Source organism: Peromyscus maniculatus, chromosome 2, assembly GCF_049852395.1.
Source record: "Peromyscus maniculatus bairdii isolate BWxNUB_F1_BW_parent chromosome 2, HU_Pman_BW_mat_3.1, whole genome shotgun sequence".
NCBI lineage: Eukaryota > Metazoa > Chordata > Mammalia > Rodentia > Cricetidae > Peromyscus > Peromyscus maniculatus.
This window is the reverse complement of record NC_134853.1, coordinates 148,668,518-148,737,236: the sequence shown is the minus strand read 5'-3', so window position 1 is coordinate 148,737,236 and position 68,719 is coordinate 148,668,518. Positions and strand designations below refer to the sequence as shown.

Sequence of the window (68,719 nt, the reverse complement as noted above, 5' to 3'; positions counted from 1 at the left end):
TCCTGTGCTTTGTGTTTCTATGGGGAAAAAGAGGAGGGCAGGCCTCTGCTGTGGATCCTCAGACATGTTATCACCCCTCCCCTGCAGAAAGAAGAAAGTTTAAGAAGGCTTCTGTGAGGCTGTAGTAACAGGTGGAAAATCAGGGCCCAGAGAGGGACAGCCTGCGTAGGGTCCCATCTGAAGGAGGACAGAGTCACCACAGAATCTCAGGTCCCCTGTCTCCTGGGAAGACTAGAGGACAATAGAAAGGATCTTACCGGTGTCCCTTGCCTGCTGTTCTGTCCCAGGCCCTAGGACAAGGTATCATTTTGAGAAAGAATGAGAGTGAGTCACGAGGGTGGATGGTTCCTTGGAAAAGGAAAGTGGGGTGTCCGGCACCCCCAGGCCCTGCCCTTTTCCTCTGCTTCTTGGCCAAGGAATCTAGTGAGTCATGAGATTCCATTGTGGTGGGCTCAGAGCCAAACTCTGTGATGGCAGGGGTGAGGGGTGGAGGGGTGATCCGGTCTGCTCTCCTCCCTGCTTCAAGTTCCTGTCTCCTGTGCACAGACGTAGATAGACAAACAGCCAGACCCCATTCAGACCCAGCTAGTCCACAGGCGCTAGCAGACAGGTGTTCACAAGCAAGAGAGACTTTCAACCTCACTCCAACAGCAGCAGCTTACACAGACGGGCACTGGACACACGGACAGACAGACCCAGGACAGGCACAGGGACACACACTGTCTACACAGCCATGGAGACACAGATATACAGGAGCATAACAGGCAGACAAGCAAATTGGTAGACCCAGACAGACAAGAACCAGCAGGACAAGAACAAGCCAAAAGGTCCGTGGGCAGTCTGCATGCATTAGAAGTATGAAGACAGCTTTATGGAATCAAGTCCAGGGGCTGAACTCAGGTTATCAGACTTGGTGGCAAGCACCTTTACCCACTGAGCCACCCCACCAGCCTCATGCTTTTTATATGCTGCTGGGCTTGAACCCAGGGCTTCATGCATCCTAAACAAGCACTCCACCCAGGAAACTGGGTCCTAGCCCAAGTCTGTCCTCTTGTGCTTTTAGGCTTTTTCTTCTCAGGTCCTTGCATGATGCAAATGGATAGGTCAGCGCCCTGGGTACTTCTGCACCCTAGTCACCAGGGCACACCAATGCCCCCCAGCAGGGGGTAACTGAGCCACAAGTACCCCCCTGTGCTGCTCTCTCATCCTCTGCAGAGGTGTCAGCTGAGGGGAGGGGACGGAGTTGTCCCGGAGAACTAAGGGAATCCTGACACTCCTGCTTGCTCCTGAGCAGTGGAACAACTGTCCAGGTGTGGTGTCCTTCCTCCACCCAGAGAGTCCTCTGGCCCTGAGCCCAACCTGTCGGAAGAAGGAGCTTGCACAACGGGGAGGCACAAAGTGACAGCCGGAAGGCCTCCAGGGACAGAAGCCCCATTGTGTGAGGGCAAGGCAAAGGTTAGGCCAGAAACGGAAGGGGGCTCTGTAGGGGGCCCCAGCTGCCAGGGCCCTTGATGTGAGGCCCTCCCCGGCGCCTTGTGCCAAGAAGGATGCCCTCGGGTCTGGCGGAGGAGGCGGTGCTGGGCAAGGTGCCCACCACACTGGGGAGGGCAGACCCCACAAGGGACGGTCGGGTGTACTCAGCCTCCCCACCGCACCCACCTCCTGGGGCGGAGCTGCCCCGAGTGCCCTGAACCTAGGCAGCTTCCTGAATCATCCACTGGGAATTCCTGTCATTCCTGGGAGCTGCTGTGGCTTGGAGTGGCCCCCAGCCCAGGGTCACTGGGACAAGGATGTATATGGCTATTTTTCTTCCTGAAGGGCCTCGGGGGTGGCTCGGAGATTTTTGCCCCTAGCTCCCAGTTCCTATCATGTCCTAAACTCTGACCTCAGTGGCCGCTTAGCTCCCTTTCAGCACACCTTTTCTGCCTCCTTGTAAAATCGGTTGGTAAGTCCTTCCTAGTGTCAGTCCACAATCCTTTCTCCCCCGAGCTGCAGTTCTGCTCCTTAAGGAGAGGTTTCCACTGACAAGAGACCCGGCACCCACCCAAAGGAAGGCAATCATGTGCTCATTGTCCTTAAGCTGCTCCCTAGTCCGGAGCTGAGGGCTACTCCAGGTACCAGCGAGCGGCCCCGCCCTCCCGCAGTCCCTGGCTGGGGCGGGTGCGGCCGGCAGGGCGGTACAAAAAGCGTCCCGCCCTGCGCTCCTCACTCGCCTGGGTCTGGCAGTCTCGAGCTTGGAGGCGGAGGCGCGCAGGGCAGCCTGGGTCCAGCCCACACCCCTCGCCAGGTAGGGACTCTCCCCGTTCAGAGGGCAGAGGGCGCCGAGAGAAGGAGCCCGGAGGAGGGGGGCACACCGAGGGAGGGAGCAGGACTCAGGGTAGAGAGGCACAAAAGAGAGGGTCAGAGGGACACGGAGGACAGGAGATAGGACAGGACACATCAGGAGGTGGCTGAAGGGGGACCGGGAAGACATGGAGCCAAGAATGGAAGTCAACTAAGTCAGAGGGGTAGAGGAACCAAGGGCAGGAGAGAAGAATGTGTGTTGGGAATGTCACAGTTCCCGTTTCCTTGTCCTTGACAGTCCCTGGACAGGTCAGGGAGGGGGTTCACTTCTTGCTTGTCCCCTTGTCCCCAGGAGCAGACTGACGCCTAGTACTCATGGGGACAAGGCGGACAGGGGAGTCAGGAATCAGGGTCCCACGGTTCGCTTCGCTGAGTGTCCTGGGAAGGTTCCAGGACACGTGTAGGGAGCCCCACCCCTTGATGTGTGTAAGGGAGTCTCCAGAACCCAACGCCTCTGACCCCTGACCTCTGTCCTCTCCGGGCCAGGAGGCACCATGTGGGGATGTCGGCTGGGGCTGCTGTTGCTTCTGCTGGCTGGCCAGGCTGCCCTGGAAGCCAGGCGGAGTCGCTGGCGCAGGGAGTTGGCGCCAGGGCTGCACCTGCGGGGCATCCGGGACGCTGGTGGCCGGTACTGCCAAGAGCGGGACATGTGCTGTCGTGGCCGAGCTGACGACTGCGCCTTGCCTTACCTGGGAGCCACCTGTTACTGCGACCTCTTCTGCAACCGCACCGTCTCAGACTGCTGCCCTGACTTCTGGGACTTCTGCCTCGGGGTGCCACCCCCCTTCCCTCCCATCCGAGGTGGGCTCCAGGGTAGCCAGGAGGGTGGCCACCTTGTCAATAGCAGTCTCAGCAAGCTCAGGAACAAGGAAATGATGATGGACATTTCCAGGCTTTGAAAAGTCTGGGAAAGAAATCCTCCTCCCCCTATTCCCTGCCCCTTTGGAAGTCCCTCCTGTGGTCTTACTTGACTCTCTCAAGCAACACTGAAAAAAGATCCTGTGGGGACTAAGGTGGCCGAAAGGGCAGGGCAGGCTGGCTTCAGCCCTATCTCCCAGTCGCTATAGGGAAGGTGGTGTCACGCCTGCTGACTCACCCTGGGGCCGATAGCGCACTCAGGAGCTGGCCAGGTTGTCTTAGCCAGGCGATTTTTACCTTTCGCTTCGCTTAGGATTCTGTACCTCTAAGATTGGCCGTGCTATTGGGTGGCTAAATCTGCTCCTCCCTTCACCTGCACGTGCCCTTTCCCTGAACATGATCTTTCCCTGCCCCACCCTGCTTCAGTAGGAGAATCAAGGGGAAGTCCTTCCCACAGCCTGCTGGGCTTTGGGCTAAGGAGAACCCGTGTCTGGGTGGCTATCTCAAAAACGCTGTGCTATCTTGAGGGAGTCGCTTGCCTACCCTGGGTTTCAGTTTCTTTCCTCAAACTCCTTCCATGCCCCACGTGCAAGTCTCAACTCATTTGAGTGACAAAGGGTACCAGGAATGTCATGGCTGGCATCCAGGTGAAACAACATGGACCCAAGCCGGAGTTCCTGAACAGCTCCCAAGTGGCAGTTGGCATGGGGACCTGCAGAGGTCCTAAGATCCACTTTGTCCTTAGATTCAGTGAGAGTTGGGACTGGCGTGTGATTAGGATGAGCTGGGAAGGTGTTGGGCTGCCTGGCCTCAAGGTCCTGGTTATCTCAGCTCTATTTCCCTCCCCTTCCTCCCGTAGGGTGCATGCATGGAGGCCGCATCTACCCAGTCTTCGGAACCTACTGGGAAAACTGCAATCGATGGTGAGTTCGGGAGACCGGGATGGGCTTACTTGGAGTGCCACGTGCCCAACAGACTTGGTGCCAAACCCTGTCTGCCGCCCATTTCCTGAGAATGTCCTTTTTTTTTGTGCTATGGGCCTCAGTGTCCTCATCTGTAATGTGGAAACTTTCAAACTGACCACACCATCTCATATAATAGGATTCTAGTCCCAAGGTGAGGAATGGTCAGCCGTGGTGGTCTGGCTGGGTGCCACACCTAAGCCAGGAGTTTTTCTCCACCCCCTCCTGGTTTGGGCTGCCTCCCTCCCAGCTTGTCCCGCTGTCAAGGGAGCGTCCAAGAAGGGGACGCCAGGAAGGAAACCTCTGATGCAGCATCCGTTGTCCTGGGCGGGCTGAGGGTCAGGGATGACTGGGCTGGCCACCAGCCAGGGGCCTGCAGCAGGGCCTTCCCTGGAATGTGCCCTCTCCCCCCCCTCAAACCCCTGTTCCTGGCAGCAGGAGGAAGGGGACATGGATAGCTCATCCTCAGTCTGAGCTGGGAAGGAGAGCAGGTGGGGAATGTGGAGGTCTTACTGGAAACAGGAGGGTCTCTGCTGCCCCAGCCTGCCCCACCCCTCCCTCTGCCTGGACTGGGAGGCCCCAGAGAGAAGGAAACTTTGCGGAATGCATTGCACATAGCTGTTGCCTTTGCCTCACTGGGTGAGGGGTGCCAGGGTCACTGTGGGAATGGGGACCATGTGTACGTGTACGCGTGGGTGCTGGCGTGTGTCTGGGTGAGGGAAGGGTGTGTGTGTGTGCTCAGAAGGGCGGGGCGTGTCTGCAGAATTCTGTTGCTCTGATAGGGTGGTTGCCAGGGGGTTAACATTTCCACTGCTGTCCCAGGCCCCTCTGGAATGCCGGGACCTGCTGCTACCAGTCTTGTCTAGACCTGCTGAACGGCCCTGGGGCTCAAGAGATGGGGGCAGGAAGGCTTTGGCTGACCCCTTCAGGACAGGTCCTGGTGGCTGAATGCCCTGCGTATTCCACTTGAGAGTGGAAGACTGTCTATGTGCCTTCCAACCCGGACATCACCACCAGGGATGTTTCTGCAGGACCCAAGGGCTGTTGAGGAAGGTGGAAGAGGGGCCTCCCTACCCCCACGGGCCCCCCAGATCTCTTGAGCACCGCCCGCTGGTTCTGGGGCTAGAGAGCCAGCCATATTGGGGCTTGGCTCCCCTTGAGGCTCCTTATAAGGTGGCACTGTAGGCGGGTGCCCTGGGTTGCCTGGAAGGAGGCTGTTTAGAAATCTTGTAATAGCAGAGTTATGAGCTTGTAAAAGCATTGTAGAATGCCTAGAATTCAAGCCTCCAGCTGATGCCTAATTACTGAAGACCTACTGTGTCGCAGGCACTGTGTTGGGCCCCGGAGGTACAGCTGGAAGGAGGCAGGCACAGGCCTTGACCCATGGGAGCTTGTAGTTCACAGTGAAGGACGCGGAAAAGCAAAAGCCACACAGATGTTATGACAAGTTGCTATGGGTGTTATATAGGGAGGGGAGATGGGGGGGAGATGGGGGGGATCCCCGGTTTAGAGTGAGGAGGGGACAAGGACAGAAGGAAGGCTGCTCAGAGCTTTATGATGGAGTGAATAGAAGACAAACAAGGGACCTATGCATGGGGTGGGGCGACACCACTTAGGGGAAATAAGGTCTTCTTGGTGAGACCCTCAAGCATCAGAGACTGGAGAAGGCTCAGCCGTGTCCCAACTTCTGTACGTCTAACGGAAGTTCCTTCAAGACTAACTGGCATTGTTCATGGGTCTGTCTGGCCTCAGAGCTTCTGGGGAAGGGATGGCTGAGTGAGTTGGCCTAGAGTGGGGGTGTCAGCAGAGGAGGAAGGGCAGGAAGATGGGTTCATGACGTGTGTCTTTGGCATGCACTGATGGGGAACATGGAAGGTTCCCCACAGACCCTGGCATCCGACAGCTGGGTGCCATGTTCTCAGACGAGGACAGTGGGAGGCTTTAATCTGAAATCATCATATATCCAGAGGGGTGGCCAGCTGGATATGAGCAGGAGAAGTGGGGGGCAGGGTTCCTAAAGCATGAACAATAGCCAAAAGCGTCCACAATGGGCCAAGCCCTTTAGAGGCCTGCCATTAAATCCCTGGAAAGTGGCACTACATATTGTCCTCACTTTACAGATAAGAACACAGATAGAGGGGGTGGGGTTTTAAAATAACCTCCCCAGGGCCACAAAACAGCCTAGCAGGATCAGAACTTGGGAGCTGAACTCTGAAGTCATTCTTAACCACTTGGCTGTGTGGCCTAGGCCATCCATTTAAGTCAACAGAAATTTAATAGAATGCAGGCCGATAATCCTAGCTATGCTGGATGCTGAGGCTGGAGGATGCCAAGTACAAAGGTCGCAGAACTCCAGAGTGATTTCAAGGCCAGCCTGAACAATTTAGTGACACCCTTTCTCAACAAAAGGGGTCCGAGGATGTGGCCCAGGGAAGAGCATTTGCTTAACATCCATAAGGCCCCGGGTTTAGTCCGAAGGACCTAAGAACAAATATTTACTGGATGCTCTCATGCACTACTTTTTCTCCCCTAACCCCTGCAAGTGTCCTAAGAGTTTATGAGGAAATGGGGATAAGTGGGCAGGGGATGGGGCTCAGTTGGCACAGTGCCGGCCTCGCAGGTGAGAAACCACATAAAAGTGGGCGTGGTGGTACAGAAGGTCAAGACCATTCGTTCGTGGGCTACTTAGTGAGTTCACGGCCAACTTCAGCTACATGATCGACGCTGTCAGAAGAAAAGGAAAAATGAAAGCAGTATAGACACCGGCAGGACCCCAGATACTGGTGGCTAAGGGCCCCTGTAAGTCAGGGAAGTGGGCAGAGAGTGTGGAGGGCACTGAGTTTTAAGACAGGATGGCCTGAGAAAGCGTCTCTGGGAGGTGACATTTGAACGAGGAATTGCAGAAAATGAGAGGGAGCCGTGGAAGATGGTTGGAAGAGCAGCTCAAAGGCCCTGGGCAGGAGTTGGGCAGGTGTGAACAGCCGCTATGGCTGGAATCCAGGCCCGGGAGGAGCAGGGGTCAGGCGGGACAGGAGAACAAGTCACACGAGGCTTGTCGCCGTGAAGGACTTTGGCTCTTATTCTATGGTGTGAAGCCAAAGGAGGGTTGGAGCAGAGGAATGGCATGACTTAGGCTTAGCAGGATGGCTGTGGCCACCAATTTAAAAATGTACTTGGAGGATGTGGGGTGGTGGAGGGCGGAGGCCAGAGGCCAGGTCAAGGGGACAGCAGCATAGTCAGGTGAAAGGTGGTTGGATGGAGGTGGCTATGAAGAGAATGAGGCACAGTCTGGATCCTGAGTTTGTGTTAAGGTGTGGCTGGATCAGCAGGTGAGGGGTCAAAGGTGACTCCAGGTTCTGATTCTAAGATGCAGGAAGTAACAGGAGCTGGAACTCACTTTGACCCACATGAAGTAGAACCTGTTGCTACATCCTCAGGGTGGTGATGTTGAGGAGCATTGAGATTCTGGGTATCGGGGATGAACTTAAGAATTGTGACCTTGCTGGGCAGTGGTGGTGCGCGTCTTTAATCCCAGCACTCGGGAGGCAGAGGCAGACGGATCTCTGTGAGTTCCAGGCCAGCCTGGGCTACAGAGCGAGTTCCAGGATGGCCAGAACAACACAGAGAAACCCTGTCTCTAAAACCAAACCAAACCAAACCAAACAAACAAAAGAATTGTGAACTTGAGTTACAAAGCCACCTGGCTGCTTGGCATCATTCAGGCGCTGGACTATAGTTGCTGGTACAGAATCCCAGGCCCCATGTGGACCTCAGAAGTTCCCCAGGGACTCCCAACATTCATGCTTTCTTTCTTTCCTTTTTTTTTTTTTTTTCTTACCAGCACCTGCCAGGAGAAAGGGCAGTGGGAGTGTGACCAGGAACCATGTCTAGTGGACCCGGACATGATAAATGCCATCAATCGGGGCAACTATGGGTAAGAGGCTCCGGCATGGCATTGGTGGGCATAGGAGTGCACATGCATGTTCACATATATGATCATCAGACGTGGTCATTGTGCTAGGCAAGCACACACTAGATTTTACTTCTCTGTCCCTTGGAGCCATCTTCTGGCCTTGCCAGGTCTGTGATTTCTCTTCACCTTCCCTCCTCCAGGTGGCAGGCTGGCAACCACAGTGCCTTCTGGGGCATGACCCTGGATGAGGGCATTCGCTACCGCCTGGGCACAATCCGCCCATCTTCCTCTGTCATGAATATGAATGAGATTTATGTAAGTCTTCCCTTGCCCACATCCCACCACCTCTCCCGCAATGGCTTAGCACAGCAGGAATGATGTACCTTATCTTGTTCTGCTGAGGGCCTATCCCCTAGGACGAGGCTGTGTGTCCCTGGGCCTATCAGTGCCTTCTCTGGTTCTGGCAGCAGCCTCTCCTGCCTCCTTAGCCTGGGAAAAATGCTGTTGGTCCCAGTACAGCTGGGTCAAGACCCAAGGGGTCAGGGGGTCACCTTGGTATTTTTAGGAAAAGAGGGACGGACACTCTTCCAGCTCTGGCCAGAAAAGCAACAATTCTCGGAAAAAAATGCCGACTCAGTGAAGCCCCCAGGGAGGAGGAGGAGGGTTCTGTTTTCTCACCAGACCCCACCAGTCAGAGGGGGAGTGGGGGCAGGTGAAGACTCCATGCAGCAGGCTTGGGTGGGGCTTGTGCTGTCCATCAAAGCAGACGGGAGAGGCCAGGGGACTTCTGCTCAAGGCCAGGGTGACCAGCCCCTGGCCCTGCCTCTCTCCCTGGGGCTGCTTGCTATTTTCTGCTGTTTGTCTTGGCCGCCTGCCTGGTCACGGGACTTTACTTCTCTTCCAGCCCCAGTCCTTTGGGGCTTGGAGGCCACTGCCATGGCAGGAAGGAGGGTGTGGCTGATCAGAAGGTACCAAGAAAGGTGGCAGGAGATGAGAGTGGGAAGCTGGCCGCCCTGGCCTGGGCGTCGCAGCGGCTGGCTTCATTTGTTGAGTAGGCCTCATAACCCCCGTGTGATCTTTGAGGGACCCCACTCAAGTCCAAAGTCGGTTGTAACGAGCACCCTCCCCGCACCCCAGGACAGCTCCAGAACCAACTGCTGGAGGCTCTGGACTTTCGTCAGCCCTCCAAAGCCTGGGCTCCAGGGACAGCAGGGCCAGGCTAGGAAGCAAGTGGCATCACTCTTGTTTTACAGACGGTGCTGGGCCAAGGGGAAGTACTACCCACTGCCTTTGAGGCTTCCGAGAAGTGGCCCAACCTGATCCATGAGCCACTGGACCAGGGTAACTGCGCAGGCTCCTGGGCTTTCTCCACAGCAGGTGTGTCCAGGGGCAGAGCTGGCGCCAGGGAGGAGGGCCGCGGCCTGGCCTCTGACAGCCCTTGTTGACTTTCCCACCAGCTGTGGCATCGGACCGGGTCTCCATCCATTCTCTGGGACACATGACACCCATCCTGTCACCACAGAACTTGCTGTCCTGTGATACCCACCACCAGCAGGGCTGCCGAGGCGGGCGGCTCGACGGTGCTTGGTGGTTCCTGAGGCGCCGAGGGTACGTGACAGGGGTTACGGGGCTGGAAGAAGACGGGGCGCCCTGCAGAGCCCAGGCTTCCTGGTGTCACAGCATCTTGACCTTTGCTCCCTTCTTCAGGGTGGTGTCTGACAACTGCTACCCATTCTCGGGCCGTGAGCAGAACGAAGCCAGTACCTCGCCGCGATGTATGATGCACAGTCGCGCCATGGGGCGGGGCAAGCGCCAGGCCACTTCCCGCTGCCCCAATAGTCAGGTTGATTCCAATGACATCTACCAGGTCACACCTGCCTACCGCCTGGGCTCTGATGTAAGTCTGAAACGAACATGGGGAGAGGGCAGATGCAAGGGTTGGGGGTGCGGTCGGCTAAACCTTACCTCGATGGATCTTCCTCCGCAGGAGAAGGAGATTATGAAGGAGCTAATGGAGAATGGCCCCGTTCAAGGTAAATACCCCTCGCCTCTCCCTGGTTCCAAAAACTTCCTGCTGGAGGTTGGGCACAGGACCCAAAGGATTGCCAGAGCTTTAGGCACCCGGGGCAGTTGGAACAGGAGTGCAGGGTCCATTCCCCATTCCTTGCAGGAAGCCCCTGGAGAAATCAGTCTCTAACATGAGGCCCTGGTGTCCAGATGCTCAACATCAGAGCCTGTACTAATGGGCTGGGCGCCATCTTTCTCTGTCCACAGCACTCATGGAAGTACACGAGGATTTCTTCTTGTACCAGAGTGGCGTCTACAGCCACACACCTGTAAGCCAGGGGAGGCCACAGAAGTACCGCAGACATGGAACTCACTCGGTCAAGATCACGGGGTGAGGTTCCTGTGGGCACACAGGACTAGGAGCCGTGGGTGGTTCACGCTGGGGATTCTTTGGAAATCCTCATGTTCTCCGTGGAGCTGAGGCTGCTTCTCCCCTCGTCCCATTGCCAAAGAGAGAACAGACATGGAGAGGAGAGGCTGGTTCCAGGGGTGCATGGACAGCGGGGAGCTCTGAAGAGTGTCTGGGAACAACTAACCAGGTCCCCTTGAGACAGAGACGAGAAGGGAACACCCCTGCAATCTCAGCACTGGGGGGATGGTGCCAGAAGAGGGGCCAGGAGTTAGTCTTGAGGGAGCAACTCCAAGTCCAGTCTGGGCTACGTGAGACCTTGTCTCAAAAAAACCAACCAAACAAAACCAGGAAAACCTTCAAGGGTTATTCAGTACTTGTCCCAACTCTGGCCAACTCACTGAGTGACTGAGGCTGTTCAAAGAGAGGCAGACACTCATCAGGTCCCCGGCTGCACTCAGATTTCAGAAGTGACGGGTGGGCGAGGGATGCCTATGTTCCTGGAGGGTGGGTGCTGAGACCTGTGTGATCAGCACCTCCTCCCTCTTGCTTTGCCACTAGGTGGGGAGAAGAGAAGCTGCCAGACGGAAGGACAATAAAGTACTGGGTGAGTCCCTGGTGCAAGGCTGAGCCCCATGTCTCCTCGCCCTCTCGGTCCCTCCCCCATCCCTTGCCTCATGTCTCTTCCCTTTTCACTTCCAGACTGCTGCCAACTCATGGGGCCCCTGGTGGGGTGAGAGGGGCCACTTCCGAATCGTGCGTGGCACCAACGAGTGTGACATTGAGAGCTTCGTGCTAGGCGTCTGGGGCCGTGTGGGAATGGAGGACATGAGGCATTGATGAGTCGCAGCCCCTGGGCAGGATCCACAGCCGTGGAAGAGGCCTTAGGGGCCACCCCCCGATGAAGCCTTGGGTGCAGTCAGGGGAACAGGTGCTAATCCACACACACACACAGATCCGCTAAGGCAACACCCCACCTGGGAGCCAAAGATGCGTGAGCGAGGCTGGTGGAGGTCCCAGACATCACAGCTGGAACTGGATAAGGCCTGGTTGGGAAACTTCAGGGAGTGTAGATCCCAGGCCCCTGGTCCGTCAGCCCAAGACCACAGGAGCTAAGACACCCCAATCTTCCTACTACCCAACCTCATTCCCATTTTCTTACCCTTTTCTTTTTGGTTGTTTCTGCCCATCTCCCTGGCCTCCATTCTGGCTGTACCTTTCCAAAACCCCCAGTACCGTTTTCTTAGTCTTTAAATATATTTATTTTTCTTTTCACTGTTTTAAAATAAAGCCAAAATATTGATATTTACAGTGTCTCGGACTCTTCAAGGTGAGAAAGCCAAGTCAGAGCCGGGGTGCCCCACAGCTGATGACAGAAAGGACGGCCCTAAAGCTGGGGACGAGGGCACAGGCTTGTGACCCCAGCACTTGGGAGGTGGAGGCGTGAGGACCCGAGTTCTAGGTTATCATTGGGTTAGGTAGCAAATCTGAGGGCAGCCTTGGAGGACATGAAACCCTGACAGAAAGAGGAAGGGGAGGGATGAGGGGCGGAGGAGCGCCCATTACTGGGTGGCGGGCAGGGCTGGGTGAACAAGAAATCTCGGTGTCCTTCTAGTTATAATTCTCAGTGCCGAGCCACTTGGAGGAGGAGCCTGGACAGCATGGCCTTTGACTTCCAGAGACCGTCTGCCCTGGCATGGGAAGGGCCTTCCAGATGCTGAGTCAGCACTTCATAGAAAGGGGGGGACACGCCGGGCAGTGGTGGCACACGCCTTTAATCCCAGCACTCGGGAGGCAGAGGCAGGCGGATCTCTGTGAGTTTGAGGTCAGCCTGGTCTACAGAGCAAGATCCAGGAAAGGCACAAAGCTACATAGAGAAACCCTGCCTCGAAAAACAAAAGTGGGGGGCAGTCCTCCAATAAACAGAAGCCATCCAGCAGGCAGAGAAGCAGGACCCTCTTCTTTCCCTACTCTTGAGACAAGACAAGCTGGGCCTGCGTGGCAGCCCACTCCCAGTGCCTAACAGCCAGTGATCCCCTCCCCTCCCCTGCCTTCCCCTCCCCTCCTCTCCCCTCTCCTTCCCTCCCCTCTCCTCCCCTCCCCTCCCCTTCCACCTCTTCCCTTGTCTTTCTTATCCTCTCTCCCCTTTCGGTAAGGGTCATATTTAGTCAGGGCTGGTCTCCCATCCCAGGCCTCAGCCTGATCTCAAGGCCCCAGAGACCTGTCTAAACAGCCTCCTACCCTGGGCCTGGGTGATACACCTGCAGTCACAGCACTTGGTGGATGCAGAAGGCCTCAGAGCAACCTGGACTACAGAAGCCTGTCCGAATGGGACGGCCCCAGGGCCTCTCTGCTCCTCAAATGATGAACACACATCCACCCGGACTACAAGGACTGTCTGGTCCTCAGTCCAGACACCTTCCCCTGCCACTCACCTCTGTCCCACTCTTATTTCAAAGCCAGGTTCTGGGTTCTTTATTCACGTGGTACCTGTAAAGGGTGACTGATATGTAAGATGCTGTACAAGGGACACACACACACACACACACTCACACTCACACACACTCACACACACCCAGCATGGGTTAGACAGCTCTCCTCTGCCTGCCCTTTCACCTAGTATTTGCCTTGTGTGTGTATTTGCACTAGACGCTCCCAGAGTCCACCAGGAGCTGGTTCCTTGTTCTTCCATGAATAGGGTCTCATGTAGCCAGTACCCCAGGCAGTCCTTGAACTCTCTATGTAGCTGATGATGACCTTCAACTGATCCTCCTGCCCCCACCTCCCAAACACAGAACTCAGCGGCAAGCACCACCACACCCTATTGGCCTTCTGGTTTGTTCTTACACACACACACACACACACACACACACACACACACACACACACATCCCGCTTCCCTCTGAAGGCTAGCTGTGGGTCCCTTTAAGTGCAGATGCCAGTAATGTGCAATGAGCTGTCTGGAGGTCCGGAGAAGGGAGCCCCTAAGGGAGCCCTAAGTCACCAGCAGAGCGAGGTCCTCACAGTGGGGCCCTGGCAGCCCACGGGCATCACCTGAAAGGAATGCCGGGCGGCCCGATAAGCGGTCGCCTTTGTCTCACTTCCTGTTTGCCGGACGTCCCGAGCCCGGAGCCCCGGTCAGCGTGTACCCAGGACTCAAAGCCCAGGGCGACCTTGGGACAGCGAGAGCGGGGAGTTCCGAGGGGGCGCGCGGGCCCTGTCCTCCCCTCGGCGGCTGCCGCCCAAGACGCACCCTGATGGAAAAACCCCGTCCCGGGAGAGCTGGAAATTTCTACCAGGACCTTTGGCGGAAACCGCGGGGGGCGGGGAAGGGAAGGAGACCAGAGAGGGAAATCGGATGCGGCTGATCTGTGCCCGCTGTGCCCCGTGGACCCCTGAGGATTCGACCCAGTGCTTCCTGCACCTCTTCTGACCTGGGGCAGGGTGGGAATGGAGGCGAGAGGCCTCAGCAGGTGCCCTGTGCCCTTCAGTTCCCAGCCACCCCTATTCTCTGCACTACTGATGGGTACTGCCACGCTGAGGGGTGCCTCTTAAAAGTGAACCCGTAAAGAACCCCCTCCCACTCCATGCCCTGCCCTTGCTGTGTGTTCTGAGGTTAATCCCATTCTCTCTGATCTGGCCTAACGTCTTTAAACAAATATGGACTCTGTTTGATCCACATGGCTTGGTGTAATTTAGGTCAGGTTTGTCCATCTTCAGCGGAGATAATAGCGGTCATACTGCTCAGTGCTCAGAACCTTTTGTTTTTGGTCAGGGTGTCATGTAGCCCAGGCTGGCCCCAAACTCTCTATGTAGCTAAGAATGACCTGAACTTCTGATCTTCTGCCCAATTAATGTGGTGCTGGGGCTCAAGCCCGGCTGCATGTATGTTCTGCAAACACTTGACCAACTGAGCGTCGAAGCTCAGTAACAGCCATGATCACTTGACGGAACTGGACGTGATCATGTAAAAGATTTTCATAATGAGCTATATATACATTTGTTGAGTGCTTTGCCCACAGATGTCTGCAAACAAGCTGTTTGGGATATTTTTACATCGATTACTCATTTAAATCTTTAAAATAAACAGTTCAGGGGGCTAGATAGATGGTTTAGCATTTGAGGGCAAAGTGCTCGATGCTCTTGCACAGGACCCCAAGTCCTGTGCCCCGCATCCTCACCAGGCATCTCACAACCACCTGTAACCCTAGCTCTAGAGGATCCAACATCCTCTTCCGGTTTCCTTGGTCACCCACACACATGAGACATATACAACACACACACACACACACACACACACACACACACACACACACACAAATAAATATTTTAAAGGTTTCTTTTGCATTTAAACAGAGAGTGGACAGTTAATGAAGGTCATAAGCTCAGTAAACATGTGAGACAAGATCCAACTGGGGGTCCCTCAATCCTCAGTCATCTGGTCCGGACTAATGGTAGCGGTTAAGATGGATAGAGAGGGGCTGAGTGGGGAGGGAGGGACGACGCCTCAGTTCCAAAGCACCTTCCATGCAAACATAAAGACTAGAATTCTGATGCCAGCATTCACACAAAAGCCAGGCAAGTGTGATAGCCTGCCTGTAATCCCAGCTCTCCAGGGCTGGAGGCAGACAAAGGGATCCCAGGGGGTTAACTGGCTAGCATTAGGAAGGAGTGATAGAGCAAGGTGGCTAATGTCAGCCTTTGGCCTGCACATACCACACACATGTAAACACACATACACATGCATACACACACCATACATATACACTACATATATACCACACACATGCACACGCACATACACACACACACACACACACACACACACACACACACACACACACACACACGGTATGATAGTCCAACATCCTTTCCCAATCTCTTTACCTGCCTGGAAAACTCTTGTTCATCCCTGAAAACCCAGCTTACATGTCCCTCCTCCTCCCTCCTCAGCAATGCCTGTCCTGACAGCCACCTTCTGGGCCTGCAGCCATCATCTGGCATAAGCCCTGTGGCACAGAGGATGCACTTGCTGACCACTTCTCCCACAACACAACAGAGCAGGAGCTTTATTCCCTCAGCTCAGTCCTCTCCAGCTCCCAGTATGGCGCCTGGACTTCCCTCTGGTCTCCTGAGGGACGCCGCAGGGTTCCGAGGCACCTGACTCTAATCCCAGCAGTCAGTGGGTCTGTCACTTCATGAGGAGTGAAGCTCCAGATCCTCCTGATAGCTTGCCAAGCCCTATCCCTGCCTGGTGTCCATTTAGGGAAAGGAATTCATGTGGCCTGAGCTACAGTGGGCCAGGCCTGAGACTAAGCACGGTCCCGTCAGCTCCCTGAGTCCCATCCATGCTTGGGGAGGAAGCATGGCTCTTGAAACCCAAAGCCAACCGGCCAAGAACGCCAAGAACCTAGCTAGCATTGCTGCCACCAGGGCCCCAATACTGTTAGGTGATTCTCAAGTTCTCTCTCCCCCTCTGCCTTTTAACTCACATTTATTTATCTATTTTGTATGTGGGTGGGTGGGTGGCCCCTACGGAGGTCAAAGGACAACTTGTAAGACTTGCTTCCTTTGTTCTGCATGGCTCCTGGGCCTGGAGCTCAGATCATCAGGTTTGGTGGTGATTGGCAAGCACCTTTATCTGCTGAGCCATTCATTCAGCAACTGATTGCCCTTCTCCTCTCTCTATAGATCAGTGTCCCAGGAAGAAAGCATGGGGCCAGTGATGGCTCCCGAGCCTCTAGCCCGGCCATTTTCTTCAGATTAACTTAGCTCTAGCCAAGTGTCTATCTATAGGCCAATCACCTATGGGCAAGGGACGAGGTCACAGACCCTTAGGAAATCAGCCCCGTGGGAGGGGGACATCCCCAAGGACAGAGGAGTCTACAGTTCTCCTGGAATATTGGACAAAGGACAGAGTGCGTCCACAATAGCCAGAGACACCTGTTGTGATACTGCAACTTGATGAGATGGCATGGGGGCTCAGGAGGGTATGACCTGGCAGAACACAACTGAGAAGGGACGGAGCCAGGAACAGGCCACACTGCCTGCCTTCTGCTGAAGATGGATTCCTCCCTCAGCTTCTCCTAGCCTATGATGGGTATGTTGTTTAGAATTCCACCCACCTGGTGAAATCACTGTGACTCCGTCACCAACAGTCAGTGAGGTCCCCTCCCAAGCCAGGCTGAGGATGAGCAGCCATTGCGGGAGCATCCTGCTTCCTTCACAGTGGTCTTCTGCCATGAGATGAGGTGGGTATCGGATGGTGTCAAGTATGTCCACTGGGGTGGGGGTGGGGCCTCCTGTGGTTATGTGCTTCCTGTCCGTCTTGTGCTGTGGTTGAGACTGTCTTTTCTGTACATGGAGGAAACTGAGGCAGGGGTGGAAGTAGGAGATGGTGCTATGACTTGCCAAGGTCACATAACTCGGAAGGAAGGGATGTGATGTTATGACGCATCTTGTTTTTGTCCTGGTTTATGACCTCTGCCCCACAGACTAGTCACAGAAACCAATCTCTTCCTGGAGACTCTTGAATTCTTCTCCACCTTCTGGTCTTGGGGCTAGCCGTAAAGACATTCTCTAATCTACCCGTATCCAAAAGTAGGTCATAAGAGTCACATTCCTGCCTCAAACTCTGGAGCAAGACATGCCACACAGGGGCCAAGAACACACACACAGGCAATCAGGCCTGGCTGCCTTTCAGAACATGGTCTCCCTGTCATTAGATATGCAGTGAAGGTTCCAGAAACCTGGAAGGTCAGGGGTCCCAAGAGCTCCCTCCTGGGGTTCTTACATGCCTCACCCAGTCATTTCTTCATTCATGTCCTCTGTGACAGCATTTGTGACAGGTTGATTAAGGTGTCCCCTAGTCTGGGGAGATGGCTCTGTCCGTAAAGTGCTTGCTGTGCAAGCCTGGGGACCTGAGTTCAAATCCACACAACTCCTGTAAAGAGCTGAGCACTAGCACTCGAAGAAGCAGAGACAGGTAAATCTCTGGAGTTCACTGGCCAGCCAGTCTAGCTGAATCCATCCATGATCTCTGGGCTCCACAAGAGACCCTGCCACAAAAAGTAAGACAAAGAGAAATTGAAGAAGATTCCTGACTCCAACCTCTGGTGCGCGCACTCACACACACACACACACACACACACACACACACACACACACACACACTGTCATGCTACTCAGGGGCTTGGCATGCTGCACAAGTACACTGAGCTACATTCCAGCCTCGAGTGAAACTCTTGATGTGAAGACCAGGTTGGCCTCAAGCTTCAGGGGGCCTCCTGCTTCAGACTCCTGGGTGCCGATATCACAAATGTATGCCATCCAGTTCTGCTGTGTGAACCTCTTGAGCCGATTAAGTGAACGCAAGAATGGGGTTGTGGGAACCCTTAGGGCATGTCCAACTAAAGCACAGACAAATCTGGGGATGGTGGCCCACACCTGTAATTCACAAGGTCATTCTTGGCTATGTAGTGAGTTCAAAGCCAGCCTGGGTTACATGAGACCCCATTTCAAAAAACACCAATGAAACAAACAAACAAAACCACAAAATCCAAGCAAATAAAAAAACCCAGAAGTACAGGTAAAACAACCTGGGGCTGGTGATAAGCATCTAAAGTGGGGTGCTGTGCTCTCCAACTATGTGAGGGGACACTTTCTGTTAGGTGACAGGTCAAACTTGAATCAGAGAACACCGAGTGTCTCTGCTGAAGAGCAGTTTCCCTGCTGGTAGGCAAAAGCCCCCACACCTTTAAAAAAGTTTTTAGATTTATTTATTTTATTGTTTTATGTGCATATCTTGCCAGTATGTATGTATGTATGTATGTATGTATGTATGTATGTATGTGTACCATATGCATGCTGGTGCCTGTGGAGGTCAGAAAAGGGCATGGGATTCCCTGGGATTGGAGTTACAGATGGCTGTGAGCCACCATGTGGGTGCTAAGAATCAAACTTGGATCCTCTGCAAAAGCAAATCCATCTCTCTTCATCCCACCTCCCCACCTTTAAGATTACAGAAATTTGCTGTGGAATAATTCTTTTGTACACTGTGAATATATATTACTTTCATTGATTTAATAATGAGCCAACTGGCCAATAGCTAGGCAGAAAGAGGTTAGGTAGGAGAGCCAGACAGGAGGAAAGCTGGGAAAAAGAAGGGTGGAGTTGCCAGCCAGACCCAGAGGAAGCAGGAGATGAATATGCCAAGCTGAAAAAAAAGGAACCACCATGTGATAGGGGATAGATAAGAAATATGGGTTAGTTTAAGTTGTAAGAGTGAGTTAGTAACAAGCCTAAGCTATTGGCCGAGCATTTATAATAATAATAAGTCTCTGTGTGGTTATTTGGGAGCCACCTGATGGGACAGAGCTAACTGGAGGGACAGAGAAATCCTGTGTTGCTTGCTGTGCTGTGAGTACACAGCAGGGGAAACTGAGTCAGCCCAAGTTTGTTATTTCTATAGTAGGGGAATCTCATTTGTCAGACTTCAAAGCCTGAACCACCCACTGCCCCCAGTCAGACACAGCTACAGTTCAGTTTGGACCAAGCAGGTGCTTTGGCCTCCAGCTGTGTAGATTCCAAAGCCTGAAATCTGGGACTCGGGGTTGCAGCTGGCTAAAGTGCTCTTGAAGGAAGGTGCAGTGGCCTTGACCTAGAGCTGCTGGGAGTTGAAACAGACCCCTCCTCCGAGAAGCGCCACACACATACCAATTGTCATCTGTTCTCGGCTACACGTACCAGACTTTTTCCATCACAGAAGAGCTGCCTTCCTGAAGACTTCTGGGACTCAAGCCAGTTTCACCCTTTCTGCTCTCAGTACCATTTAAGACAGCAGAACTATTTTTTTAATTTAATTTTTAAGGGATTTTTATGTGTATGGGGTGTTCGGCATGCCAAGTACGTCTGTGCGCCACGTGTGCCTGGTGCCCGCCAAGACCAGAAGAGGGCATCAGATCCCCTAGGTCTAGAGTTACAGATTGTAATGAGCTTCCATGAGGGTGTCAAGATTTGAACTCGGGTCCTCTGTTAGAGCAGCCAGTGCTCATAACTGCGGAGCCACCTCTCCAGCCCAAAGAGCAGCACTGTTGTGGTAGGGATCAGGAGAGAGGAGAGAGCGGGATTCATACGGGCAGCCTTCGGCAAGTGATCCCACAGTCGTGGCTTCTGGCAGCCGAGACCACACCTCACTGCCACAGTGGAGCGCGGAACAGCGGAGAGGTCACCTGTGTGGGGTCTCAGAACCGAGGCCCGACCGTTTACCACGCTTTACACATCTTCCTGCTTGAGTCATGGCTGCTCAAAGAGGCCAGGGTACTGACCCAGGAGAAAAACAGGAAGGAACAGTGTGAACAATGAGTCTCAGCTTGTGTGGGCTCCAGAGGCCAGGTTGTGGCCCAGCCCGGCCAGGAGTGGATCCCTGTTTGGGTCACGAGGGCTCCTCCTTCCTCAGGGCGCTGTCCTGTTGGGCTTCTGTTCAGTGTCCCCGTCCTTGTCCCCTGCGTGGCCCACAGGAAGCCCTCTCTGTTTCTCAGCAGGCCCGTGCTGCAATTCCAGTTGCACTGGACTCCCTGAGGCTCACTCTCTGCTCCCAATTCCTGGTCACTAAAGCCAGAGCAGCATTTCTGTCGTCCCCGCCTGACGGTGACCCTGACTGAGGATGAGGGAATGAGGAACGCTTCTGTCGAGGATCAGAGAAATGGGTCAAAGGAAGAAGGTGGAGCCCGGCATGGCGGGGCACTCCTGTAGCCCCAGCACTCCTCGGGTAGAAGCCGGAGGGTCAAGAGTTCAAGGCCATCCTCCACGATAGAGTGAATTTCAGGCTAGCCTGGGCTAGTCAACCATTACAACAACATAGAGAATGAGTCAGAGATGGATCAAGTCACCCTGAGGGGCCAGGCTTACTCCGGAGCCAGTAAAGCTGCAGATGGAGGCCCATCTTCAGCCTCTTGTGACAAAGGTGAATCACCAGGATCCGGAGAGACTAAGAGACATTCCAGGCTAGCAGAACAGTGGCCATGAAGGGTCTTGGTTTTGATGGACACAGGGAAGGATTTATTTATTTATTTATTTATTTGAGACAGGGTTTCTCTGTGTAGTTTTGGTGCCTGTCCTAGATCTTGCTCTGTAGACCAGGCTGTCCTCGAACTCACAGACATCTGCCTGGCTCTACTTCCCAAGTGCTGGGATTAAAGGTGTGTGCCACCGCTGCCCAGCAGGAAGGAGTATTGATGGGCTTTGAGCAGTTCTTTTCCTCATTGCTGGATGGAGCTTTGGAGACCTGGGTGTGGCGGGTTCTCCAGGCAAGGATCTCAGCCTCAGATGCCTTGGGAATCAGGCCGATACCAGGATGAGCTTCAGGGTGGGAGCAGAGAGTATCGAAGCCTGTGTCCAGACTAATACAGAGTGTGTTCTTGCCCAAGGGCACTCAAAGCTAGTGACTTTTGAAAATACCCAGCCAGTCTATATCACTCAGGACTTCAGCAGGAAACAGATGGTGAGGTCTAATTGGGAGAATTGGGCAGAATTTACTTTCAAAACGTCTCAACAAAAACAGGGCAAGACTCAGACTAACAGTAGCCACCTTCTTAGAGCTGCAGGGCAGAAGGAACAGGGTGTCGTCAGGATTCTGAAAGGGCAATCTAAGCAGAGTTCACCTGCCTTCAAGGAGCTGGGGAATAAACATTTCACAATCTCCTCTCCTCCTCTCACTTCCTGCTGAGCTCCTCATGACTAAATCTCACATCTCACAGGAAGCTGGAGGGCAGGGGATTATGTCTGTGGACCAATGAATGGAGCACAAAATAAAGTCTTTCTCTCTCTCTCTCTCTCTCTCTCTCTCTCTCTCTCTCTCTCTGTGTGTGTGTGTGTGTGTGTGTGTGTGTGTAGGTATGCATGCACACAGAAGCCAGAAGACATTAGGTATCATCGTCTATCACTGTCCACCTTGTTTCTTTAAGGCATGATCTCTCTATGAATGTTCATAGATTTTCACTAGGCTGGCTAGGAGCCAACAAGCCCTAGCCATCCTTCAGACTCCACCCCCATCAGTGGCGTGCGCAGGAACACACTCAACTTTGACCCTTGGTGCTGGGATCCAGTCCTTATGCTATGCTCTTAACAGCTGAGCCGTCCGTCCAGCTCCAAGAAGTACATTTCTATTTCATTTAAAGCCCTGCTTCTTCCCAGGCCTTTGATAGCGACAGTCTAACTGGCAGCCTAAGCCAAAGGCCCAAACGGGGGAAGAGCCGCCAAGACGCTGTAATAATCATGGGTTTGTGTGGATCTGGCAGAGCAAGTCTAGCTTGGTGCGACATAGAAAGCAGATCTCGCAGAACTGCAGGGAGAAGGTCAGGAGCCTCCAAAGCGGAACTGCCAGTTGGGTTTTCATAAAGCTAATGGGTCAAGTTGCTACTCTGTAGCAGTGAGGAGCAGGAGAGTCTGGGGCCTGTCAAGAAGGTACTTGATCTATCAGGTACATTTACATCCAGCAGGAAACCCATCACTCATGTGCTCAGTGAGTGCAACCTTTTTTTTTTTTTTTTTTTTTTTGAGGTACTGCACCCTTGGAGCCCAGCTTGGAAGCTCATGTCTGTAACCCCAGCATTTGGGAGACTGATGCAGGAGGTGGTGAGTTCAAGGCCAGCTTGAACTGGGAGATTATCTCAATAAGCCGAACCAAACAAACAAACAATACCGGATACTTAGAAATAAAGGAAGTTGAAAAAAATCAGATTATTAATATGGGGCCAAGGGTATAGTTCTGAGGCAGAGTGATTGCTTAGCATTACTTAGCATGTTCTGGGCTCTGAGTTCAATGCCCAGCACTGCAAACAAAATAAAGGAACATAAACATAAAGAATCAGTATCATTTGGTCACATTTTCTAATCCCAATGTAATAAAATTTGAAATCAACATTAAAATGCTGGCTAAGAAATTCAATATGTTTGGTAACTTACAAACTCATTTCTAAATAATGCATGGGGAAAGAGGATATTATAATGGAAACTGATGTTTAAAACAGAATAACAATAAGCTAAAGTGGAACTTGGAGGAAAAATTATAGCCCTCGCTATGTTTATTAAAAACACAAAGAATTGGCAACAAATGAATTAAGCTACCAGCTCGAGACACTGGCAAGAGGCCATCAGAGAACCCAAAGAGAGTAAAAGGAAGGAAATAATAAAGAGAAACCAGAAAGTGATGATGTAGAGAATGGCAGAAAGTTGAGTCTATTCTTTTAAAAGTCTTAATAAAGTAAACAAATCACAAGCACAGAACTCAGGCTGTTGGGAACTGAAAGAAAGCATATGATTAGGGATGCGACCAATGTTGCAAAAATCACTAGACTTCGTTCTGGGACCCGAGGCCCTAAGATGTCAGAGAACAAGAAGACTCCGGGAGGTACAGTCAGAAGAAGTAGCTGGAAGAAAGATTACTGAACTTCAGAGAGTCAAGCTAGTTGAGACTTTAAAGACTGGTCTAAAGGAGAACAGTAATCCCAGCATGTAGGAGGCTGACTCGGGGAGATCTTGAGTTGACTGAGGCAGCCTGGGCTACACAGTGAGACTGTTTGGAAAAACAGAACAAGACTACGTGGTGTCATCTGCCTGTCGTGCACCTCACTCCAGAGGCTGAAGTGGGAGGGTTGTAAGCGCAAGGCTAGCCTGAGCCACTCACTCAGTGAGCCCTGTTTCAAAGTAACAATCAAAATGAGGGGGCTGGGGCAGTTCAGTCATAGGGGGCTCGCCTAGCTTATACCAGAGCCTGGTTCGGTCACCAGCACAACAAAAACAAAGCTAAGTAAGACTAAAAATCTGGAAAACAATAAAATGAGAGGTGGGAACCAAACCGTGGTCAGAGTTCAAAGGCTTTTTTTTTTTTTTTTTTTTTTTGACAGGGTTTCTCTGTGTAGTTTTGGTGCCTGTCTTGCAACTCACTCTGTAGCCCAGGCTGGCCTCGAACTCACAGATATCCGCCTGCCTCTGCCTCCCGAGTGCTGGGATTGAAGGCGTGCGCCACCACACCTGGCTCTTCAAAGGCATTCTACGGCTATTCTGGATGTGGACCCACACTCTACAAACGAGACCTAAGGATGACTAATGGCAGAGCGGGCATAGGATGCATCCTAAACCCTCAGAGGAAAGAGAAAGGAAGTGAAGAAAATCCAGTCATTAATGAGCCAGACAAGAGCGAAGGAGAACTTGGTGTGCTGTGCTCCTTCCTCTCTCAGAATTAGCTGGCTAGACCTCACCATTTGTTCTGTCCAGTAGAATTCAGCAGGTGCGAGGGTACGTACTACGTCATTTCCGATAACAGCTGGATTTCTGGGCTCCGTCCTCAGAAGGCTCCTATGCCCAGCCTGATGATGTACCCGACTTGAAATTCTTTTTATTTGTTAATTGCTTTAGTGTTTGAGACAGGGTCTCATGTAGCCCAGGCTGGCCTTGAGTTTGCTGTGGCTGGCCTTGAACTCCTGAACCTCCTGCATCCATTCCCTGAGTGATGAGGTTTCAAGCCTGTGCCAACAAACCTGGTCGTGGCTTAAAATCCTTGAGCACAGCTTCTCCTCTACAGTGCTGGGGACCAAGTCCAGGGCTCATGCTTGCTACAGTGTTCTCCCCCGAGCCACACCCCTCACCCTTCTGGGATTTATTTATTTATTTATTTATTTATTTACTTACTTACTTACTTATTGACACAAGGTCTCACTGTGTAACTCTGGCTGGCCTGGAATTTGTTCTGTAAACCAGACTGACCTTGAACTCTCCATCTGTCTGCCTCTGCCTCCTGCATGCTGAGACTAAAGGCATGTGCCACCATGCCCAGAAATTTTTATTTTAGAATTTTAAATCTTTTATGTTTATTATTTTATGTATATGGGTGTTTTTCTGTCTAGGTACCACATGCGTGCCTCACCAGAAGAGGACATCAGATTCCCCCTGGGACTGGAGTCACAGACAGCTGTGGGCCACATTGTAAGTGCTGGGAATCAAACCAAGGTCCTCTGGAGGAGCAGACAGTGCCCTTAACTGTTGAGTCACATTTCAGTCCCCGCCCTTTATTTTAATGAGGGTTCCTATCAATTGTTGCAGAAGTCCATAGGTTTTCTAAGTAGGTCATGTGATCAATAAATTGTAATAACCAATGTATTTGGGACAGGGCCTCAGGTATCCCTGGCTAGCTTTAAACTTACTCTGTAGACAAGCATGACCTTGAACTTCCAACCTCCTGCCCCTGCCTCAGTGCTGGAATTCCAGGAGTGTGCCACTGTACCTGGTTTTATGTGATACTGGGGATCCAGTTGAGGGCTTTGTGCTAGGCAAGCACTCTACTAACTAAGCTGTACACCCAGACTCCTAATTTTATCAAAACTTTCTTCCTAAATGTTTTTTTCTCCAAATTGTTCTTTTTAAGAGAAGGATTGTTGCTTCTGTTTATGTCTTAGCTTAAAGTGACAATTTCCTAATTGTTAAAAATTCTAGAACCCCTGGAAGAAATCCAACTTGGTCATTATGCATTTTTTTTTAAAGATTTATTTATGGTCCGGGTGGTGGTGGCGCATGCCTTTAATTCCAGCACTCGGGAGGCAGAGCCAGGCGGATCTCTGTGAGGTCGAGGCCAGCCTGGACTACAGAGCGAGAACCAGGAAAGGCGCAAAGCTACACAGAGAAACCCTGTCTGGAAAAACCAAAAAAAAAAAAAAAAAAAAAAAAAGATTTATTTATGTATTATGTATACAGTGTTCTGCCTGCATGTACACCTGCAGGGCAGAAGAGGGCACCGGATCTCATTATGGATGGTTGAGAGCCACCATGTGGTTGCTGGGAATTGAACTCAGGACTTCTGGAAGAGCAGCCAGTGCTCTTTACCTCTGAGCCATCTCTCCAGCCCCTGGTCATTACGCATTTTTACTAGTTTGGGATATTTGCATCTATATTCATCATTGAAACTGACCTACCACCTTCTTGTCCCACTCTGTCATCATCTAGCTTGGGTATCAAGGGTGCACTCACCACATTAAACACAGCAGGCACTTTCCCCTCTTTTTCTACCATTTGAGGCAATTTGTGTAAGATATGGATCCTCTCTGCTCCCTGAATATGTACCTGAGTCCATGGCATTTGGTTGTCATAGCTACATGCAATTCTCCAAAACCTTTCCTTTCTGATGACAAGATCTGCCACCGGGTCAAGTTCTCAATGTCCTTTTGCTTGGTCCGTGGGAGGACTCTCTCCCAGTAGGCTTCTCAGCTCCTAAAGTCGTGTTGGTCACTTCCCTAACATGGGCAGCTGCACCGGAACAGGCAGAGTGGGTGGGAGATGTGGCTGAGCCTATGGCTCACTGCAGGAGGGAACAGGTCAGGCCTGTGACTGAGGTGTCCTCGCGTTCTCTCTCACTGTCAGCCAGGTCTCTCGCTTTAGAACAGTGATAACAAAAGGGACATATTGTCTTCTGTCATTACTCATTCACTTTATTTTCCAGTGTGTCAGAATCTGGGCAAGGAGAAGGGCTATTTAAAGAAGATCCTCTGTGGCACTCACACCAGCAGGCAAGGAGAGAATCTGCTGCTTAGGTAACTGATCAGAAGGTGATCCACACAGTGAACGACCAGAGACATTCCCTGCAGAGGACGGCGTAAGGATGGCATTTAGTGGTAGATGAACGAACTCTATTATTCAGAGAGCTAGATTATTATTGAACGTGGATTAGAAGAGAGAGCCGGAGGGCCAGGGGTTAGCTCAGTTGGTAAGTGCATGCCTAGCACAGGGCAAGTACTGGGTTCAATCCTCAGCGTGGCGTGAACCAGGTATATTGATCCAGTGGAATTAGGAGGATCAGAAGTTCAAGGTCATTCTCACCTGCATAGGGAATTGAAGGCCAACTTAGGGTACACAACACTGTGCCTCAAAGAAGAGGAGTTTGGGGGCTGGAGAGACGGTTCAGCATTTAAGAACACTGACTGGTCTCTTCCAGTGGACCCTGGTTCCATTCCCATCACTCACATGGCTGCTCATAACTGCTTGTAACTCTCAGTTCCCAGTGATCTTGACACCTACACACAGATATACATGCAGGCAAATGAGTGCACATCAAATAAATAAATAATTTAAGAAAATACATACCAACATACATACATATAAACCGGGGAGATGGGAGATGGCTTGGTTGGTAGATTCTTGTCACACAAGAACCTGAGTTTGGCTTCCGATCACCCATGTAAAGAAGCAGACACAGCAGTATGTGTTTGTAATTCCCATGCTGGAAAGACAGAGAGCAGAGTATTGCTGGAGATTCCTGTCAGCTAATCTAGCTGGATAGATGAACTCCCTGTCTCATACTAAGAAAGCAACTGAAGAAGACAGCCACATCTACACACACCCACACATGTGTGTATACACATGGACACAAGCATCACCCACACACGCAGAGAACATAGCTATAGTCAGGGATTCTGGTAAACACACACTTGCAACCCTAGAACTGAGAGGTGGAGCCAAGATCAGGAGTTCAGTCATCCTCAGCTACGTAGCTGGCCTAGACTAGATTAGACAGTCTCGAAAGAAAGAAAGGAAGGAAGGAAGGAAGGAAGGAAGGAAGGAAGGAAGGAAGGAAGGAAGGAAAGAAGGAAGGAAAGAAGGAAGAAGTAGAATAGCTACATAGACATGGTTTTAGTGTAACATCAAATGTATAAATTATGGAATAGTCACTTTAGAGAAAAATAATACCCTGAGTAGTTATGTAGTTATAGCAAAGGAGTAAGAAGATGTGACCAATGCTGAGACATGGTTTGAGAATAAGAAAAGTCGGGGGGGGGGGGGCTGATGAAATCATTCAGAGAGCAAAGGTGCTTGCTGCCAAGCCTGAAGACCCAAGTTCAATCCCCAGCACCCACACACTGGAAGGAGAGAACTGACTCCTAAAAGATGTTCTCTGATCACAATGTGCCCTGTGGCAAGGGCATGCCTACACACATATACAAGCACACACACACACACACAAACAAACAAACAAACAAACAAACAAACAAATAAATGTAGTATAAATACTGTTTAAAGCCGGGCGGTGGTGGCGCACGCCTTTAATCCCAGCACTTGGGAGGCAGAGGCAGGCGGATCTTTGTGAGTTCGAGGCCAGCCTGGTCTACAGAGAGAGAGATCCAGGAAAAGCGCAAAGCTCCACAGAGAAACCCTGTCTCGAAAAAAAAAAAAAAATACTGTTTAAAGAGAAAAGTTCGGGAAAGCATTTTGTAAAGGTCTGTTTAGCACATAGCAAGTCAACATGAGCCTTCAACTTCCCCTGCTCCAAACACAAGAGTAAAACACACATACAGAGACAGAGCAGGAACCCCTCCTCTCCCTCTTTCCTCTCTCCCTCATCCCCACTCCTCCTGCCCCTGAGTGTTTGTTTTCTCATAGTGTGAGCGCTGGTATCCACAATGAGTCCCTCTTCACCCTGACCCACAGGGAACCTGGGTACTCGCCTATGTGCGAGCTGGTGCCCTGGGCCCCGGCCTGCTAGGGATCCCCCACTTGGATTCACGAAAGAATTTGTTCACACATGAAGATTCAGAAAGTCCTCCTGCTTCCATGTATGTCTTTAAAAAAAAATGTTATTTGAAGATGCACCTAGCAAAATAGATGTGATCCAAGAATGAGAGACTTACCACGTTTCCAAAGCACTGGGATCAGTGGAAATCAGTGGAATACCAGAGGTCCTCAGAGTTTTCGTCAAAATTAGAACAGGAATGTGCCAGGCGGTGATGGCGCACGCCTTTAATCCCAGCACTCGGGAGGCAGAGCCAGGTGGATCTCTGTGAGTTCGAGGCCAGCCTGGGCTACCAAGTGAGTTCCAGGAAAGGCGCAAAGCTACACAGAGAAACCCTGTCTCGAAAAACAAAAAACAAAAAACCAAAAAAAAAAAAAAAAAAAAATTAGAACAGGAAGTCTGGAGATCCAGAGAAGAAAGTCTTCAAGACAGAAGTGGGCTTACAGAACAAGTGCTGTAATTAAGATGTGGGAAAGTTTGAGTGACTTGATTTCAAGGGCAAATGTCTCCTCTCTAAAGAAGCAAAGAGAAACACAATTAGGAACTCTGAGAGAGCAAGAAGCTGTGTAAAGCAGTCATGGTGCAAGTATAAAAGGAATTAACCAGTCACATGACTTTGAGTATTGAAGGGAATGTAGGCGAGCACCCTTGACCTCAATGCCTTGAGCATGTCCCTTCAAGTAGCACACTTACACTGTGCTACTTGAAGGGACATGCTCTACAATTCCCATGTGCTGCTCGGCTCCACAGAGAGGACCATGTTTATACAACTGTATTTTTTTTAATGCTTTATTGATTTTCAATATTTGAAATTTAGAGATAGACATTTTTAACTATGGCTACAGAACAGGATGCAAACACAATTCACAAGGGCTTGAAGGGAGAGGGAGGGGAGAGTGATGAATGATGGCTCATTTTATACACTGAGGAGTCCAGAAACACCACATAAACCTAATGGCGCTGAGGGCTGAGGATGTGCTCCTGTGGGAGAATGTTCTGGAATATTTAACTATGTAAAGATGTGTTACATTTGTTTATGCTGCAGACTAATACTTTAACTGTGTGAAGGTGTGTTACATTTGTTTCCGCTGCCTTTGTTAATGTTGTAAAGATATGTTACATTTGTTTGTGCTGCATTTGTTTAATTATGAAAACATGTATTGCTGTTTCACCTTGCCTGCCTGAGGCACCTGATTGGTCTAATAAATAGCTGAATGGCCAATAGCTAGGCAGGAGAGGAATAGGCAGGGCTGGTGGACAGAGAGAAGAAGTAGGAGGAGAAATCTAGGCTCAAAAGAGAAGAGAGGAAGGAGAAGAGAACAAGGGAGAAAGAGAGGGAGACGCCTGGGGCCAGGCAGCCACCAGCCAGCCAGATGTGGAAGAAGCAGGAAAAGTAGGACATACAGAAAGAAAAGGTAAAAAGCCCTAAAGCAAAATGTAGAGAAACAGGTTAATTTAAGTTAAAAGAGCTAGGCTGAACATTCAAAACAAATAGTACGTCTCTGTGTCATGACTTGGGAGCTGGTTAGTGGCCCCAAAGAAAAAATTTGGTACAGGAGAACACTTGGTTAGCACCTGAAAGGCCCTAGGTTTCACATCCAGCACACAACAAAACAAAACAAAATTAGTGCACCAGGAAGAAGTGTGGGACAAGCATGTGTGTAACTGAACTTGGGAGGAAGTTCCCAGTGAGAAAGTTGTCACAGTGCTGGACACTGCTGGTTCTTCAGTAATCACCTCCGACTTCCCTGAGTCACAGAAAACTTATGTTGCAGTTGGGGATCAGTTGAAATGTCTCTCCGGAGAAAAAGCACATTTCCCAGCATCCCTTGCAGCTTTATTCATCCAGGTAATCAAGTTCAGGCTACCCAGATATATGTGGAAATGACACTTCTTTTTATTAATTTGAATATGAATGTTATAAACCTTCTCTGACTGAGACTGAGTTTTGTCATAAGTAACGGTAGACAGTGCAGGTGTGTGTGTGTGTGTGTGTGTGTGTGTGTGTGTAGGAGTGCACCCCCCAACACACACACACAGACTACCTGCTAGTCACTTTCCTGAGGGCTTTGCACATTTTTAACTCATCTAATGTATGTTCCTTCCCTATGGCAGACTGCAAGCTTATGGTGTATGGGTACATTTATGTATTTATTGTGTATTTGTGTACCTGTGTTGGCACTGGTGTGGGTCCTGAGAATTGAACTCAGGCTGTCTGGCTTGGTGGCAAGTGCCTTTACCTACTGAGCCATCTCTCTGGTCTGTGCAGTGGTTTAAAACAGGCCTGGAGGGCAGATGACTGAAAACAGTGTTAGCTGGGGGATCACCTGCCTCCCCAGCTCATGATACCTTCCCTGGCATCTCCACGCCCATGTGCTACCATCAGCATACCCTGACCACTCTGACTTCCAGCCTTCTTGTAAGGACTTTTAAATCACCAGGGCAATCCAACATAACCCCACCCCCCTGCAGGGTATGGTAGTCATACCTTTAATTGCAACATTTGACAGGTGGAGGCAGGCATATCTCTGTGAATTCCAAGCCAGCCTGGTCTATGAATGGAAATCTTGTCTCAAATAAAAAAAAAAAAAAAACACATTTTTGAAACTGAATCTTGTGTGGTCTAGGTTGCCTTTGACCTTGCTATGTGGCTGAGGACGACTTTGAACTTCTGATCCTCCTGTCTCTACCTCCCAAATGCTGGCATAACAGGTGTGTGTCACTCTGCCCAACTTACGCCATCCTGGGGATCAAACCCAGGGCTTTGTGTACACTGAGCAAAGACTCTGCCAGATGAGCTACATCTGCAGTCCTCTAAAAAATATTAATCGTTCCTGCAAATTCCTTTTGCTACAGATTCTAGCAACCAAGATGTAGACACCTGTGTATGGGGGTGGAGGTGGGGGGGGGGAGAGACGTTGTTCTTCCCACCACAACCTGATACAGTGTCGTTCCCATTTAAAGATGATGAATCCCAAGCACAGGGAAGTTAAGTAGTGTCCCAGGGTCACACTGCAGGTAAGTAGCTGATCTGTGATTTCAATCCAGCATGGCTTCAGTCTCTCAACACACAACCTGGACTCCCCTCTCGCCCAGCTGAGTGCTGGTGTCCTGGTAACGGCAGAGCTGCCTTACCAACGCTGGATGGCCTACAGAGAGAGACACTGTCATCTTTCTATACCAACGCCATCTGTCATGGTAGCTGTATTCAAGGATCCGTAGCTACTCTACACAATTAAAAATGATTTTGCACTATTTTCTTCTGAATGGTTTACTTTAATGGAGGAGAATGTACTGGTTATTCACTTCAAATGTCCTGAAGTTGCAGGGCAAGACTGGCAATCTGTCTGCATCATACCCCGTTGAAGCCATGCAGGGATTGTACTGCCTCTAGGATGGACAGAGTCCAAACTCTTCAGCCCGTGCTGGAGGCCAGGCCTTTACCAATCCCTACCCCCACCCCCTCGAGTTTCTCTGTGTAGCTCTGGCTGCACTGGAACTCTCCATGGACAACAGACTGGTCTTGAACTCACAGAGATCTACCTGCCCCTGCCTCTTGGGTACTGGGACTAAGGAACACCCTGGGGCCAAAGTAAATGCGAGTTGGATAGTCCTTGAACCAGCCCTGTCCCCGCCTCTGTTCACACTGTCCCCAGGGTCTGGACCACCTCCCCCTCTTCCTGTCTCACCCCTGCCCACCCCTTCTGTCTCAGTTCCCTCTCTATTGCCATGACAAAACACCATAGCCAAGGCAACTTAGGGAAGGAAAAGTTTATTGGGGGCCTCAGCTTTAGAGGGTGAGTCCTTGATCCTCATGACAGGAAGCCTGGTAGCAGGCAGGCAGGCGTGGCGCTGTAGCCGAGAGCTCACATCTTGAGACAACACCCACGAGGCAGATACTGGGAATGAACGAACGGCGTGATGTTTGAAACCTCAAGGCCCATCCCCACCCCGCCACCCCCAGTGACTCATCTCCTCCAACGAGGCCACGCCTCTTAGCCTTTCCCCGAACAGTACTGTTACCTGTGGACCAAACGTCCAAATATATGAGACTCTGGGGGCCATTCTCATTCAAACCAACCCAGCATCTCACTCAAAAAACACCTGAAAACTCCCATTCAGCCCCCAAGACCCAGCCCAAGTTGCTTCTGGAATATTTTGGTCTTTAGATTTTCTTTCTATCCTGTTTAAGATTTTTCTCAAATATCTGGTAACTCGGGTCATGGTTAGACAATCATTCTCACCCCCTCCCCCCGCTGCCTACTCTTTACCTGTTCTGACCGCCCCCCCAGACCACCCCAGAAAAACAGGACGTTTCTTGTTTTTAATCCCTCCTGTTTTTCTATACACTTTAACAGTGACTGTTGTTCACTGATTGTGCTGGCTGGTTCTGTGTCCACTTGACATACACTGTGGTCATCTGAACCTCCACTGAGAAAACGCCTCCAGAATATGAGGACATAAACAGGTCTGCAGAGCATTTTCTTAATTGGTGATCAGTGGGGAGGGCCCAGCTCACTGTGGGTGGAGACACCCCTGGACTGGTGGTCCGGGTTCCATAAGGAAGCAGGCTGAATAAGCCCGCAAACAGCACTCCTCCTCCTCCTCCTCCTCCTCCTCCTCCTCCTCCTCCTCCTCCTCCTCCTCCTCCTCCTCCTCCGTGACTTCTGCATCAGCTCCTGCCTCCAGGTTCCTGCTCAGTTTGAGTCCCTGCCTTGGCTTCCCTCCGTGGACTGACTCAGGAGCTGTAAGCCAGATCAAGTCATGTTTGGTGATAGTGTTTCATCACAGCAGTAGTAACCCTAATGGAGACATTACAATTAGTTATTTCATAATTTAGAGTTCTCACAGCCCCAAGCCCTAACGTGCTCCACATACAAGCAGACCAAACCACAGGTTAGGCCTAAGCATGTCTGGCAGCGCTAATTCTTCCCCCATGTCCTCTGGGAATTTAAAATGTGGAACTAACGCTGAAAGATCACGCACCCAAGGGTGTCAATCGATGCACAGCCCTGCCGCTCTACACACCGCCTGATCTCAGGAAGTCCCTCCCACAAGCCTCCCTATGGAAAGAGCTTCTGTTGTTTGATCTTAACCAGCAGCGTGAGTGTGTGTGTGTGTGTGTGTGTGTGTGTGTGTGTGTGTGTGTGGTGCGTGTGCTACAGCAGATGATCATAAATGTATTGGCTTAAAGCAATGTAAGCTGCTCTTCAGTGCTGAGGGCCCACAGCCAAGTGAGTTCTTGAGGAGGAAGACCAAGAGATCGGAGGAAGACCAAGAGAGAAGCGCTTCTGCTTCCCCAGGCTCTGGGGACCAACTCCCTCATTTCTCCACGTTCACAGGCTGGAGGCTGTCCTCGGTGTGTAGCCACTGCGGCCACTTCCCACACTGGTATCGCTGAGCCTGGGCCTCCTTCCCACGGCCTCTGCCTGGGGCTCCTGATTCCGTCTTAGAAGCCACTTGGGTAATTAGCATTATCTCCCCACCCCAAGAGCCTTACGATGGAGTCATGTCTGCGCACTCTTCTTGGCTGTGGGACTCATTGTCTGGTTCCAGGCGTGGTTGTGATGTGGGTTTTTGTTTTTGTTTTGGAAGCGCTGGGTGTAGAACCCCAGGGCCTTGCGCATGGCAAGCAAGTATTCCACCACGAACCGCATCCTCAGACTCCATCTCTCAGGCTTCACCACCTTAGCCCTCAGCCCCCCTTTTGTTCAGGGTTAGGGGCAGAACCCGAGGCCTTGCGCATGCTCACAGCTGCTCAACCGCTGAGTTCTGTGCCAGACCAGGGCCCCTTTGAGCTATTAGCTAACCTATTACAGAGGTCCAGGGACGTGTAAGTGACTCTTGAGGAGCATATACTGAGCTGGCAGCTAAACCAGGCCTTTCTAGTTTTCTGCTTGAACTCACACTGTGGGTCCTAAACCCATTGCACGGAGTTTGTCCCCACACAATACGACTCCACCCAACCATCTCTATGTAAGGGGCTCCCCAGCCTGAGCTGCAGGGTCCTCTCAGGGTTTGCTGAGTGAGCAGCTGGGTGAGCAAGACCTTTCTCCTGCCCCACACCTGTGTGGAAGATGCTTTCTAAGTCTCAGAGGGCCCTGATCCCAGACCCAGGGCCCCTCCTTTCTCGGTGCATGCTGGTCCTTCTAAGCCTCCAGGCCTGAAATAGGGAGCTCTTCCTCCAAGGGATGAGGGCATCCTACGGAGATGCTGAAGACGGGAGATATCTGGGTTTCACCCCATTGCATTGAGTACTTGGCTAGCTCTTCCCAGAAATCATTGCCATTGAACCCAGGGACCCAAAGCCTCACAGCTACCTCAGTGACTTCCCTAGTCCCAGTCTTTGAAGCTCCCTTCCTGGAGTGCAATAGAGTCCTGCCCCCAAATCTACCCTTCACTTCTTGATTTAGGGCCTTCTAAACAGCATTTCTGTCCCCTGGCCACAGTCGCCCACCCACAGCCAGGCCCTCAGCATCCACAAATGGCAAAGCCAATTACTGTTCCCTTGCTCTAGTCCTAGCCAGACAGAGGTTACTGTAAGTCACATCGGAATTGGGAAGGAGGGAGGGAGGGAGGGTGAGCCACCACCTGAGGACGACAGTGCCTGGGCTGACACTTGAAGATGGATGTGACAGGGACTTGTGGCTTGGAGGCTCAGGATTAGATCAACAAGGTTGGGGCCGGCTGGTTCCTGGAAAAAGGTCATGTGGACGCGGTTTGACAGACAGCTCAAGCGAAGCCAAGGTTTCAGGCTGGCCTTCCCTGAGCAGAGGAGGCACCGGGGCTGATGGCCCCGTCCAGAGAAGACCTGAAGTCCTTGCTCTCTCTTGGGCACTGGCATTTTGCCAGGAGCTCCCCGAGGCCAATGCCATCATGTCCAAGAACTCAACAACTGCAGCTCTCGCGGGGAGGGGGAGGGTATCTTCCATGCCTGGCTCAGATGTCTTTTAAGCAGGTATTCAAGGTTTCTCTCTCTCCTGCTTAGGAGAGAGACTAGGTTCAATGATAAGCCACTTGTAGCTGAATTGGGGTACCCAACTCAGGACCAGACGGTCTTGGGGCCCACAGTCTCCTGCTGATCAGGGTCCTATAGTGAAGAACAGAGATCTGCCACCTTGAGGAGTCCCTCCTGACTCTTGTCATGGGAAGCAGCCGTCTCGGGGGTACAAAGGAATAAAGGGGGAGAAGTGGGTAACTGGAGATTCCTGGTCAGGGGGGCTGGGACGGGAACTACAATCCTGGATGTTATCCGTGGGTTTAAGGGAACAGCAGTCAGGTTTCCTCCACACACAAGGACAAATGCACTCCCAGTGTTCACTGACTTGGGAGAATGGAGGCTCTTTGCTCTCTGAAAACCATGGTGTCGAGGGGCCTTGGAATCCACAGCTCTGAGCTAAAGAGTCAGCGCAGAGCCTGAGCGGCCCACCGCCCACGCAGGGATCTGTGCCTTCCGCATCCCTGGCTGCACCTTGCCCGAAGCAGCTGTGAGTTGAGTGTCCTTGCACGATCAGCCTCCCATCCCCCAACACGCTGCAGCCTCCTCTGGGACCCCTATGTGGCAAATGGTTGCAGCTCCAGATTGGGGGTGGGGTGGGCAGAATGTGGAAGGGTGAGTCATCACCATGGGAGCAGACTGCCGAGTTCCACATTCACACACTCGCAAGGCTGTGGACACAAAGGCCCGCTCTCACATTCCCAAACTCACAGGGAAACAAGCTGAGAGGCCACTGCTGGTCAAACCCACAGATGCACGTTGAGACCCCACAGACACAGATAACACACACACACACACACACACACACACACACACACACACACACACACACCCGTCCCTAGACACCAAAACACAGGGACAAATCAAGACCCATACAGACATATCTTAGCCAGGGTAAGCCCCAGTCACAATCCAAGAGCATACTCTCATGTACAGAGAGACACAAATACACAGGACAACAAACTGAATTCTCTAAACACATTCTAATAACCTTTCTGTGAGTACATTAGCTCTAACACACACACACACACACACACACACACACACACACACACACACACACACACACCGTCCCTCTTCTTGGGAGTCCTTCATTCAGCCACTGCCTCCAGCAGCAAACAGGACAGTTTTAGAATCCCAGAGATGGCACAGCCAGGTGATGGTGGCGCACGCCTTTAATCCCAGCACTTGGGAGGCAGAGCCAGGCGGATCTCTATGAGTTCAAGGCCAGCCTAGTCTACAGAGTGAGTTCCAGGACAGCCAGGGCTACACAGAGAAAACCGGTGTTGGAAAAAAAACAACAAAAACACAAAACAGAATCTTAGAGTTCAATGATCCACCATCTTGCATACAAATGCCACAGCTACCCAAGGACAAAGTTCTGCCTCAGGTCCAGACACTTCCATTCTTCAGGAGTAGAGGTCACCAGGCCCATAAGGGTGCTTCCCTGGCCCTCTGCTCCCAGACTCCCTGTCTGCATCTCTTGAGCCTTGGAAGAGAGTTCTGGCTGCAAAGGGGAGATGTGGTTACACTCCCGGGAGGGAGGGGATGTGAGAGAAAGGAGACTTCCTTATTTGGAAGGTCCTGTCCTGGGGCAGGAGGTGGGCAAGGTGACTATCTGAAAGCCCAGAAGGTCCCCCTCCACCTGCCTGAGATTCCCAGGAGACCTAACCTGCAATCATTTGCACTTGCTGTTGTCTTGCTTAAAGAGCTCTCCTCCCATACTCTACCTTAGCCTCCAGGCCACTTCATCATTCTTCAAGTTTCTGAGCAGGTGTTTCTGCTCTTGGAAGCCCCCGGGTGAGCTCTTCTGTACTGTTGTGATCTCAGCCCCTTGGGACCTCTCCCAGCTCTTCAGGCACCATGGGAAATGCCTTACTCCGGATGGCTAGATCCTCTGCGTGGCTGGGAGCCTTAGAGGTTGGGAGCGCTGGTAGATCTGAGTGGAACACAAGTTTGAAACCCAGCTCTCTCTCTGACCTTGGGCAAATCCCTGCACCGTGTACATCCAAGGTCTTATCTGTAAAATGGGGACAATAACAACTACCTCACCAGGCTGACGTGGGGATTAAATGAGATCGCGCAGCCTGTGGAAATGGCGGCCGTTATTATAGGTTCGTTGCTTGTCACAGAGCTTGATAAATATTTATTGAATTAATGAATACCTCCAGCTTCCCCTCTTCTGCCTCCACTGCACGTCCTTGCTTTAGGAAGGGGAAGTAGGTGCGAACAAGGATTTGGGGCAGAGAGACCCAGGAGAGATCCGGGCTTTCTGACGTCTCTGGACACTAGCTGCTCCAGTGCGTCCTGAGCTTGCCTGGAGGCGGCACCGGCATCCTTTCACCTCTGTGACAACCACTTGTGCTACCATCCTCACCGGCCAGGTGAGGCAGCGCGCAGAGGTGGGGTCCACCCCTGCACTGTGTCCCCCGACGCCGCCACACACACACCCTAGGTGCGTGCTGAATGCAGGGTGGAGGGAGTGTCGAAAGGGTGCGCACGGAATGAATGAGCCAGTGGACGCGTGAATGGAGGTGGATGGAAGCTTGACGTACAAAGCGGGGCTCGAGTTGGGCGACCAGGAGCGCAGACGGGCCGGGGCTCCCTCCCCTCCCTGCCCAGCCTCCCGCCCCGCTCCCCTCCCCACGGCGCGCAGCCCTCCCGAGCCCTCCCGAGCTACCACCGGCGCGGAGCCGGGGCCACGCAGCCACCGAGCAAGCGGACAGCTCAGCCTCGGGAAGGGGCTGCCCCGCCGCGTCCCCAGCCCTGGCCTTCCCCAGAGCCAAGGCAAGGTCCCGCGAGCAAGGTCCAGGTACCAGCAACCGATGATGCTCCGGGCCGGGAGCCAACAGGTGCGGGATATGGGGGGCCATCAGGACTGGCATAGGGGTTCCAGAGGGGCAGTGGCAGGTGACGGGGCGGGGGAGCCTGGAGTCTCTGGGGGTGACCTGAGTGCTGGAAGGCTGCGTCACCACCTACTCCTCTCACCTCCGGGCGTCTCCCTTGTAACCCTTTAGCGCTCTGGCTGGCCCTTCTGGGAATCCTCCCAGACCCCCTAAGGAGCAGGGAGGACCATCTGGGAAATCAGTAGGCCAGCGTCTCTGCCCCCTTCCAGGGGCTCTCCGGGGACCGTCCACCCTCCTACACCAGTCTAGGGTCGTCCCTACCCAGCTAGGGGAAGGAGGGGTCTGAGGGAGGGAGGAGGGAGCGGCCTGAGCGAGGCCGGATTTATGAATGGAGAGCGGCCTGCGCGCCGGCTCAGCGACCCCTGCCGGCCGTCGGGGAGCATCGCGGCCCCGGTGACTCCGGGAGACTTAGCAAGGGGGCCTGGAGAATTCCGTTTCTGGGCGGGGGACTATTTCCTTTCTCTCAGGGAGGTGGTCAGTCCCTTCCCACACTCTTCTTCTCGTGTGTGTGTGTGTGTGTGTGTGTGTGTGTGTGTGTGTGTGTGTGTGTGTGTGTGTGTGTACACGCGCGCGCGTGTGTACGCGCACTGAGGAGGCTCTGGCAGGTCTGGTGGGCGGAACCTGGATCTTGAGGATCTCCCTGAACCCTTTCCCCAAACCCTAATTAAGGCTTGAGAACTGATGCAAGAGAGAATAATTGCAATTGGGAATGGATTCCTTTCCTAAATCTGTGATGGCTGGAGGACACAGGCAGACCTGGATTGGCTTTGTGACCTTGAGCAAGGGTCCCAACCTTTCAGCTTCCCATGTCTTCATCCGTGCAGCGGGGCTCACTAATAATGATACCGGACACTGACTGGGAGGCCGGCTTCTGGGTGAGGTAGTCCCTAAGCTTTTGAGCTCAATACTCCTCATCGTGGCCCTGAGAGGTAGGTATCTTTATTACTCCGTTGGATGTGGAAACTGAGGCTGAATGGGGGAGATAAGATGCCTTTCTCCACCATTCCCAACTCACGACTAAGAATAGAGAGGAAAGGTAGGCAAAGTCCCTAATGTCCACGCCTTCCCTTCCTTCCTTCTTTTTTCCTGTTTTCCCTTTCTCCTTCCCTCCTAGTCTTCTCTCCTTCAGGAAGTTTGGCCTGGGACCCCAAAGAATTGGGTGTGAGATCAGGGCCCCCTAAAGGGAGTGAGTGGGCTGAGGGCTTGTGGGAGTTCCTCTTCCTCCACAGAGCCCAGGATGCTCCTCAGCTGAAGCGGCTCCCGAGCTCATGGAACCCTCGGCCACTCCTGGGGCCCAGCCCGGAGTCCCCACTGGCAGTGGGGAGTCCTTTCCCCTTCCTCCAGACTATGAAGATGAGTTCCTCCGCTACCTGTGGCGCGATTATCTCTACCCGAAGCAGTACGAGTGGGTTCTCATCGTGGCCTACGTGGCCGTGTTCCTCATAGCCTTGGTGGGCAACACGCTGGGTAGGTGTCTGTCTTCTGAGGGTTAGAGGGAGACCGCGCGTGGTGGTGGGGGCTTGCCTTCATCGCCCTTCCTGTTGGTGAGGTGGGGGATGGGGACTCAGTATCCCAGCGGAGCCTGAATGGGCATGGCTGCTGCTGCCTTAACCTCCCCCTGCTGCTGCTCTCTACAGTCTGCCTGGCTGTGTGGAGGAACCACCACATGAGGACAGTCACCAACTACTTCATTGTCAACCTGTCCCTGGCAGATGTGCTGGTGACTGCCATCTGCCTGCCTGCCAGCCTGTTAGTGGACATCACTGAATCGTGGCTCTTCGGCCATGCCTTGTGCAAGGTCATCCCTTACCTACAGGTTAGCTCTCCCACACCCCTCCGGGGCCTCTAACACACCCGACTATCACCTTGATGGGTATCGGTGACCCTAAGTATCACCTTTCAGGTAAGTCACAGCGGCTTAGGACTCTTGCAGGGTCACCCAGACCACCAGACTGGACACTCAGGAACACAGACACAGCCTCAAAGACTCACATGGGAACCCCTCCCGGTGACAGGTGCAGACTTGGCCATGTGTGCACACACAGTTACCTCCAAGTACATGGGCACATAGAGAGAGGACATAGGAGCCCAGTCCACGGTGACAGTCCCAAATGCTCACAGGGGCTGGTCCTTGAACCCAGTGGGGACCAACTGAGAGAGCCAAAGGGAACGGTCTCTCCTCTCCTCTCTAGTCTCCTTCCCCAATACTGGACACCAGGATGCCAGTGGGATCAGCAGACTGGAGTGAGGCCTGGCCAGAAGCCACTGTGGCCTCTCAGTAGTCCCCCAGTCCTCTTCCTGCACCCCGGGAAACTGGGACACCCTGGAGGCAATGCCTGCCTATGCTACCTGCCACCTCATCTATGTCTCTCAGAACAAGAACTTTCCCAACTTCCTAGGGAAGGGACGACCTCCAAGGTGACAGAGATGCTGCCTGGATTTCTCACTGTTTTGAGGCTTTCTGTTCAACCGACCCAGTCTGTTGAGCTTAAGTGTGAGGGCATCACGTGTCTCATTTCCTCTTCTGTAACACTGTACCCACCTCATGGGGTTGTAAGGACAGGGAGAGGAGTGCCCGCCACACAGAGTGCCATTGTTCACAGTAGAGTAGTAGTCAGGTCCCCAACTGGACATTCTCCACACATGATTTCATTTATTCTTACCAGAATTCCACCAGATAGATGCTATATTCCCATTCTGCAGATAAGGCTCAGAGAGGGTATGACTTGCCCGGATTCACACAGTCCGAAGTTGTTGGAGTCAGAATTTGCTGCACTGGTAGCTCTGGGCTGTGAAGGGCTCCCCCCCACACCTCTGACACTGCATCCCCATGGGGCAGGCCGTGTCTGTGTCCGTGGCAGTGCTGACCCTCAGCTTCATCGCCCTGGACCGCTGGTATGCCATCTGCCACCCGCTGTTGTTCAAGAGCACAGCTCGCCGGGCCCGTGGCTCCATTCTGGGCATCTGGGCTGTGTCGCTGGCTGTCATGGTGCCCCAGGCTGCTGTCATGGAGTGCAGCAGTGTGCTGCCCGAGCTAGCCAATCGCACCCGGCTCTTCTCTGTCTGTGATGAACACTGGGCAGGTAATGGCGGGCACCTCGGGGGGTGCATACCCCTACGACAGGGCACTCTCCGGGTGGGTATCCCCAGGATAGGTATCGCTTCTGGTGTGAGCATCTGCTAGAGGGCCCTCCGGGATGATACTACTAGACTGGGCAATTCTAGGCTCTCTCCCTGTCATGGTGCCTATGTGAGACTCAGTTGTCCCCAGGTCTTGCTATGGTCCTTGTTGGGACAGGGTGGCATTGCTGAGGCAGACTGCGGCTCCCAGGATAAACCTGACCCTTGCATCTCATGACCCCTACAGACGAGCTCTACCCCAAGATCTACCACAGCTGCTTCTTCATTGTTACCTACCTGGCCCCGCTGGGTCTCATGGCCATGGCTTACTTCCAGATCTTCCGTAAGCTCTGGGGCCGCCAGGTGAGGCTAACTCTGGGGTCGCTGTCCGGGCTACAAAGGGTGCAGCTGTTGTTCTAAGATGGACCCTGACATTAGAACGTGTTATCCATACTGTGACTAGAGAGGCCAGGTCCAGGGACGTGGGGAGCCAAAGGCCCCAAAGTGACTTGCAGCCTCATTTAATTAGTTAACTTTTGGTACTGGGGATGGGGGCCTCGCCTATGCTAGACAAGGGTTCTACCACTGAAGACCATCTCCAGACCTTTTCTCCCCGACCCCTGTGCCCTCCTTCCTTTTTTAAATGTTGAGACAGGGTCTTGCTAAGTTGACCTGACTAGGCTGAACTTGCAATTCTCCTGTCTCAGCCTCCTGAGCAGCCATTACTATAGAGTCAGCTTTAACCACCATATCCACCCCCAAATATGTGAGAAAACACCCAGAGAAGCAGGCCATGTCCCCCAAAGCACTCAGCTAGTGAGTAGAAAGCGGGAGTCGGAACCCAAATCTGAGGCTTCAGTGCTCAGCTTAGCAGCAGAACGTTAACCATTGCCTCTCCGAATTGCTTGCCCAGCTGGGCTTCACATCCAGTGTCTGACAGCTAGCTAAGGAAGAGGCGCTCTTGCCAACTTCAGAGTGTGAGGGGTGACTGGCAGCCAAGGCCAGCGAGGCCGGCTGGTTCAGGTGTGACTTTCCCCTCATTACATCGACCCACAGTGGGTTTCCTGGGGTGGTGTTCATGGGAAGATGGGTGCTAAGAGCCATCGGCACTAGTGGCAGTAGGTCCTGGGTCAGTATCTAGGCAGTGACAGGACGTGGGCCACAAGGCTGACTGGTCTTGGCGACACCAACATTCTGGGATGTCATGTACATTCTACACAGCACTAACCCACACCTAGACCATGCGGGGCAATGGGTTGAGTTAAACCCAGGACCTGCCTTGCAGGAACATTGTTAGAGCCTTTCCTGACTGGTCTGTGTTACAAAGGTTTGGAGAGGTCACACAGCTCATGAATGTGTGAGCTCTAAACTCTATAGTTTCTTGCATTCTGGCTCCATGCCTCTTGGTTGTGGGGTGATTGCGATGTTCAGTGGTGGGAGGGGCTTTCAGGATGTGCTTGCTCCAGGGGTCCAGAACTACTCAGGCTTCCGGGCATCCACCTAGGTGGAGAGCTATGCCCTGGCTCCCAGGCCTCCCCACAGTGTGACATGGAGATCTCTTCAGGACTCAGCTGCACCCATCCCCAAAGATGGAGCTGCAGATCTAAGGAGGATGGGAGAGCAGTTAGGAAGGTGTCCAGACCCCACAGTGGGGCAGTTTCCTTGTATGTCCCTACCTTGCCCACCAGGCCCAGAGTGTCCCCAGCCAAAGGGAACGACTATCTCTCAAGGAGTAACATCCCTTGCTGTCCTGTGCGTGGTGTGTGTCTGTGTGTGTGTCTGTGTGTATGTCTGTGTCTGTCTGTCTGTGTCTGTCTATCTGTCTGTGTGTGTGTGTCTGCGTCTGTCTGTCTGTGTGTCTGTGTCTGTCTGTCTATCTGTGTGTCTGTCTGTGTGAGACAGATCCCTGGTACCACATCAGCCCTGGTGCGGAACTGGAAGCGGCCCTCAGAGCAACTGGAGGATCAGCGCCAGGGCCTGTGTGCAGAGCCCCAGCCCCGCGCCCGAGCCTTCCTGGCCGAGGTGAAGCAGATTCGAGCTCGGAGGAAGACGGCCAAGATGCTAATGGTGGTCCTGCTGGTTTTTGCGCTCTGTTATCTGCCCATCAGTGTCCTCAATGTCCTTAAGAGGTGAGGGCACAAGGGGAGCATGTGGGGAGGGGAGGGGCTTTGGGGTCTGAGGAGGAGTACCGTTCACTCCACCCCTCTCCACCCCGGGGCAGGGGTTGCTCTGCTGTTCCCGGCTCCTCTAGTGTTACATGGGGATATCAGGCCTGCCTCCAAGGGCAATTAGGGAAACCCTGCTCCCCCATGCACTTGGCTCTCAAGTTCTGTGGTGACAGGCTACAAATGACAAGACAAAATCCCTGTCTTCATAGAGGCTGCACTCCAGTGAGAGAGGAGGAAAAATCAGAGTGCCTCAGGCAGGGAGTGAGGGCTTTGAAGAAAAACGAAATACCGGAAGAGGACAGAGAGTGATGGAGGGAGGCGGCAGGGGGTGGGGTCTCAGATACACTGTTGTTATTTAAGGCTTCTCCGCGAAGGAAGCTGGGAGATGTGCTCTGTAATCTCAGCACTCAGCAGGCCAAGGCAAGAGGATCATGAGTTCAAAGCCAGCCTAGGTTACACAGTGAGACCTTCTCTCAAAACACTCTGAGGCTGGGACCCCCGAGAAGAGACTTGGCAGACATGAAGGAGCAAGCATCACGGGATGGGAGGACAGCAGTTTAGGCAGATGAGGGGTCATGGGTCATCAGTGGAAGGCCATGGAGCAGTGGACAGCAGCCAGTCTGGGTTTGGTCATGTCCTGATCATGTGTGTGGTCTTGGGCATGTACTTCTCTCTAAGCCTGTTTCTTTAGCTGAAAAAAAAAAAAAAGGATGCTGTCCAGGATGTCTTGCTTCTGTTGGGGTGGCTGAGAAGGTAGATGGGGTGACTCCAAGTGATCAGGAAGCTGGAGACTGAGCAGATCCTATTGGTCCCTGACCCAAGGCCCATTCTGGTAAAAATCCATGCTTAGGTACCCAAAATCACGGTCAAGACCTCAAACCAAGTGACCCAAATGGACAGTAGTGAGCAGTGAGGACCCCTACACTTCCTAGCTAGAGTTCTGTGGGCACCCTTCCCCCGCCCATCTGCTCTGCTCCTCACCATCCTCCCCATTGGCGCTAGAGTGTTCGGGATGTTCCGCCAAGCCAGTGACCGGGAAGCCATCTACGCCTGCTTTACTTTCTCTCATTGGCTGGTCTACGCCAACAGTGCCGCCAACCCCATCATCTACAACTTCCTCAGTGGTAAGTGGACCGTGCATGCAGTGACTCAGGGTGGCCATGGTCCCTGGGTCCATCTCAGGCTAGTAAAAGAGGATGTACCTGTTCTCTGGCTCTCTCTGGAAACCCTCCACTCATAGGGGAGACTCGAATACCCTGCCCTTACCAGGAGTCCTGATCTGAGCTATGGCCAGTAAATAGTACCCAGAATGGAGTCTGACCAACCTGCAGACCAGTGCCTAAGAGGAAGGACAGGGCCTAGACCTCCATCCCCCATCTAGGGAGCATGCACAGCAAGACTTCCTACTAGTTCCTCTCTGGCTGGTGCAGACAGCAATCTGTGTTTCTAGAGGGAGCCAGGCCTGAGAAGAGGACCCTGGAGGCCCTGCCCGAGGGAGATTGTGTAATCTAGCTGAGGGACGAGGGACAGTCACCAGCAGAGAGACAGCCAGACACAGGCTAGAGTGGCCAGAGACTTGGCTACCCCTGGATCCATGGGCCTCAAAGCAAATCTCCACCCTGTCTTCCAGGAGTCTAGGCCCCCGACCCGATCCCCACCCACGTCCTCTACTCCCAGTCTCCTTTAAAAGTGGTTAAGATGTTTGAGAAGGGGTCAGAGGTCCCTAGTGTAACCCTCACTGTGACTCAAGAGTTACTCAACCAAGGCTGCCTGGCTGCTTCCCAGCTCAGAGGACAGGACAGGAGAGTGGACCCTGTAGAGGAAAGAGCAGGCAGCCACCCTGACACACATGACCTGCGGGGCCTGTGTTTGCCGAGTGTCTACTGTGTGCCCTGCCCTGAGCTGGACACTAGAGAACGACAGCTCGGCGACATGACTGGGAGGGTTTGGTTTCGAGAAAACCTCGGCCCCCGCCTCCCCACTCCCCCCCCCCCCCGCCCCCGTGTATACACGTGAGCGGAACACAGTGCTGTGCAGTTGTGTATACACATGAGCGGAACACAGTGCTGTGCAGTTGTGTATACTCGTGAGCTGAACACAGTGCTGTGCAGTTGTGTATACACGTGAGCGGAACACAGTGCTGTGCAGTCGTGTATACTCGTGAGCTGAACACAGTACTGCACAGTCCGTGTATACACGTGAGCGGAACACAGTGCTGTGCAGTTGTGTATACTCGTGAGCGGAACACAGTGCTGTGCAGTCCATGTATACACATGAGCGGAACACAATGCTGTGCAGTCCGTGTATACATGTGAGCGGAATACAGTGCTCTTCTCCCACTCTGCCCTCCCTTTAAGAGATGGGCTTGGGGTTAGATCCCTGGGTTCATTTTCCAGCTGGCTGGCCTTGGGCAAACTATATATCCACTTCTGCACCTCTTCTCTGTGATGTGGACACCGCCTTGCAGGGTGGTGGGCAGGCTCTGGGGGATGAAGTCTGAGGTACTGGCACAGCCCTGGGGCAGTGTGACTGACTACCACCCGAACAGGATGCTGCTCGGTTCAATACCACTGGACAGAGCTGGGGGAGGCTAGCCACAGTGTGAGCCCTGCGCTCCCTCCTCACACACGGCACAGAGAACAGAGGTGACCTGAGGCCCCTGAGCCAGACACCACGTCTTGAAGCCAGGCTCCCAGCCAGAGTGCAGTCAAGGAATCAAGACAATTGCATTTTGCTCCAGGAACCCGCTGGGGCCTTCTCATCCTCTCTGGCTGGCAGGGCTGAGGTGGCCTTGGGCTCTCCGTGCCAGCCCTGCCCCTCCCTCTCTGCCCCACCACACAGCTTTGACAGGAGCTGTGCGGGTGTCCCTGGAGCTCAAACCCCTTCCTGCTGCATTGGTCCCCTCAGGGCTGTGTCTTTTGTCTCCCAACCAAGGCAAATTTCGGGAGCAGTTTAAGGCCGCCTTCTCCTGCTGCCTGCCTGGTCTGGGTCCCCACTCCTCTGCCAGACACAAGTCCTTGCAGAGCCGGTGTTCTGTCTCCAGAGTCTCTGAGCACGTCGTGCTGACCAGCGTCACCACAGTGCTGTCCTAAGTGGGGCCTGGCCCAGGCTCTGGGAGCCACAGCCTGATCCTTCGCTCGCTCGGGATCCGCCCCGGCACTCGTGAAGACTGCTGCTGTTCAATGAGGGGCTGACTCCAGTCCTGGCTTGCCGCCTGGGTGACCCAGCCAGCGTCATTCCCCCTCTGAGGCTGTGCCCCCTAGAAGGGTTGATAGGAAGCTTAAGCACCCTAAGAAAGCAGAGAACGTTGTAAACCATCTCGTGCTGGTGACACTGTTTCTGTCGTCCCCGCCTGCTGTGGCTGTACCCTGCAGCGCCACCCCACCCTTTCAGAGCTTGGCTTTCCTCCCAAAGACCTGTCTCCCACTCAATTATAGGCCTTCCCTGGCTGGACTCTGCTCCAAAGGTCCCCATAGGCATAGTCGCCTGGCCTGGAGGCCACCCGAAGCCCTGGCTGCACACGGCCAGCTGCTCTGATGTCCCCGTGAACTAATTTGGGTCCAGCCTTTCTCAGTGGACTCTGAAGCACGCCCCCCCACCTCCAGGTGTGGACTGCACGCACCACAGGCTCGCGATCTCGTTGGCATTGCGGAGTACTTAAACACTCTCCATGTGGCCGTTCAGCATGGAGGCCAGCAGCCCGAAGCAACTGTAATTAAAAGCCTGGCACAGAATGTTCCCTTTCCTTGTCATTACACAAAATTTGTGCAGCTCAGGTTAGTAGAGGGAGGTGGGGCGGCTGGGGGATGGCAAGAGGAGAAGGCTCTGGAATGCTCTTATCTGCGCAACCCCGCCCCCACCCCAGATGAACTGACTGCTGGCCACACGGCCTAGGCAGTGCCCAGCCTCTGGTGCCCAGGATATGGATCTCTGACACACTTTCTGTTCCCTGCCCGAGGACCTCTGGCCTGGAAGGAGGCAGGTGGGCAGCCAGTGGGGTTGAGAGATTTACTGTTCCTAACCTTCTTGGAAATCAGGGCTTCGCTGGTTTTCTATGAACACACAGAATACAAAGAGAAAGCCACAGATTTGGCTAGCCATGCTCCGGCTGCAGCCGAGCTGATTACAGGGCTGCTGAAAAGGCGCCCACACCTGTCGCCGGAGCAGACGGAAAGCACATGCTGGAGTTCCACGCTACTACAAGGAGCAGGGGACATCTGGCTGAGGCCACTGAGGGTGAGCACACCAGCAGATGTTTCCAGATCCACAGGCTTCCTTGACTTCTCTGGTCAGGAAGTGGGGCCCGGCCAGGGAGAGCCTAGACATCATGGCTCCTTGGTAGGCATGCCGTTTTGTCCAGGGGGCGCTCATCTGCTCTACAGACTCATCAGTGCAGCGGCCATAGCTGGCCAGCAGAGTGGGCAGTCCTAAGCACTCTGTGCCCCCATTGCCCCGAAATCCAAATCAAGGGTGGAGGTAGGTCTGGAGGTGCAGTGTGCTTGGGATAAGGCATGAGGGCTGGATCCTCCGGGTCTTAAGCTCTCAGGCCCTCCCCCCACCCCCCAGTATAAGGTAGATTGTGGTTGGCGCCATTGTAAAGATGCGTTTAGGGGCTAGACGTGTGGCTGGGTGGTAGGGTGCTTGTATAACATTGTGAGGCCCTGGGTTCCATCCCCAGCACCACCTAAAAAAACAAAGATGCCTTCCAATGGACACATGGCTCAGCAGGAGCAGACGACAGCAACTTCCTGTAGGGGCACACAGCTACCTTACTCTGCTGGCGGAAGCCAGCCAGCATGGGGGTGGGGTGGGGGTCTCAGACTTCTGCCTGGGAAGCTCTGATGCACTCAAGTGCACTCTGAGGAAGTTGCCAAGATGCCAAGGGGAGTAATGCTCAGTGAGGGGCATCTGACAAGCCCAGGGCTACCTGGTCTATGAGGTAAGTTGGGCTGGGGGTGGGCTGGGGGAGATGCAGTGGTAGGCTCAACTGTCTCCACAAGAATGGCATGCAGGAAGGAGGGGGCTGTGCTCTGTGGGCCCAAGAGAGAAAACTAGGGCCAGTGGATGGTGTTTCCAAAGGGGTAGGTTAGAACAGGAAGACACTGCTACCAGTCAAAAGATAAAACAAGCAACCTGGAAAGTCTCCGTTCCCCTTTTTAGTTACTGGAGGTTGGCAAATAGAGGCTGGAGTCTTGGGGTTCCCTAAGGACTCCAGAGTTGGATGGTACTAGCCTTTAGGATCTGGACTCTTGATTCTAGGCCTGCAGAGCCACGGCAGCCCACAGGAGCTGAATTGGCTGAGCGTGACAGGCCCGCTGGCCTCTGTGACCTGGAAAATGGCACAGCCACCCTCCACCCCCACCCTGCAGGGAGGACAGCCCTGCTGAAGGTCTCTGAGTCTCAGAGCTCTTATCTCCATCTTCCAAAGCCAGAGGATAATCACACCATTATCTGTGATAAGGCCCCCTAGCAAACCAGAATGTCTGGTGTCTTCAGCTTTTGATTGAAATTCTGTCAGCTCATTACAGGCACAGTGCAGACTGGGTATCACGCTGATCTAGAAATGCAACCGGCAGGTACTGGTGTCTGTGCTTAATAAAAGTGTGTGTAGGGGGAGTTATGACTTCATAAATGGAGTTTGTCTGAGAGATAAAACTCAGGCCTAAGATAATAAAAAGAGCACGCTGTGAGAAGTCTGGGGTGGCAGCTTCCAGCCCAGAATGGCAACCCTAAAACTTTAAGAAACAGTCAGCCTTTGGGCAGATCCCAGACAAAGAGGAACCTGGCCAGGCCCCAAGGCCCCCCTGGCAAACCAGATGATCAGCAGGTCTACCAAGGCCTCTAGGCACGTCGCTTCTGCCTGGCTTGGTAAGCAGTGGATGCTTCCACACTCAAATGAGTGAATGAATGGACGAACACAGACACACAGACACACAGACACACAGACACACACACAGACACACACACACACACACACACACACACACACACACACACACACGAGAGAGAGAGAGAGAGAGAGAGAGAGAGAGAGAGAGAGAGACAGAGACAGAGACAGAGACAGAGACAGAGAGACAGAGAGACAGAGAGACAGAGACAGAGAGAGAGCAGTCATGGTGGGAAACATGGGACTTTATTGAATTTACAGTTTCCTGGACTTTTGGCCCCAAATGGGAAAAAAAAAAAGCAAATTAAAAACATTGGCAGTAAGATGTGACAGATGTGACAACTGTCCCCTGGGGACTGAAGCTGAGTGGAACATGGCAGGCCAGTGAGGGTCCAAGTCTGAGAGGGCAGGAACCTCATCAGATATGGACGAAATGGCAGACTGTCCAGGCAGTCTTCTTGAGCAGGCCAAGCCTCAGGTAAGCTAATGCTAACACACAGGGGTTGTAGGAGTTGAGGACCCCAGGCACTGGTCCCGGCAAGTCTCCCTCATGCTCAGTCTGTTTCACGTTGCAGAAACTGGGCTCATCTGGCCTGGGGGCCTCGGTGAGGGATGACAGGAGAACCAGCCGAGGAACACTTAGCACTGGCATCAGGGGGTAGAGGACAGACTGCCAGAGGCTGGGGACAGCTGACCAGACACTGACTCCACTGCCACCACTAGCACCCCTAGTCCAGGGCTGCCACTCCACAGGCAGGGTACTCAACCTCAGTCCTTCCCTAGGTCAGGCTTTGCTAGGAGAGGAGGAAAAGAAGAGAGGCCCACATCCACTCCCGCTGGGCAGGCCGGGTCACAGCATCCGAGAAGCTGTCATGGTGACGAAGTCCTCAAAGCTGAGCCGAACGTGGCCCTGCACAGCGGTGTCCTTCTCCCGGAAGGCCTCGGTCAGCACCTGCAGCTGGGTGCACACCTTGATGAAGCAGTCGAGCTGCATGGCCGGAGTGGCGGAGCGCGGGCAGTAGCGGGAGACCAGGAGCTGGGTGAACTGAGGACTCAGGTTGTAGCCCATCTGGGACAGAGCTGGAGAGGGGGGCACAGGGGCGGAGGCCTGCGTGAGCACATCACTACTGAGCAGCACTGCAGTGCAGCAGAGCAGGGGACCTGGGGGGCAGCAGCTCAGAAGCATGAGGAGGACGGAGAAGTCCTGCGGGTCCAGCCAGATGTCAGGAGCACAGGAGGTCTCTTTGGACACCCCACCCCCATCTCTTCACTGTCAAGGTTCATGAGATCCCCGAGAGGCCAGCGGTCTCCCTGTGGCCATCTCGTGCATCTGAGCTACAGAAGGAAGTGTGAGCCACTAACCACGCTGGAGAGACAGATGTCACGCACAGCACGGAGGTCACAACTGTCCTGGAGGCAGGCAGTTCTTGGTGCCCCTGCTGAGCCTCTCCAGCCCTCACTGCACTCAGGCAGGGTGATACTTAACCTGTGTTTCTAACGAGGGTTAAAGGCAGTCGTGGAGGCCCTCGGCAGTGTCCCCCCACAGTTCCTGCTTAAATAAAGTCATACCCCATATGAGGCCACAGCCTGCATGCCATTTCCGACCTCCCACTGACAGACCCTGCCTTTCCTGTATTCCAGGAGCAATCTGAACTCTGCTCTGTGAGCACTTGGGTTTTGTCACTCATAAAAGGGAGACCAGCGGGGATCTCTACCCGTCTGTGTGGGATGGCCAACAGGATCCAGCCCCTGGGAAGATGGATTTCAGGAACCTACTGCAATGTCTAGCCCAGTGCCTAGGGCATGGCGAACACTCACTAAGTCTGAGTCTTGTTGCTGCTATCGACCTCACCAACATCAGTGAAGGAAGCTGCCCAGGCAGTGTTCAGTCCCGATCACCTTCCCTTCTAGCAGGGGCAGGCATGGCATGCTTACCCCCACCCACAATGAAGGAAGCTGCCCAGGCAGTGTTCAGTCCCGATCACCTTCCCTTCTAGCAGGGGCAGGCATGGCATGCTTACCCCCACCCACAATGAAGGAAGCTGCCCAGGCAGTGTTCAGTCCCAATCACCTCCCCTTCTAGCAGTGGCAGGCATGACATGCTTACCCCCACCCACAGGCCTTCATCTGAATGAGATGCACGGCCTGGACAAAGGACCCGGACTCTCTGGGCTGCCTTTTCCCCTCTGAGGTGATGAAACTTCTCACTGGGTTCTCAGAGCCACGCCAGCCATCTGTCCTAGTAACCTAATGGCCTGAGCCCAGGCTGTAGGCTTGACCTACGGAGTCAGGTTAGAACCAGATGTGGAGCTGTGGCCCCAGGTCCTCCTACCCAGTCACAACTCTGAGGACCCACCTCTGGCCAAGTGGCAGCCGAACCTCTCCAAGCCCTGGAGCCGGGCTCTTTCCACACCGCATGCAGGGACAGTAAGACAGAACCACCCTGCTCTCCAAGTTCCCAGCTCTCTGATGCCAGAGGGCTGTTCCACTCAGTCCTGTTACCAGGGAGCCCAGCACGGGTTCCAGACCCAGTGTTGCCTGAGCCCCAGCCGGGGTGCAGACCAGGTGGAATGAGGGCAGAGGTGGGCACTCAGGATTGTCGGAAGGCATGAAGAGGAGTCTAGGTGTGCCACGCCCACCTGCCCACCATGGCCCTTACCTTGCTGCAGCTCTGCGGAGCTGATGGATCCAGAGCGGTCCCGGTCATACTGCTGGAAGAGGTTCTTCCACTGCTGGAGGAATTTCCACAGGGCGGAGAAGCCCACGACATCAATGCGGCCAGACTTGGTCTTGTCGAACATGTCTGAGTGGGAGGAGGGAAAGGGCGGAGGAAGGCTTCAAGACTGGGGGCCAAGGACACCACTGAGGCAGCCCTTCTCCCAGGCTGAAACAATGCCTGTGCCTGAGACATGGCGCCAACGGCAGTACTAGCTCTTCCCCTGGCTGCTCTGGGTCCCCCTAGCCCATCCCGATTCTGCAGGGCTGGCGGCTTAGCTCCAAGACTGGGGTGCATGCTGACCCCTTTCCTGCAGTTTCCTAATAGGGGAGGGCGTGTCTGGCTGCAGAATGGGAAACTGGACCAGCCTGAAACCTAGCAACCTAGAACTTGACAACGATCCATGGTAAAGGAGACTGCATCTTGCAGCCCGCTTCCTCCCTGGCTAGAGTTCTCCTCAGACTGACTACTTGCCCGCTTCCATCACCCATCAGGTCGATTGGACCCAGCTCAAGTCCGCATACTCTTGGAAGGGTGGAACTCACTTATCATCATGAGGCATGTCTCATCATTGAACGAGGACCAGTTGGAGTTGACTAGGGCCTGCTTCAGCTCCTTGAGGGAGATATAGCCACTGTGATCGGCATCCACTGACTGGAACCAGGAGTAGGCCTCAGGATCCACATTGGGGGGGACACCACCTGGAGGAAGGGGTGTGAACCACGGTAGTCAGACCCAGGTCAAAGAAATGCCAGGGAGCCATTCTGGGCACCTCCCTGGCCAGAGGCTTTCTTTTCTGTCCTATTTATCTTTAACTGCCACCTTGACACAGCCTGGAGTCATCTGAGAAAGGAGTCCAACTGAAGGATGGGATTGCCCAGATCGCACTGGCCTGTAGGGGATTGTCTTGACTGTTAATGGATGTAGGAGGGTCCAATCTGTGGGTGGCACCATTCCCTGAGTAGGGGGTCCCTGGTTGTTTATGAAAACTAAGAAAGTGTAAGCCTGCAAGGGAGCCAGCAAATAGTGTTTCTCCGTGGTTTCCGCTTCTGAGTTCCTGTCCTGACTTCTCAATGATGGACTACAACCTATAAGGTGAAATAAACCCTTTCCTGCCCTAAACTCCCCTTGATCAGGGTTTTACCACAGCAACAGAAAGCAAACTAGAACACCCACCCACCAAGCCTCCACCAAGCCCACTCCTTCTCTGAGGGAGGCTTGCACATCACCTCCCGAGGGCTGGCAGTTATTCCTACAGCAGAGTCCTGCAAAACTGTGTGCAGTGTGCCTGCCTATCACTTCTCCATGATTTTACCTTTCCACGCCTCCAGGACAGCGAGAACGCTCTGTGAATGGCCCGAGGGACGGACCGACAAGGCGGAGAAGCAGAGTCATCCGTCCTAGTGAACAGGGTTAACTGGGCACAAAAGGGGCTTCTGCACACACGGAGGACCAGAAAGAGACCCGGGCAGCATGCAGGGCAGGCCCAGAGGTGAGGCCTGGGCAGCATGGAGGGCAGACCCAGAGGTGAGGCCTGGGCAGCATGGAGGGCAGACCCAGAGGTGAGGCCTAGGAGAAGGCTTGCCTGACTGAGGTCCAGTGGAGGAGCCTTGCCAGGCGGCTTGCCCACCTTCAAACAATGGGCTGGTTGGTGTTTACTGTCGACTCGGCACAAACTCAGCTGAGGATCTGCTCAGATCAGAGCTCTAAGACACAGGTCAGCGGGGGACCTCACAACAGCGACAGCACACTGCAGACTTTCACTGCCTGAGAGGCAGTACCTCCAAACCCTGCAGGTCGGCCTCTGAGGGTCCAGAAAAACGCCCTCCATTCGGGGTCTGAGAGTCAGCGTCTGCAGTGGAGTGTAGGGACAGAAACTGTTTTGTCGAGATAAGCTGTTTTTTGAAATTGCAGGGAGGGATGGAAGTCAGACTCCTGCTTCTGAGACCTCGGGCTCCTGGGCCAGCTCGCTAGAACTCCAAGGCTGCGGGTTTCTTGAAGTCTTGGGCCCATTTTATGGCCCTGGTTTGGGGGCGGGGGATTTCCGTTAAGACTGGTTTGTGGGACGGTCTTATTGGTGGTTGACAGAGAAGCCCACTGTGGGCAGGACCATCATCCCTAGGCAGGTGGGCCTGTGCCGAAGAGAAAAACTAGCTGAGCACGAACCGGGGAGTGAGCGAGAGATGAGACAGCAAGTACTCGGCCTTGGTTCTGCTTTCCGCTTCCTGCCTCGGTTCCCCTCGATGATGGACCACAACCTGCAAGCCACACAGACCCTTTCTTCCTCCAAGATGCTTTGGATCATGGTGTTCTTCACACCAGACACCAGACTAGAACAAGCAGGGTCGCGGGGGAGGGAGGAAGTTTCTGTGGCAAGTGTGCCTGTGTGCTCCACACAGAAGAATTCAGCTTTAGATTCAAGGTAGATCTGGATGCCAGTCCTGACTGGTTTTTACCAGTTGTGCAACTTCAGGTGAAATAAGTCACTTTTTTGAATTCCAACTTCCATATTTATAAATGGAACCACTTCCAAGAGTGGTTGGAATGATCACGTGAGACAATAGCAAAATAAAGTCCCCAGCAAAGGCTGGGATGGGGGTGGTGGGAGACATGTTCAGAGAAGGGGTATTTCAGCTGTTTTTGAAGGAATGAGGAGCTGTGGGAGAGGAGAATGCATCAGAGGCTCAGGATGCATTCCCAGCACTCCAAGCAATCTGCTGGATGGAAGGCAAGGGCTGACAGCAAATGCAAGGCCAGAGGCCCTTTGGGATCTTTCTGCAAACAGAGGAGAACCTCCAATGGCCAGGTCTGTCACCTACGAGGAGGACTTGGACTTGGAGGTGGGACTTCCCAGGACTAAGGCTACTGCCGCATAGATCAGGATGTATGCAGTACCGCTCCCAGGGGTTGCCAGCTACCCTGCGAGGAAGCAATGCAGCCAAATGCAGGAAGCCACAATGCAGCCAAATGCAGGAAGCCACAATGCAGCCAAATGCAGGAAGCCACAATACAGCCAAATGCAGGAAGCCACAATGCAGCCAAATGCAGGAAGCCACAATGCAGCCAAATGCAGGAAGCCACAGAGGGAGGCTAGGCACGTGAGGCATGTCCCTCCTTCCCTCCTCTGCCCTGGGGAACAGGGCTCAGAGTCAGGGGCTCCTTCCCCTGCAGACTTTCTATGAGCTCAGACACAAGGTCTTAGAGGACATGGAAATCCACTGCAGAGCTGAGCCGGAAGCCAACAGCCAGATGCCTGGGTTCTGAGAGGATAAATACCAATGGCTGGCTGTGCTCAGAACCCCAGAGGTTTGGGCATCTCCCCCAGGGCCACCTGCCTGGGTACATCCATTCAGACGCTGCTTGCTTCCTAAGCATAGCATTCCCTGGAGGCCCTTCTCCCGGGCCAAAGCAGTCCCTGGCTGCCTAGCTGGTGCGAGAACAGCCACTCTGTGAAGGAGCTGACTGAAGGGAGCCCGGAAACGCAGGGGCTGGCACCACTTTCCCCAGCCCCGGCTCTGCAGTCTCTGGCCTCCCTGTCTGGTCCAACGCCTCCTCTCCATCCTCGTTTGCCACAGCTACCATCACATTAGACGCCAACATTCTTCTGCCCTCTAACAAGTCTCTCACAGTGCTGTCCACTAAGCCCAGAGGCTGTGCCCAGCATGAAGGTGCAGCGTCACATTTAATCCGGATGAGTCAGCGACACTGTGAGGTAGTGACACTGTCCCTATCTTACAGAGGTGGACACTGAGGCAGAAAGAAGCAGTCTGGGCAGGTCAGTGAGTGTCTGACCTCAAAAGCTTTCACTAGGGACGACATCTTTTCTTTCCACGGATGTGGTCAGTCACTCTCCTACAGGAATGGAGTTTCTTCTCCTGTGGACTACCACACTGCTGTCTCCAATTATCGGCTGATCTCCCTTTCCAGTACAAGCATGGTACACCCTCTCCCACTGCCTGTGAGAGGAGCACCATCTCCTGCTGGGGTCAGGCTCCACAACAGGATGTGCTTCAGCCAAAATAACATGAGGAGAGGAGACATCAGTACTTCAGAGAGGACCTGAAGAGCTACCGCCCAGCCTGGCTAGCTTCTACTCTTTCTCTCCACCCTAGGGACAACAATGCCCCCAAAGGGGGTGCTCCTTCAGCACCGATCCCAGAATGAAAAGACACATGGAGCAGAAACTCAGCTGCCAACCTGCAGCTGCTGACACACGAGCGAGCAAGAGTGAGCAAGCAATAGAAATACATGCGTGTTGTAAGCCAGGAGGACTCGGAGAAAGTTGGTCCATTCTGTCAGTCTAGGCAAAGCAGGAAGCGAGGGGCTACAGTGCCAGAGACCGGGGTACGTGCACATCCTCAGGAAGGAGGAAGATGGGACACGGATAGCTTAGACCAGGTCCAAGGTTCTAGATTGGGTTCCAGAGCTGAAGGTTCTACTTACCCTGTCCATAAGGTCCAGGATGCTGGGCACCATAGGAACTCGGAGGTGGCTGACCGTAGGGGCCCCCTGGAGGTACACCACCATATGGTCCAGTTGGAGCTCCAGAGGGGAGTCCCCCAGCACTGGGGTATCCATAGGGCCCTCCAGGGGCAGGACCTCCATAACCACCACCAGGGGGGAGTCCACTGCCATACTGGCCCCCACCATGGGGAGGTCCGGGGTAGTAGCCACCCGGGGGTGCTCCAGGTGCCTGTCCTGCAGCTTCTGGGCAACTCTGCGGGCAGAAGAGGCACAGCAGGGTGAGGAGGGAAGCACAACTGGACAGCTCCGGAGCATCTGCCCTGTCCCTCTTAGGACGGACACCACAGGGGAGGGTGGACTTCCAGCTCTGCTCAGGTGGCCTTGAGGCTTCCAGGGAAGCTACCAGTTACCCAAGGGCACACCAAGGGCACACCGAGTCCAGGCTGGAATCTTGTCCTCCAGACTCCTCTCTCCTGCACATCAAGGACCCTACAAGGCCTGGGGTCATGTCTGGCTAGCAGCTTTATCCCCAGCTTCCAGTGGACAATGGATACTCAGTAAATACTTGTATTATATAACAGGCAAATGAGCCCGGTGGAATGCTCCCCCTTCGGGACCTCCACCTCCACCTGCAGAATTCACAGCACGAGTACAGTCTTTGCCATAAAGCCCTGTCCCTCATCAGACCACGGTGTGGCCACAGCATGGACCCTCCACGGCAGCTCTTCCATACCTACGCTAGCTGATGATACACAAATATTCCCTACTCCTCTGAGGCAGGTGGGGAGCCTATCCCCAGGGCAGTAGGGACAAAACCCAAACACCCCAGTTCAGGTTGTCACCCACCAACTCACGTCAATAATGCACTACGGAAGGAAAATGAAGTAACTTCCTTCTGGAGTAGTTTGATCAAGAGCCAGCCCAAACATGGATCCTCCATTCCTCTCCCTCTGCCTGGCCCTAACAAAGAACAGTTAGTGCGTTAGAGATAGGATGTGTACTTGCTGGAGAAAAGTCCTGTAATGGGACCCTACAGAGTAAAGGAGGGAATGGAAGTTCTGTCCCCAAAATCAAGCAAAAACCTATTTGCCATTCTTCTGAGGTTTGCCAAAGGAAGTTGAAATTATTTTGAGATCTAGAAGGATAAAAACGTATAGGACCAGGCGATGGTGGCACATGCCTTTAATCCCAGCACTTGGGAGGCAGAGCCAGGCGGATCTTTGTGAGTTCGAGGCCAGCCTGATCTACAGAGCGAGATCCAGGACAGGCACCAAAACTACACAGAGAAACCCTGTCTCAAAAAACAAAACAAACAAACAAATCAGGGTCGCTGGGCAATGGTGACACACACCTTTAATCCCAGCACTCGGGAGGCAGAGGCAGGCAGATCTCGAGTTCGAGGGCAGCCTGGTCTATAGAGTGAGTTCCAGGACAGCCAGGGCTGTTACACAGAGGAACCTTGTTTGAAAAAAACAAACAAAACAACAACAACAACAACAAAAACAAAAACAGAAAAAAACCCCAGGGTCTTGTCCAGTAAGTTGGACAGCTCTGGTTCAGTCCCGGGGAGTAAGAGTCACTGTTGGTTTGGAATTAAAAAACAAAAAAGTTTTAGATATATCGGGAGAAAGAACCATTGTACAGTGGCTGAAAAGGGAGTAAATGGCTGCTTCAAGGGCAAGAGGAGTGTCCGAGCCAAACAGAGAGGGGTAAATCTAAACTGTCCTCACTCAAGGGCTCAAGCCACTTGCTGGAATTGTTGTAATGCAAAAGGAATTAACGAGGGAGATGAGTTCAAGACCTTAAGATGGGAAAGCCACTTTGGGAATTCCCAAGGAAGGGCAAAGCAAACTGATATTGCCCAAGAGCTAATGAAAAGGACTGAACATTATTTTTCCAGGAACAGACCATTGTAATCAATGAGGCTTAGTGGAAGAAGGATGGACAATATACAAGACAGATACGTGGAACACCTAGCAGAACTCTGCTGGGACAAGCTATAAATGAAAAAGCCTGTAAATCTACAGACTTTAAAACAGACATACACGCTAATAGAATATCATCCCTATAGTGAAATACGTATCAGGACATTTTTGTTCAATAGAGTGTATTGCCCTTTTAGCAGTAGGTACTATATACCCACCACTGGCAGCCAGAGAAGCACTTTCCCTTGAAAGTGAGATACAGGCGCCTGCTTATTGACAGGAAGCACTGAGAAGGCCATTCTTGATCACCAGGGTGTAATGGGATAGTAAAAAAAGCAATATTTACATCAATAACTATAACATAGCAGTTCTGAGGGCCCATGGTAGGAGAGGGAACTCCAGGTGGATGAGCATTAATGGCATGGAGATCTTGTCATTTTGGGGATTTGGATTTTTGGGAATATAGACGATAGATAGATAACAGCACTGAACAATGAGTTCTATATGGTCTGGCTAACGTTGTTCTTAGATTAGCTGACAGTTTCCCTCCATTAATTGGCCACTGACCTCCCCAATCAGGGGCCTTTGATCCAAGAATGTTTGGGTAGGTGTTCTCATGGCCCTCAGGGAAAGGATATTCAGGAGTTGTCACAACCCCACTGAGACAGGGGGTCTCTACCCAGGGGAGAAAGATAAGGGTAAAACAAAGAGGTGCAAAGGTCAGTTTGAGTTTGGAAAACTGCACAGAAGGTTTCTGTTCTTACAAAGGAGGGGATTACTTTAGTCACTCCCGAATGTCTAAAACTGGGACTCAGTGGGTCCATTAGAAGGCCATGATTATTTCACTATAATGGGAACACCAGCTGCTGTGTCTCCAATGCCCTTCATGGGAATCGGGTTGATAGAAACACCAACTGAGTCCAGTGTGCTCTGTGGAATCAAGTTCTTGCCTGGCCCATTATCAGGCTCTCTGGGGTTGGATAAGGATTAATAATCAACCTTGTCAATTGAGTTAGAGCTTGCAAACAAAACTTTGATACTCCAGTCTGATTTACCTAAAATCAAGTCAAAACGTTCGCTGGAAGGGGTTCCCACACATCTGTGGGGAGCCTCTTCACCTCTCCTAATACATCCAATTTTATATCCTTAATTACAGATAAATCTAGTAAAGAATTACCTTTAGTATCAGACCTCTTAATGTCTTGGGTTTGGGGTGGAGCTGGGTGGCATGCAGCAGAGGCACAAGGTGGGGAATCTGTGGTTCCAGGCTGTGTTCCTGCAGAGGCAGCAAGGGCCAGGGCCTGGGACCACAGACAGGGACCCACAGGGGTTGCTGGTCTCATCCATCCACCCTCGGCACTCATTCTTGTGTCCCCCAGCTGGACTGCCTTCACTGTCAACTCTAGAAGGACACTGACTGCCCAGTGAAACCATCTTTACCTCCAGGGTGTATTCTAGAAGGGAGGTTTACCATACTGAAGTCTGTTAGTAAGTTCTGTTTACACTGTTTGGAAATGGCCTCTTTTCCCACACTGGAAACACAGAGGGCCACACAGCTGCTGCTGGAATCGGAGTCCTCAGTTCCTCTGTGCCGATGCTCTGGTGGGCTGACTGATCAGCATGCTATGAAAAGGACTAGCAACTACAGATGAGGGTGTTTCTGCAATCAGAATTTGCCTTTTTCTGAGCTAATGAAAGGTAAGGCGGCGGCAGCTCCTTTATTATCTATCTGTCTTTCCACAGCTTGCTGTGCAGACAATCAACCAAGTCCACAAGGGGCTCTGCAGACTTGTCTGATGGTGGAAAGGGACCCTGAGGAAGTATTAGGATCAGCAACTTTGGTCCCAGCCCTTGTAGTAGCTGAGGTTGGCAAGCTGCTGAGCCCTGGCTTCAGAGTTTCCTTGTCTGATTAATTGACCTTAAGTAACGTTTATGAGGGGCTGCTACCTTTGGTCGTGATCAGCATGGACAGGCATTTGTCCATCCATTCTGGGGGCCACAGACTATATTAAGCAGTGGTGAGAATTGTTTTTATAAGGGCTTGTCATTCAAAAGGTATCATTTCATATGTATTTGCAATAACATTATTATTCCTCCAGTAAAATGGTTTGAACCTCATTCTCTGTGACACACTTTGTGAGATCTTTGTAGATGGCAAATGGAGCCCTTCTCGGGCAGGGTCTGGTTCTACTTCTCTAATGCAGCCACTGATTCTCCTGCCTGAGAAGCTTCTTTAAGGCCACTTTATGGAGGTGGAAAATTTAATTAATTAATTAATTAATTAATTAATTAGTTTATTGAGATAAGTTTTCCCTGTGTAACCCTGGGGCTGTCCTGGATCTCACTCTGTAGCCCAGGCTGGCCTTGAACTCAGAGATCCTCCTGCCTATGCCTCCTGAGTGCTGGGATTAAAGGCGTACATCGGCACTGACCAGATCGGGTGTGGATACTTTATTACCAGGTGGCAGAGAATTAGGCAGAGGAGGTGCATCCTTTTGGAAAGGCTGTAGGCTGAACTAACCTGGTTAGAGGACTAAATGTTTTAGTTGAACCGGCTGCATAGAGCAATGCAGCTGGTCAGCAGTTCTTTCCCAAGACTCCTGAATCAAGGGTCCTACGGTTAAGATACCAGAGACAATATATTTGTCTTAACGACACTTTAGCTCCAATCCTTTAAGTAAAGCTTTCAATTGCTCTGCATGAGTGTGCTTCAGGAGACAGGGAATTCCCCATTGTAAGAGAGGTTGAGAGCCAAGGTGAGACTGTAGAGGCAACAAGCTTCTGGGAAAGCCTGCTTGCTGCTTGTGACACACTGAGAAGTTGAGGCAAATGAGCTTGATAGAGGGAAAAGAAGAAAAGTGTAAGTCCGAGTGTGTATGTGTGCCCTGCCCCTGCGAGCTGCTTACCGAGAACCAATCTGAGACGTCCTCATTTCCCTTTTCCTCGGGACCTCTCCACCCTGCAGGGGGACAAGGAAGGAGCTTCGGGGGGAGATTCTTGTTGCTCTGTGTCCTTTCTGGTGACCAAGATGTCCTAAATTAAAAATCCCTCTTTCCTAAGGGCTCTTCGGATGCTCACGTGAGTTCAGATCAATCAATCATTCTTCAACAGAATTTATCAATAACATAAGGAGCACAGTGTGTGGCACACACGCACCTTTAATCCCAGCAACCAGGAGCCAGAGGCAGATGGGATCTCTATAAGTTCAAGGCCTTGTCTCAAAACAAACAAACACAACACAACAACAACAACAACAATAACAAAACACACAATAAGGAATGAAAACGAAGCAACTCCTATTGGAGTGATTTGACAGGAGCCAGCCCAAATGTGATTTCTCTGCTTCTCCCTGTGTGCTGTTGGACTCTAACAAAGGTCTTTGCTCTGTATTCAAACAGCATGGGAAAATGGCGCAGGACAGGCATGAAGGACACTTGCTTTCTTTTTTGAGGGTGGGGAGGGGTTCAAGACACAGTTTCTCTGTGTAGCCCTAGCTATCTGGAACTCATTCTGTAGACCAGGCTGGCCCCAAACTCAGGGATTCACCTGCCTCTGCCTCCCAACTGCTTGGGATTAAAGTCATGCGCCACCACATGGCTCTTAAGGGACGATTTCCTACAGAGATCTTTAGCAGAAGTTGCTTCACTGAACCAGAACCTCACCCAGGTGTTGGCTGATTTCAGTAAATGGCACACACACACACACACACACACACACACACACACACACACACACACACACACACACACACATTCTGAGTCAGGGCATGGGAAAGTACATAACTTAAGAGTAAAACAGCTCTCTCTGTATTTAGCACGGGTTGTAAAAGCTGATGTGTGGAGAATCCAAGGCAAGTAAGGTTGGCTGCATCGCTCTCTTAGAGGCGGGTTAAGCTTGCAGAGACTGAGTACACAGGAGGACAGCAGATCGAGTAGTCTTCACTGATCTCAAGGCATATTAACTTCACTGCTAGGTCTGGGAAAAGCTCAGTCTCTTTGAATGAAAGAGGTATTTTCAAAAATGTATCACCACATAACTGAATTAATGACTCACCCTCACTAAGCCTCAGGATCCTGAGGTAACAGCGCCTGCCTCACCCTGCCTGCTGAATGAATGATATTAGGCTCATTACACAAAGCCTGGCGGAACAAGAACTTGATATACAGTAACTATTAATGACGTGCCCCTCTACAGAGGAGGAAACTGGAGTTCAGAGTCAGGTCCAGAAGCCAGGTCTCCTGAAGACCAAGACTTCAGAGTTACACTCCTGTCTTGGCCACCTCTGTTCACGATTAGTCAGGGGCTCTGGAGGCTCAGAGTGTTCCATTTCCCATCCCTACATGGGTTTGGCAAACACAGACCAAACAAAACATGTATTTTTTTTTTCTTAATGTATTTATCCCTCTCCCCAAAAAGTTGCTTTGACTAAAGCTAGTAATGCCACACTGGTCTTTGAAAGATGCAGAGGTATTTCCCCACCAAAAGAAGTCAGAGAGGGTCACTGTAGACACAAGACAGACTTCTGAGTGAGCATCGTGTGGTCAGGGAATGGCGAGACCATGCTGTGAACCAGAGAGGAAGGGCTTTCACACCTTCCTCAACCGAGCTCCTCTCTTACTGTTTGTCAGTTGGTGAGTGAGTTATCCGTGCCTGTCAGTGATTCCCTCACCCAACAATAAGTTCTCTAGGGACAGACGTAGAGCTTCTTTCTTTATCATCACCACTACCATCATCCCCAGTCAGAGCCGGGTACCTGTAAGCCTCCATAAATATGCACCGCTTTGCAGAGTTAGGGCTTTATGCTGGAGAAAACAGAGTACCACAGAAGGGTTTCCAATGGAGGAGGAATGTGCTCTGAGCCTTGTTCTGGAGAATTAGCCAGTGTGGGTTTGGAGATGAGCTGGGGGGGTGGGGGCAGTCCAGGTGCTGGGCAGGCAGGGCATGAACCAGACAGCGGGCATAGGGATGAGAAGGAAGAATGGGGCGGATTCTGAAGCTATTTCAGAGAGACTAGACATGGCCTGGCCACTAATTGGGTTAGGCAAGAGATGGAGGGGGAGTGAGAAAGCAAAGTGTTCAGAATGACTCAGGGGTCAAGCTTGCACGTGATGAAGAAGGCACAGCCATCAACTGAGGCAGAACAGGCCGGGGAGGAAGCTTGTGGAAGGCAATGGGCCGGTCCCAGGGCCACTGAGTCTCAAGTTAAGGTCTGATCTAGAAATGAGAGCCAGATCTTTGACTCCGTGTTCTCCTGCCAAACCTTTGCAGACATTTTCTAACAGCATTTCAGACTCAAGACTGGGGCAGAGGGCAAAAGACAGGAGTTCAGTAACCATGGTTCCTAAAGTATCACAGAAAAACCACCTCTAGGTCTTAGCCGATATATCTGGTATTTTTCAGGGTTCGGGGACATAACTAATGAGGCTCTGTGAGATGCTTTAGGGTTCACTCAGCTCTCACGGGTTCCTTGATCCCGAGAGCTAAATGCTCACCCCCATTTAGAGATGAGAAAATGAAGATGCCCAGAGTTTAATATACTTTAGATTGTACAGCTAAAATGGGAAACTGATTCAAAATAGTACCTGCACATATGAGTGCCTAGCAGAGACTGGGCCAGGAGCTGTGCTAGACACCTGTCGAGTATGATGGCTTTTCACGGTGGACACAGGTAGAGGGAAAGGCTGGAGCTCGTCTTTCAGCATCCAGAGCAGAGTCTCAGAAAATGCCTCCTTTTTTCACTGTAGCATCCAGATGCCATTTGTTCAGTTCCACTTCATAGTCCCTATTTGCACTCCCCTCCCAATTCAGAAATCCCTGCATTCTCTCTTAGCTCCAAGAGCTCATTCTTCTACCTCTGAGCCCAAGGGAAGCTCGGAGGTATCAAAGAGGGTCCACAGTGACTCGTGAGGAGGAGGGAGGAGCCCGCACTGCCAAGGCAAGCTGCGCAGAGCTACCTTTCAAGTGCCTGATGAAGAGGCAGGGCCTAAGTGAGGGGTTAAACAGCCACAAGAAGGCAGAAGGAACGGTCTGGACAATCACCCGCAGAGCCTTCTAAAATATTTAAAGGACAGAAACATGCAAACATCGAACAATGAGCCAAGAACTGTCCCAAGACTTTAATTACCACCTCTGTGCTGACACTCCAAAATCCTTCTTTCCAGCTTCGGCTCCCCTGAGCTGCAGACCACAATCACACCCAGCAGCCTCCTGACCTTCCCTCCCATCTCATACAGCTCTTTGTTCCCGCCTCCTAGTGCCTCCTGCCACCCAGTCATCCAGATCAAAGCCTTAGGGCCCTCCCGGGGACTTCCTTTCCTTCCTTCAATTAAACACAGGTTCCCTCAAATCCTTCTCCCAACAGCCTGTCACCCCAGCCTTTGCCGGGCCATTGTCCTCTTTAGGCTGGAGTATTTAACAGCTTTGAAACTAGCCACCTTGCCTCCGCCTCTCCAGCTTCAATGTCTTCTCTCAGGGCCCAGAGTTAGAGCTCTGCAGGACACAGACCCCTCACCACCTCCTCTCCCTCTGTACTCTTAGGAGGAAATCGGACCCCTCAAAATGATGGACAAGACCCTCTGGGATCTGGCCCCTGCTTACATTCTGGTCTTGTTTTCTTGCCTCCTGGCCCCTCATCATTAAAACCAGGCTAATCTTAAAACAGCCCCCAAATATTAGACTTTCTTGATCTTTAAATGAGCTCTCAGATAATTCTGATACAAACCAGGCACTAAGAAAAATGAACCATGGAATACTCTCTTACTTGCTTCCTGGTCTTCGTGAAGTTATTTCCTTAGCTGGAATATAATTTTCTTCTTCCCCCAGTTGACACCTCCTGGTGATTCTTCCTGCCACACCCCACTGGACCGGCCCCTCTGCACGACCCTAATACCTTCTATCCACTCCCACTTACCACAATCTACATATCTGCATTCCTCTCCCACTTGGAGTATTTACTACATACATACCACACTTGACTTTAATTATCTCATTCATCTTTGCAGTAAGTCTGGCGTAGTACTGCTATGACCCCATTCTAAAGAAGGGGAAACTGAGCTTCGGGTCTTTACAACAAATTTCTGTAAGCAAGTAGCAGGGCAGGGTTGTGAAAACCAACTTCTCTGGGCTCGGAGACCAAGCTCTAAAGCACTGGGATCCATCAAGCAGGTTCCCCATGGAACCAAAGGGCGCTTGACTTTTACCACTCCCAAACCCAGGCACGGCTTGCCTACCCTGGGCCAGAGACGGTGGAAAATTACAGGAACCGTGACTCCCACCAGGGGCTGTAATCCTCCAGAACTCTGCAGTGGGTGGAAGGGAGGAAGCCTTGCCGGAGCCTCTGCCTGACTTCAAACAACCAGCTTCCCTTTCTTAGAACACCTGGGATGAGGAGGCGGACAAGCGTGAGGTGGGGATAAAAGCACCGTTTCTTCTTCCATTCCAGACATTTCCCCCAGTGTTCCTTTACAGTATCCTGCCCTGAGCATAAGCCCAGGCAGCAGGGCAAAGCAACCATCAGGGCAGTGGCAGCCAGTGCCGCCACCACACGTGCCATGTCCAATGCACCAGTGATGTGCACAGGTCCCCACGTGCTTTGTGCATCCCATCCTCGCTGCATCCCATCCGCTGGTGCATTTCTCCCTTTCTATGGAGGAGGAAATTAAGGCCCAGAGCCTAAAATGGTCTATCCAAGAGCAAAGAAGCCTTAAGTGGGCAGTGTTGGGATTCTGGCTCAGTTCTGTCTGTCATTGCTTCTGGAGTGTATACAAATCAATCCCAGAGCTTATTAAGATGTAGATTCCTGGGGCCTGGAGGATGGCTCCATCAGTATCCTGTTTACCATGCAAGCATGAAGACCTACTTAAATGGTTCCCCGGCATCAAAGCCTGCCTGGGGAGGCAGAGACAATGAGGATCCCCGGAGCTTACTGGCCAGAAAGTCCAGCTCAGTGAATTCCTGGGTCAATGAGAGACTGTCTCAAAAATTACAGTGGAGAGTAACTGAGGCAGCTACTCAATGTCAACCTTTGGCTTCCAGATTCTCACTCCTCGTGATTTTGGAGTGCAATCTGTGTCATCCTGAGCTCAGAGCAAGTCTTAGGTGGGACCCAAGTCTGTTCTCTAGGCGAGCTCTCAGAGCTCTCAGGTAATTTTTTATACAAACCAGCCACTAAAAAAAAAAAGCACTATGTACGGCAATGCTCTCCCAAACTGAGCCCCTCTGGAATGCCAGCATGTCACAAAAAGAATGACCAGACATAAGACAAAACAAATGGGGAGGGGGTGTCTCACGGTTAAGTAATTTTAAGAAATACGACTTATTTTATGACTTTCTGGCAGATTTAGTGAGCATTACCAAACTGTATTTAACACAGCATTTCCCAAACTTGCTTAACCACAGAATCCTCCTCTACTGACAGCACCCATTAACATCTCACCAAACCCAGCAGGCGGGATGGAGTCTGGGGAACACTGATGTTACACTTCTCATCCCAGCACACACCGGCCTCTACTCACTTCTGCTAAGAATGCAATAAACGGAGTTCAAAGCTCTAATCCTGGCCTCACCCTCACTTGCTACGTGTGACCTTTAGGCCTCTCTGGGTTTGTTCCTCAGCCATAAATCAAAACAGCCAGCCCTGCGGCATGCCCACAGGGTCCTCACATGAGCATAATGGAGGCCAAACTGCTGTGCAGGGACCTCAAGATGACTCTGGCTAAGGTGTTTGCTGTCGGGTCCAAGGGATTTGATCCCCAAGACCCACAGATAGGAGAAAAAGCCATTCCTGCGCATGTGCGTGTCTAGTCTCTTCCTCTCTCTCACATAAACGTAACAAATGCTGTTATTAATTGTACAGGGCTACGTATCTTTTAGCCTGTGACTTATGGCCAATCAAGGCTTGCTAATATCCCTTTGATTTTGTTTTCCACTTTTCTTACATGAGATTAATCTCTCAAATTACTCTGAGATCAGGGCAACTCAGGACCCTTATGGGAGTTATTTTGTACAATGTAAAGTGAGGGGGCTGCTTTGAAAAATCCTACAAAGTAACATTACACTTTCTTTACTGTACAGCACATGCGCTACAAGAATCATATTGTTCTTCCTAATAACTAATAATAAGGGGTGGACTCTACTACTGGACCTATTTTATAAGAGGAAACTGGCTCAGAAAAACGACTCAGAAACTAATGTGGCCAAGATATGACTCTACTTTTGCCTCAACACTGCATTTAACCACCTCACCATTCTGTCACCTAACAAAGAATTCCGGCCACAAAAATCACACTGCTATGTTCCTGGCTGGTTGGAGGCAGGCTAGCAAGTGGGGAAGACGCATTTGCAGACAATCCAGGTTCTGACCTGGGTCCTGAGGCCTAACTACCTGGTGACCAGATAAACTCCGTGTCTACTTTGGGTTTCACTTTTCCTACGTGTGAAATGACGCTGAACTACAGTGAATGGTGTAAGCATCTCACTTCTGGCACCTCCTACCACTGATTGTCCTGATTATTCTGTCTCAGTACGTGCTGGGTGAGTCGGGAAACCTGTTTTTATCCCACGCCCTGAATGATACCGAGGGAACCACAGCTCTAAACGCCTTGTCAGCAGAGAGGACCCCGCCCCACCGGACACCAGAGGTATGTGCTCTGGTCTGGCCCAGCCCGGATCTATCCAGTCCAAAGCCCCCAAAGCCTTGTGTGCGCGACGTCAGAAGGGACGCGACACAACCTCTCGAGGGGGTCCTCGGTGACGTAAGATGAGCGCGACAGACCGGCCCTCTTTGTTTCTCGCTCACGCAAGACCTTGCTAAGGTGAACCTCTGCGTGAAAAGGGCGCAGATAAAGTGGAGAGAAAGAGCCGAGGATGAAGAACGGGCCTAGGCCGCTAGACAGAGCCCAGACATTGATGCAGGGGCCGCTACAACTCACCTGCCCGTACGGATAGCTGGCCATGGCGATTATGACGTCATCGATTGTGGAAGGCGGGGCTTCCTGGTCTAAGCCTCTCCTCGTTCAGTCTGGGAGGCGGGTTCACTTCTGATTGGCCGGACAGACTGTCAATCTTACAGCGGACAGACTGTCAATCTTACAGCCCACAAACGGAAGTGACACTTGGGGCAGTGGGCGGGTACCTAGCAGACAGCGGAGGGCCTCGTCGGGGTGTCCGGAAGTGTTGGTGGCGGTAGGGGCGAGTTTGTGTTTGTGTTTTTGTGACCTGGAGCAGCCTTCGGGGCTGGTTAGATTAGGTTTTCTAGTAGGGAGACTGGATCGGTTGTTTCTGCGGTGGCCATATTATAACTTGGCAAATCGGACGCATGTTAGTTACGTCACTTTCTGTGATCACTTTATTTTTACGGCTAAGCGGTTGCCATGGCTACTGGGGACTAACCTCCTCCTGGAATGCAGGTACTATTTAGTACTTGAATGCTAAACAGGTCTTTGGACCGTGGAGAAAGGTCAAGCTGCCAGAGTAGAAGAAAAATTAGGATG

General features: G+C 52.3%; 3 protein-coding genes and 2 long non-coding RNA genes across 10 annotated transcripts; 3 read left to right on the top strand and 2 right to left on the bottom strand.

The window, feature by feature from the left end:
* The first annotated feature begins 2,139 nt into the window (after positions 1 to 2,139).
* On the top strand, positions 2,140 to 11,797 carry Tinagl1 (tubulointerstitial nephritis antigen like 1). The gene is made up of 12 exons (XM_006975549.4): positions 2,140 to 2,287; positions 2,830 to 3,144; positions 4,061 to 4,124; positions 8,005 to 8,097; positions 8,277 to 8,391; positions 9,330 to 9,453; positions 9,534 to 9,684; positions 9,784 to 9,973; positions 10,064 to 10,109; positions 10,351 to 10,474; positions 11,054 to 11,099; positions 11,195 to 11,797. Exons 2-12 carry the CDS (start codon positions 2,838 to 2,840, stop codon positions 11,330 to 11,332), a joined length of 1,398 nt encoding a protein of 465 aa, XP_006975611.2. The 5' UTR covers positions 2,140 to 2,287; positions 2,830 to 2,837; the 3' UTR covers positions 11,333 to 11,797.
* A 13,570-nt stretch (positions 11,798 to 25,367) lies between these two features.
* LOC143271998 (uncharacterized) lies at positions 25,368 to 28,622 on the bottom strand. Of its 2 annotated transcripts, XR_013049355.1 has the most exons (4): positions 28,165 to 28,622; positions 26,636 to 26,759; positions 26,360 to 26,553; positions 25,368 to 26,121 (listed from the first exon to the last, which is right to left on the bottom strand). It is a non-coding gene; the product is annotated as an uncharacterized LOC143271998 (long non-coding RNA). The 2 variants fall into 2 exon arrangements; XR_013049356.1 differs by lacking the exon at positions 26,636 to 26,759.
* A 7,582-nt stretch (positions 28,623 to 36,204) lies between these two features.
* Positions 36,205 to 46,971, top strand: Hcrtr1 (hypocretin receptor 1). Of its 5 annotated transcripts, none has more exons than XM_076565201.1 (9): positions 36,205 to 37,427; positions 38,774 to 38,878; positions 39,179 to 39,416; positions 39,587 to 39,765; positions 40,789 to 41,032; positions 41,317 to 41,432; positions 42,972 to 43,198; positions 44,240 to 44,361; positions 46,145 to 46,971. In XM_076565201.1, the coding sequence occupies exons 3-9, from the start codon at positions 39,218 to 39,220 to the stop codon at positions 46,327 to 46,329; spliced, it is 1,272 nt and encodes a 423-aa protein (XP_076421316.1). In that variant the 5' UTR covers positions 36,205 to 37,427; positions 38,774 to 38,878; positions 39,179 to 39,217; the 3' UTR covers positions 46,330 to 46,971. The 5 variants fall into 5 exon arrangements, with proteins under 5 accessions (XP_076421316.1, XP_042127888.2, XP_076421317.1 ...); XM_042271954.2 differs by having other exon boundaries at positions 36,205 to 37,498; XM_076565202.1 differs by lacking the exon at positions 36,205 to 37,427 and adding an exon at positions 37,510 to 37,895 and having other exon boundaries at positions 46,843 to 46,971.
* A 2,380-nt stretch (positions 46,972 to 49,351) lies between these two features.
* Positions 49,352 to 68,306, bottom strand: Pef1 (penta-EF-hand domain containing 1). The gene is made up of 5 exons (XM_006975547.4): positions 68,159 to 68,306; positions 56,284 to 56,557; positions 52,386 to 52,541; positions 51,784 to 51,927; positions 49,352 to 50,204 (listed from the first exon to the last, which is right to left on the bottom strand). Exons 1-5 carry the CDS (start codon positions 68,180 to 68,182, stop codon positions 49,975 to 49,977), a joined length of 828 nt encoding a protein of 275 aa, XP_006975609.3. The 5' UTR covers positions 68,183 to 68,306; the 3' UTR covers positions 49,352 to 49,974.
* On the top strand, positions 52,539 to 53,976 carry LOC143271997 (uncharacterized). The gene is made up of 2 exons (XR_013049354.1): positions 52,539 to 53,332; positions 53,403 to 53,976. It is a non-coding gene; the product is annotated as an uncharacterized LOC143271997 (long non-coding RNA).
* Positions 68,307 to 68,719: the final 413 nt, after the last annotated feature.

What these genes read in the sequence shown, in the direction of transcription:
- Tinagl1 (XM_006975549.4), top strand. Translation starts at nt 2,838, where the DNA reads ATGTGGGGATGTCGGCTGGGGCTGCTGTTGCTTCTGCTGGCTGGCCAG. An exon ending in ATCAATCGGGGCAACTATGG is followed by an intron (nt 8,098 to 8,276) that starts GTAAGAGGCTCC and finishes TCCCTCCTCCAG; the next exon opens with GTGGCAGGCTGGCAACCACA. An exon ending in GAAGGACAATAAAGTACTGG is followed by an intron (nt 11,100 to 11,194) that starts GTGAGTCCCTGG and finishes TTTCACTTCCAG; the next exon opens with ACTGCTGCCAACTCATGGGG.
- Hcrtr1 (XM_076565201.1), top strand. Translation starts at nt 39,218, where the DNA reads ATGGAACCCTCGGCCACTCCTGGGGCCCAGCCCGGAGTCCCCACTGGC. An exon ending in AGGTCATCCCTTACCTACAG is followed by an intron (nt 39,766 to 40,788) that starts GTTAGCTCTCCC and finishes CCCATGGGGCAG; the next exon opens with GCCGTGTCTGTGTCCGTGGC. An exon ending in CATCTACAACTTCCTCAGTG is followed by an intron (nt 44,362 to 46,144) that starts GTAAGTGGACCG and finishes TGGTCCCCTCAG; the next exon opens with GGCTGTGTCTTTTGTCTCCC.
- Pef1 (XM_006975547.4), bottom strand. Translation starts at nt 68,182, where the DNA reads ATGGCCAGCTATCCGTACGGGCAG. An exon ending in CCAGCTATCCGTACGGGCAG is followed by an intron (nt 56,558 to 68,158) that starts GTGAGTTGTAGC and finishes TTCTGCCCGCAG; the next exon opens with AGTTGCCCAGAAGCTGCAGG. An exon ending in TCCTGGACCTTATGGACAGG is followed by an intron (nt 52,542 to 56,283) that starts GTAAGTAGAACC and finishes CCCTTCCTCCAG; the next exon opens with GTGGTGTCCCCCCCAATGTG.